The sequence below is a fragment of the Equus caballus genome, chromosome 24 (genome assembly GCF_041296265.1).
Source record: "Equus caballus isolate H_3958 breed thoroughbred chromosome 24, TB-T2T, whole genome shotgun sequence".
Classification (NCBI taxonomy): Eukaryota; Metazoa; Chordata; class Mammalia; order Perissodactyla; family Equidae; genus Equus; species Equus caballus.
In genome coordinates, this window is record NC_091707.1 from 58,620,777 (window position 1) to 58,692,714 (window position 71,938).

The window sequence follows — 71,938 nt, forward strand, 5'->3', positions numbered from 1 at the left end:
GTTGCCCAGGCCTTGGCTTTGGGTCCCTGTTCTCCTGTGGTCTCTTCATCCGTCTCCCAGGCAACAGAAGAGTCGCCCTCGGGGCACAGCCTTGGCGGGACCGTGGTGTAGTCACACTTGTCGGGCACTGCGCTCCACCCTCAGCTGTCAGAGAACAAGGCTCCTCATCTAAAGAACTCGTCCCAAGATAATTAGCCCTAACACGGCGGCGTGGCTAAGGCGGAAGGGCCTTTCGGGGGGAGGTTGCTGCCAAGAATCCGACAATCAGCCTTGATGTCACTCACGGCCACCGAAAAGCAAGCCACTGCCGACATACAAGGTCTCAGGAAACACGCCCCCCGGGGGGGTTCCCGAGAGAGGATCGAAGTGAAATAGATACACCAGAAGCAGTCGGTCCAGTCTCTGCCGAGTGTCTAGTATTTTCCAGCCACTAGCATATCAACAACAACAATTGTAATGACATAAAAAATGATGACAGGTGGCCCTTGTTGGACTCTATCCCCTGGGCATTCACAGTAACTGGATGAGGAGGAAGCGAATGACATGCCTATTTTAGGTGACGGAAAAGAGATGGAGGTGAGGGGCTTGCCCATGTCCTGGAGTCCTGAGGTGGTAAAGCCAAGATTCGAACCTGTGACGTCTGGCTCCAAAGCCCACGTGCGTGGCCACCGTGCCACGTGATGCCCTGGTGCCCACAGTCAGAGGCAAACGCCACCTGCCTGCGCTCAGAAGACGCAGGTCCGGCTGGGGTCAGCAGGGTGGCCGAGCTGCGGGAACACACGGAGAAGGAGGCAGCTCTAGGGGGTCGAGGATGGAGACGGGGTGGGCTTCCTGGGAGCGTCACGCCTGGCTGTGTCTGTGATTCTGCACGGGAGATGGGGACCCAGGGAAGGCGGTCACAAAGCAGTTCTGGGTCCCTGTGTGAAATGAAAAAGGAAGACTGGGGACTCAACCCGGGGCCACCGACGAAACGAGAAGAAGGAGAGCAGCCCGTGGAGGACGCTGGAGGCGATGCGCTAGAAGAAGCTGCCAGAAGACGAGTCAGGAAAGCGAGAGACACACAGACATTTAACTTCGATGAAGTTGAGGAAGGTGACCGGCTGCGCCAGATGTCACAGAGAGGCCCCGTCTGGGGAGGACCAGAGGGGGGCCCCCAGTTCTGGTGATGAGGGGGTCAGGGATGACCTCCAGGGAGCACTCCTGGTGTGGGGATGAGAGGCAGGGCCGGAGCGGGAGGAAGGGGGATGAGAGGGCAAGAAGTTGGGACAGCCTTCGACAGCGACAGCAGGAGGAAGATTCGCTCACAAAAGGTTTTTCCCTTTCAGATGCAAACGGCTCATTGCTCAGCGTGCTCACGCATTGAGGGTAAAATGAGGGAGGGGAGAGTCAAAGGCAGAGGCAGTGAGAGGGGGCTGGGGGAGCAGGCACTCAGCACAGGCCAGTGGCGTGACCAAGGTCGTCCCTCCGACTGCGGCAGGGCAAGGACCCGCATCACGTTTAAAAACAGATTTGATTGAATGTTGTCTACGAGAGACACCTAAATACAGCATGATGTATGGTCTACACACAAAGCACTGGTGGAAGCATCTATACAGGCAAATGCCAACAAGAAGAGCCGAGGAGTGAAGATATTAACATTAAAAATATCTCAAGGCAGGGCCAGCCCCGTGGTGCAGTGGTCAAGCTCACACACTCCACTTTGGTGGCCCAGGTTCACAGGTTTGGATCCCGGCTGTGGACCTACGCCACTCGTCAGCCACGCTGTGGCAGCAACCCACATACAAAATAGAGGAAGATTGGCATAGATGTTAGCTCAGGGCCAATCTTCCTCAGCAAAAAATAATACTAAAATAAAATAACTCAAAGCACAAATCACTAAAAGAGACAGAGAGACCAATAGATGTTAATAAGAGACATTATACCCAATAAAGCTGTAACGAGCTTGAGCCTTTATGCGTTCAACATCTAATATCAAAATACACACAGAACTATTAGATCTGTAAGGAGAACTCGCGAGACCTGGTTGTGAAGCAAGATTCAGCATAGTGTTGTTAATACACGCCAGAGCAAGGACATGACTCTGATAAGTAATAATGAAGAATTTATAAATATTTTCCATGTTCCATTTTACTCCACAGTCCTAAAATACAGCTTGCTTTACCCTGTCAACGGACCACAAGAAACACATGAACAGTCACCCAGTCTCATTCACAGAGAAATGCAAATTTTAAAGAAATGAGCCATTGCTCAACTGCCTGATTAGCAAGATTAAATGTGTTTTATATTTCAAATGCAGTGAGAAACTGAAGAAAAGCACCCCTCTCTTTGGAGGGTGATGTAGATCGTAGTATTGATCGCAGACCCTGGCCTCCCCATGTGGCCGGGTGACTCGTTCTAATCAAAGAGAGTGAGCAGAAGTGACGTGTGTCACCTCCCCGCAGAGGGTCTGAGAGCCAGCACGCGGTCCACTGTGCTTGCCATTCCCTCTGCCACGATGACCAACGCTGACCCAGAGGGAGGCCACCGCCCCCCCAGCTCCCACAGTGAGGGGCACACGGGGCAGGAAGGAGTCCAGCGTGGTGGGCACAAAGCACAGTTGAGGAACCAGCCGTCACTGCCAGGGCCACTGAGGTCTGGAGGTTGTTTGTCATGACGGCGTCACCCAGCCCTCCATGACTGACACAGGACGAATTGGTAGTTCCTACTAAAATGTTTTAGAAACCAATCAAAGAAAATGACTAGTCATGCCGAGAGACACATGGCCCCAAACCAAGGAGGACAAAATGCAATCAGAACAGAATCAGAGGTGACCTCGAAATTGGAGTTAGCAGATAAGGACTCTAAAATCACTATGTTCGAGAAAATAGAGGAGACGATGTGGAAACTAGATGAGAAAAAAAGAGAGAATTTTACCAAAGTAATAGAATCCATAAAAAGACCTAAATGGAAATTCTAAAACTGAAAAATACAATATCTGACCAGTGGACGGATTTACCAGCATTTTAGACACAGCAGAACTGTGGGTTAAAGAACTGAACGAAAGGTGAAAAACAAATATCCAAACTACAGCAGACAGAGGAAAGAAGGAAAAGAAAAAAAGACCTGTGGCCTCAGGGAACGTCCATCCCTGTGCAGCTGTGGCCCCAGATGGAGAGAGAGGGCGGGGGGCATGAGGGAACATGACTGAGTACTTTCCAAAACGAATGAAAGGCACCAACCCACAGATTAAAAGACTAGCCAGCCCCAAGCAGGGTATGCACAAAGAAAACCCCACCTGGACTCGTCATGGTAAAACTACTGAAAGCAGAAGAAAAAGAGAAACCGCTAAAAGTGAGCAGAGAAAAATGATGCAGTATCTTTTTTTTTTTAAGCTTCGGTCCGTGTTTGCGTATCCTAGTTGGTAGCTTTTCAGTTCTTTACGTGAGCTGCCACCACAGTGTGACAACTGACAGACGGGTGGTGTAGCTCCACGACCGGGAGACGAGCCCGGGCCGCCGAATCTTCACTGCTAGACCACCAGAGCTGGGTCGACACATTATCTTTAAAAAAGTGAAAATAACACCGAGAGCTGAGTTCTCACCAGAAACCAGGGAAGCTGAAGACAGCGGAATGACAGTCTGAAAGTGCTGAATAAAAAAAGAACTGCCAGCCTGCAATTCTCCTTCAGTAAAAATACGCTTCTAAATGAAGACGTTTCAGGCAAGAAACACTGAGAGAATTCATCACCACAGGCAGAACGAAAGAAATTCTAAAATGAGTCCTCTGGGTGGAGAGAAAATAACCCTGCAGAAACGTGGGGACGTCGGAAGGAACGGAGAGCGTGAGTCCCGGGTAAATAGAACCCCGGCGTGTGTCGGGGGACAACAGCAGTGACGGGTTCTGGCTTGCGAAACATACGTTGAATTTAAATGCAATAAAGCAATAAAACCAAAGGCTGGAGGAGTCAACGGAGTTAAATGTCCCAGAGATCCAGCAGAACAGGAAGCTGGCCCAGCCTCCGCTCGCTTCGAGCGCTTCCGCGTCAGTCAAGGACAAGTGTTGAAATCTCCAGGATAACCACCCAAAACCAGTGAAAGAATGCACGACTCGTACATTCAGAGAGGGAAAATGGAATAGCACAAATATTTCATTAATCTAAAAGAAGGCAAGAATGAGAGGGAAATAGAGCAGAAATCAAGTGGACAAATAGGAATCGAGGTGACAGACAACGAACAGAAACTACAGAAATTACGCGACATGGCCTGGGCTAAAGACCTCGAGTAAAAGGTTAATAACGTCAGACGGATACAGAAAATAAAGCCCAATTACAAACCACTTGAAAGAGACACTTAAGTCTAAGACAAGGGGAAAAGATCAAATGTGCACACGTGACCGGAAGGAAGAGCTCCCAACGCGCGACAAGCGGATGTCCAGCCGGAGGCTCTGCTAGAGACGAGCCGGGGCGTGTGCGGAAAGGGTCAATGCTCAAGGAGGTGCCACAGCCCCAGAGAAGCACCAATACCGTAGCCTGTACGAAACCAAAAGTGGCCAACCTGAAAGCGGAGAGAAATCCAGAACCTCAGAGGGAGGTTTAACCACCTCTCCCCGCGGCTGACCTGCCAAGCAGACAACACATCAGAAAGGATGTGGAAGTTTGAGCAGCATGATTGACAGGCCTGACCTAGGTGACAGGTGACACAGACCACTGCCCTCGACAGGGCAGAGTCCACGTTCCACGTTCTTTCTACCAGCATGCAGGGCGTCCGCCATACTGCGGGTCTCCACATGTTCCAAAGCATTGAAAACACTCAGGGAGGGTTCTCTGGCCCCCGTGGAATTAAGCTGGAAATAAAAACATAAGTACAACCGGAAAATCCCCAACTGCTTGGAGATTAAGCCGGGTGCCTCTAAATCATAGGTCACGGGGGAAACCACAGAGGAAATGAGAAAACATTGTGAACTGACTGCTGATGGAGACGCCACCTATCCCAACAGAAGAATACAGTTAAAGCTGGGTTCAGAGGGAGATTGATAGCCTGATTAGTGTATATTTAAAAAAGAAGAAAATCAAGGATCCAAGCTTCTATCTCAAGAAGATGGAAAAAAGCCAAGCCCAGTGAAAGCAGAAGGAGAGAAAAAGTAAAGACACAACCAGAAATCAATGAAATAGAAAACAAACATACATCAGAGAAAATCCACAAAGCCAACCTTTGGTTCTTTGGAAAGTTTAATAAAATGAACGTATCTTGGGGCCAGCACTGTGGCATGGTGGTTAAGTCCAGTGCACTCTGCTTCAGTGGCCCAGGTACGTGGGTTTGGATCCTGGGTGCAGACCTACACCACTCGTCAGCTGTGCTGTGGCAGCGAATCACGTATAAAGTAGAGGAAAATTGGCACAGATGTTAGCTCAGGGCTAATCTTCCTCAGCAAAAAAAAACAAAAACAAAAACATATCTCCAGCAAAAGCGATCAAGGAGAAAAGAAGGAGAGAAAAAGTAAATAAATATTATCAGGAATAAAAAAGCATTAACAAGATAGTGAGTGGGCATTATAAATAACTTTAAGTTAAAGAATTTGATGATTTTGATTCAAATGTGCGAATTCTCCCTCCAAAGCACAACTATGAAAATCGACAAATGTTATTTAATCTGAATAGTCTGATATTTATTAAATAAGTTGCACCCATTATTAAAATATTTCTCACCAAAAAAACCCAAATCTCAGATTGTTACATCAGTGTATTATCTCTCACAATTAGGGGAGAAATAACACTGATCTTACACAAACCGTTCCAGGGAGCAGAAAAGGAAAGAACAATTCTTAACTTGTTATATGAGGCCAGTATAGCTTTGCTATCAAAACCTCACACAGACACTGGAAGAGAGAAAATAACAGACCAATTTCCTCATGAACATTCACGGGAAAATGCTGGCAAATTGAATCCAGTGATACACGAGAATAATAATATACTGGAGCCATATGGGGTTTATTCTAGGAACGCAAAATCAATTAACATAATTCAAATGCTAATGTATAAAAGAGAGACATCGTGAGATCATCTCAATAAATGCAGGATTTAATAAAACCCAACAAGGCACATTCGTGAAAATACTCTCGGTAATTTGGAGTAGATGTGAAGGATCCTCCTTAAACCGTAGGAGACGGTCCTCAAACCACAGAGCGGACAGCAGGAGAGCAGGAGCGGGACGGGCCGCTCGCATCAGGGCCTCCAGTCAACACAACACTGTACTGTGTGGCGAATGCGTTCAGGCAAGAAAAACGAATGAAAGTGCAGGAAAAGGAGAAATCAACAGTCATAATCCGCAGATGCCATGACCAGGACACAGAAAAGCCACATTAATCTAACCATGAACTTAGAATTAAGAAGTGAATTTAGCAAAATCACCAACTGTGTTTTTATGTATTAGCAACAAAATTTTGGAAAATAAAACTTTAAGAGCATTCAAACGATCTAATACCTAGATGACACCTTTGTCTTTTGTAACAAAGGATGTATAAGACTTCTACGTTGAGAATTACAAAATGCCTTTGAAAGAAATTAACAAAGGCCTAAGTAAATAGGAAATAATCCCATGTTCATAGACTGGAAGACTAAATATTGACATTTTAATGTCAATTCTCAGAATAACCTTAGTCAGTATAAATTATGATCAAAATCCAAGGGATTTTTCATAAATTGATGAGGTCAACACAATCTTGAAGAAGAACAAAGCTGGAGGGTTTGCTCTACCAGATGTCCTGACCATCTATAAGGCTACAGGAGATGACAGAGCTTGCCCTTGGCACGAGGCTGAGTTAATTTACGATGGTGACAAACGAGAGAGTCCAGAAGGAGACCCACGGCTACACAGCCGCCTGCAAAGCCCACTGAGCAGGGAAGTGACGTCCTTTACAATAAACGGTGCTGGCCAAGTGCGTATGCAGATTTTTAAAATGCGTTTTGGTCCCCACTTCACACCATATTAAAAAATCAATACCAGATGGATGGCAGGCCCACATGCGGACGGCCAAACAAAGCCATTTTAGAGGAAAACGCAGGAGCTCATCATTGTGACCTTAGAGTCAACAAATATTTCTTGAATAGAAAACACATAAGCATTAACCACTAAAAAATTGATAAATTGGACCATATTAAAATTAAAAATTCCTGCTCTTCAAAAAACACCATTAAGAGAATTAAGGGAGAGACCACAGAATGGGAGGTGCCATTTGCAGCACATATATGACAAAGGACTGTATCCAGAATATGTCAAAATTCCTACAAATCATTAAGAGAAAGACAAATGGCCCAAGAAGAAAATGGACAAAAGACTCAGACATTTCCGAAAAGAGGAAATGGCCAATAAATATATGCAGAAATGCTCAATGCCATTGTTTGGTACGGACATGCAAAATAAACATTGGATAGCATTATACCCACCAGCATGGCTAAAACGGAAAGAAGGAAAATATCAAGTTTTGACACGGCTATGAAACCGCTCTCATACACCGCTTGTCGGCATGGAAATTGGTACAAAATGCTGGGAAAATGTTTGACAAAATCTACTAGTGCTTGACACAGCGTTTTCATTCTTAGACATAGACCCAACAGAAATGGGTAAATATTTTTACCAAAAGACATGAACAAGAATGACCACAGTAGCACCGTTGATGACAACTGCAAACTGGAAATGAGCAGACTGCTGGCCAAGTGTGGAATTCTCACGCAACAGCGGCTGTGCACCAGTGAGATTAACAAACTTCAACCACACATAATGATGTGGGTGAATCTTTCAAACAAAAGGGTGAGTGAAAGGAGCCAGACATGGAGGAGGACACGTTGAATAAGCCCAGGATCTGCAGTGTGAAACAGGCAAATGTGGTCGAATACACGCTGTGAGAAGTCAGGCTTGCCGTTGATCTTAGGAGGGGGTATGCTGCCTGGAGGAGGGCACAAGAGAGGGTTCTGGAGGTGCTAGTCGTGTGCTGTCTTGATCTGGATGCTACCTACACAGGATGCTCCCTTCGTGAAGATTCTTTGTATTGTATGTTTCTGATTTGGGCACTTTTCCATCTGCACTGTATGCTTCAAAACAGGTGTACCGGGGGAACAGCCTACATGTTCGTCAACAGGGACATGACCAAATGAATCATTGTCTATTAACACTGTGGGACACTAGGTAGAAGTTAGAAAGAATAAAGCAGACTTCAACAAGCTGGCATGGGACATAGGTGCAAGCTGTACTGTGAGTGAAAAAAACAGTCTGCAGAACAGTATACAACCGCTTAAACATATACAAGTCAAAGTATATATTTCCATAGGTTATATATGTTACAAAACCAGGTTCGTTTTGCCCTCTGCACAATTATGCCAATCACCGAGATGACGAGTTTGCAAAGAGAAAGAGCATAATCACAAGGCAGACAAGCAAGGAGGCAGGAGAACCAATCTCAAATCTGCCTCCCCCAAAACGGGCATCAGGGAGATTTATGAGATAAGGGGGCAGGGTCTGGAGTGTGGGAACAGGTGACTGGAGGTGAGGAGAAGTGGGGTCTGCACAAGCGTAGTCAAGCTTCGTGGGTCTTCATAGGACACACGTTCACAAAATGGCATTAGCATGATCTGAGGGTGGAGTTTTCATCTCCTTGAAGTCAAAGGGTCACCTATCGGTCATCTACGCAGGCCCAGGTGATGAGCTGGTGGTCTCAACCGGCCTGAACTGGACGAGGAGTCAACTCTCGGTTCCTGAAAAACTTAAGCGCCCACCCGTTACCATGGTGACCCAAGGTCAGAGGTGGTATCCTTTACTAAAGGCTGGGCTTTAGTAAAGGGATATCTAACTACTTTTGCTGACAGACAACTAACTGAGTCTAGTTAAAGCAAGCTGGCCCCCTGTTTTGCATATTTAAATGCAAACACTTGGAAATGTGTCCTAAAGAAAACACACCAACTGTAGGAGTGAGAGTTCTGAGGAGGAGACTAGGACTGGAGGCGGAGGTCAGGGGCATTTTAGGTTTATATGTTTTATATATAATTTATTGTATATCATCTATAATGATGTTGTATTTATTACAACAACAATGTAATCATGATCACTTGGGTAATTAAAAATAATACTTCAGATGATCAATGGAAGATTTCCAAAAGGGACATTTCCTAGGCAAATAAATAAATAAATACTTTAATGCATTCAAAAAGTTAAAGTTGTACAAATGGAATTAGTTTATTTTGGAGGATTAAAACTAGAAATTATTAACCAAGTTCTAAATAAAAAACCCTTACCAACTAGTGATTAAAAAGTACTCCTGTGAACATGACATTTGAGCAAAAATGAAAGGAGAAGTCGTATTTAAATTCCAGAATATCAGGAAAAGAATGAAATTGATAAAAACAAATGGGTTTTTATCAAGCTGTTCTCAAAGATAAAGTCACATCTTTAAATGCCTTCATTATCAAACAAGAAAAAAAAGATCAAAACTTTCAAGTCAATGAGTTTTTTAAAAGCAGTTCCAAGGAAGATTAAAACAGTGGAGATAATAGCAGAAATTATTAAATTAGAAAAGAGAAAAGTGAGAATTGATAAGTAGATAAGACCTAAGAGATAAGTAAACTAAAGAGCTAAGCCTTTGAAATACCCAACACAACAGACCAAACTCCAGTAATCTAGTTACTACAAAGGGGGAGGGGGTGAGAAATGGCAATTAAACAAAATTTTAAATCATATAGGAAAGAAAACAAGTAAGCAGGCAACTTAAAAAATTAACCAGGAATTACTTGCACTGTTGTATGCTAATAAATCTGAAAGAAAACTGATAAATTATCAAAGTGGACATTAAAAGAACTAAACAATATGAATAAATCCTTACCCCTGGAAGAAAATGTTAAAAATAGAAAAGAATTACCTCCTAAGTGAGTTCCAGACTCACCCACTCCTGCTGGTGAGATGCTGTGAAATTTAAAGGCATGATTAATTTCAAAATTACGTACTTGGTTTTAGAAATTTATACATTTGGAAAACTTGCCAAGTGATTTTGACAAATATAACCCACCACGTGTTCTTCAAACTATATTAAATAGGCATTACATAAAAAGAAAATTCCACTATCTCATAAGGATAAAAAAAGTCGACAGAATCTTTAATGCAGAACATCTCAGCATCTTTAACATGCAAAAGCACATTGCGATTCTTAAGAAAGGTAGGTACACAATGCATCGTGCTTCCCAGTCTTATTTGTCAACCAAAGAACCATTTCTACCTGGAAGCTTCTCTTAGGAGTGGTATTCTGGGGAACATTCTTTGGGAAAGTCTGCTTTTGAATATAAAAATTCAGGCAAAATAAAAAGTGAAATACTAACAGATAAAATTCAGTTGTATGTTCAATCAACAATCTCTGAAGGTTTAATGGGGGAAAGGAAGAGAGATTTAATATATTATAACTACTTAGCAGCATACAACACATTAATGGGCCCCCAAATATCTTCTGTATAAATGTTGAAATGTTATTCAGGAAATTTTAAAATGTATTCCTAATAAAAAAACTTAGTAAATGGTAAAGGCTCTTAAATGCATGAAAGCACTGTCCATGTAACTACTTACCAATTCTGTGTATTAAAAACATAATAAACAAAACTAAAATGCAAATAACATTGTAAAACTATTTGCAACAAATATCACAAAGAAAGAGCTCTTAAAAATTCTCAACAAAGACACTATCATCAAGGACAACTCACAAATGAAGTACTAAAAATGACCAAAAATTATGAAAGAAGGGTCCAACTATATTATAATCAAAGAAATGCAGAATTAAGATATTACCATTTTTGTCTACCAGGCTGAATAACATATGCATTGAAAAACACCAGAAGGAACTTGTCTCAGACTAATAGTCCTACAAATAACAAATATAAACTTAGATAAAATATGAAAAACAGCTCTTTGAAGATACTGGAGGATAGCCAAAAGTCAACAGAAGGTGGAGAGGACGACTCTTGAAAGAAGAGAACTGCGCTGGTTGAGATTCATGTTTATACAACCTTTTGTCATAGAGAAATCCCCATTCCTCATGGGTCACAGCAGCTAAAACTTAGGCAGAAAGCTGTAAATGTATCAGCTTGAGGGGTCAGAGAACAGAGTTGGGGATGCCAGAGCAGCTAGAAATAGAGATGGAATCCCGGAAAAGAGAGCCACAGAGAGAGAAGCTGCAAATCCACCCGCTCAAATCAGCAGACGGGGCTCAAATCCTGCACATGGGGAGCTCTGGGAAACCCAGTGCAAAGCTGCCCTGCAAGGCTGAAGGAACTGAGCAGAGATTCCAGCTGAGGTCCACCGTGGGACAGAGGGAACTTGGAGCTTTTGTCCAGCAAAGCCCACTGCTCTTTTTTTTTTTTTTTTTCCTTTTTCTCCCCAAAGACCCCCAGTACATAGTTGTGTATTTTTAGTTGTGGGTCCTTCTAGTTGTGGCATGTGGGATGCCACCTCAGCATGGCCTGATGAGCAGTGCTGTGTCCACACCCAGGATTCAAAGTGGTAAAACCCCGGGCTGCCAAAACAGAGTGCACGAACTTAACCGCTCAGCCATGGGGCTGGTCCCAGCCTACTGCTCTTGAGAACCAGTATCCACATGCTTTGGAAAATAGCAGAATCCAGATACTCAACAACACATCACACACAATGTCCAACATGAAACAAAAATCACTAGAATTATGAGGAGACTAGGCAGTCAATAGACACCAACCTGAGGAGGGCCCGAATGTTGCAAATAGCAGAAAGAAATCTTATAATCGTAGCTATTACAAATATGGTCAAGGACTTAAAAGGAAATATACACATAAAAATAAAACAAATGGAGAATCTCAGCAAGAAAGTGGAAAATATGTAAAAGAACCAAATGGAAATTCTAAAACTGAAAAATACAGTGCTGAAGTGAAAAATTCACCAGAGGGCATAGCAGCGTGAGGGAGAAGGCAACGACGAAGTCAGCGGACTTGAAGATAGGTCAATAAAAACTATCGAATCTGAAGAACAGAGAAGAAAACAATTTTTAAAAAATGAATAAAGCCTCAGTGCCGTGTGGGATAATATAAAACAATTTAACACAAGCGTAATTGGAATCCCAAGAGTATAGAAAAGAGGGAATGGGGCAAAAAAAATTTTAATAATGACAAAATTTCCCCAAATCAAAGAAAAATATCAACTTACAGAATCAAAAATGTAGAAAATTTCAAGCAAGAAGAATACAAAAAAACCACAGGTGGGGACATTATATTCAAACTGCTACAAACCAAAAGCCAAGAGTAAATCTTGAAACCAGCCAGAGAAAGATGACTGATTACACACAGAACAATGGTGTTAATTACTGCTGAATTCTCCTCGGAAACAACCAAGACCAGAAAACAACGGATCGACATCTTTAAGTCAACAAAAAAATCTTAAAGAAAAGAAAAAGTCAATCCAGAATTCTCTACCCAGAGACGCTGTCCACCAAAACTGAAGAAAAAGTAAAGATATTTTCAGCTGACTGAATTGAGAGGGTTGGTCCCTAGCAGATGTGCAAGACATGAAATTCTAAAAGAAGTTCCTATGGCTGATGGGAAATAACACAAGCGGGACCTCAGACGTGCAGTAAGGAATTAGGAGGAAGAAAAATGGGAAAATTATGGGTCAATATAAAAGACTGTCCTCTTTCCTTCTCTCAATTTCTTTAAATTACAGCTATTTAAAGCAAAAATTGTATTGTCAGGTTAACAACATGCAGATATAGACATGTGACAATAACAGCACAAATGGCAGGGGAGGGGGGAATGAACCACAGCATTGCAAGATGCCTCCACGGCAACTAAACGACACAGGGTCAACTCCAAGTAGACTGCGGCCAATTAAGGAAGGAGACTGACCTCCCTGGAGGAAACATGACAAATAATACAAAGAGGTTTAGCTAAAAAATAGAAAGAGAAACCACACAGGGATGGAGTAAATTAAACGGACATACAAGAAAATTCGATTAACCCCAAAGAAGGACCAAGGAGGAACTTAAAAGATGAGACAAACAGAAAACAAGTAGTGAAAGGGGAGGCTAAGCCCCACCACGTTAATGACGACACCCAGGGAAAAGGGCCAAGCATCCTAATTCCAAGGCAGAGCCAGTCAGGATAAAGAATGACCCGACCGTGTGCTGTCTGCAAGAAACCCACGTGAGACGGAAAGGCACATATAGGTTGAAAGGAAAAAGATGGAAAACAACGAACGTGAACTCAGCAATCATAAGAAAGTTGAGACGCCTAGCGAGTATTAGATAAAGTGGCATTCAGGAGAAGGACTATCTGGTAGAAACAAAGAGGGACTTCTCGTTTCGGCAAAAGGGACGGTTCATCAGGGATGCAACGGTCAGGAATGTCGTGCGCCCACACGGGCTTCGAAATACAAGAGGCAAACACGAGCAAAGCTAAAGGGAGAAAGAGACAATTCCACGGTGGATGTAACCCCTCCCTCTAAGCAACTGGCAGAAGCAGATGAGAAAATAGGTAAGCATGTAGCAGGCCTGCACACTGCCAACCACGTGGCCCATCTGAAAATTCGAGAATACTCCCCAACAGCCAAGAATACGCATCACCTGCAAGTGCGCCTGGAACGTTCATTAGGACAAACCACGCGAAGGAGCATGAATCAACAGATTCCAGAAGATTGCAAGCACATCATCTGATCTCTGGTTGTAAGGATACAGTTTAACGAGATTAAGCTAGAAATAACTAATAATAATAATAACACGTTGAGAGAGGCCCCCAAATATATGGAAATTAAACAACATACTTCAAAAATAACCCATTGGTCAAAAAGAAATTGCAAGAGAAATTGGAAAATATCTCAAACCGAATAATAATAAAAATATGAATGAATTTTGTGGGAGCCAGGTAAAGCAATGCATAGAGAGAAATTCACAGTTTTCAATTCATATATCAGAAAGAGGTGGAGGTTGAAATCAACGATCTAAGTCAGGGGTTGGTGGACCACATTCTGTAGGCCAGCCGTGCATTCTGTGAATAAAGCTCTACTGGAACACAGCATGCTCGCTCGTTTCTGTACTATTTAGGATGCTTTCATGCTATAGACAGGCAGATCCCAGTTGCTGTGATGGAGACAATCTGGCCCACAAAGCCTAAAGTATTTCCTCTCTGGCCACATGGTATGTAATAAAAAACAAGTATTTTGTCTTTGTCCCAGTTCCTGGCACACAGCTCCTCAAACCCTTGGAATCTCTGGAGTGGTAAGAGTACCTTTTGCGGGATGACTGGGGGCTGGGCCCCTAGGGAGCTCCAGGGTGGGGGCTGGTTGACAGGAAGACCCAGGCAAGAGTAGAGGGTTGCGACTTTACACCCACCCCCCGCCCTCAGGGAGGGGAGAGGGGCTGGCTATTGTTAAGAGGTCAATTCTCCCCAACTTGAACTACAGATTTCATGCCATCCCAGTCAATCCCAGAGGCATTTTTGTACAAATTATCAAGTTAGTCTTAAAATGTATTTTGAAGTACAAAGGACCAAGAATAAGAAAAGCAATTCTGAAAGAGAAGTTGGAAGAACAGCACTATGTGATTTCCCAACTCACCATGAAGCTACAGCAAGGAAGACTGTGACGTGTTCTGGTGCGAGTGTAGACTAGTGTTCAATGGAACAGAACAGGGAGTCCTGAAATAGACCCATATTTACACGATCAATTACTTTTTGAACAACGAGATTAAGCAGGAAATAATTAATAATAATAATAACACGTCGAGAGAGGCCCCCAAATATATGGAAATTAAACAACATACTTCAAAAATAACCCATTGGTTATACCCCAGCAATTCAATGTGGAAAAGAAAGTATTATCAACAAATGTTGTTGAACCAACTGGATCAACACGTGGAACCAAATGAGCCTCCGTCCCCAGGCGACAGCACACAGAGGTTATTTTGAGATGGATTACACATGTCAACCTAAGGGCTAAAGGTACGGAGCTTCTGGGGAAAAAGTAAGAGGATGGTTTCACGACCTCGGAGAGGCAAAGCTTTCTTAGAAAACAAAAAACAACAACCCTAAAAGAAGAAAAGAAGTTAAATTTGGCTTTGGGAAAAATAAAAATTTCTGGTCTTCAAAAGACGTAATTGAGAAACTGAAAAAGACTAGGGTCCTGCTGGGAGGAAACATTTGGAATTCATCTATCTGCCGAAGGACTGGTATCCAGAACATGAGAAAAAAACACACAAATCACTACCAAAAAACAAAGAACAACAGAATAGGCAAAATACTTTAACAGACACGTCAGCAAAGACCAAACACAAATGGCCAGTTAGAACAGGAGAAGGCGCTCACCCCCACCAGTCACCAGGAGGCTGGAGGGAAACCACAACAATGTGAGACACCGAGTCACATCCACAAGAATGACTAATAAAAAGACTGGTGACACGAGGTGTTGCTGAGGGTGAGGACTCTACCCTGCGGGGGGGAGGGCGGAATGGAGACCACTTTCTAAGAAACTGCCAAACGGCCTTCCAGAGTTAAACCCGGACCTGCCCTCTGACTCAGCCAGTCCACTCCTAGACTTGCTTCACACCCAAGAGAAGTGGAAACACGTGTCCACAAACAAGCTTGTGTGAGAATGTCGACAGCAGCCTCATTCGTCACAGCCAGACCCTGGAAAGGGCCCAGGTGTCCGTCAACGGGAGGATGGACAGACAAACAGTGATGTATGCACACAGAGGAACGCCACTCGGCAACAGCGCTGAGTCAGCCAGTGACACACACAATGACATGGATGTGTCTCGTAATCATCATGTTGATCAAAAGGAGCCAGGAACAGAAGTGCGTGCTGTATCCTTCCATTGAAATCAAGCTCAAGAACAGACAAAATGAATCCACGATGATAGAAATCAGTACAGCGTTGCCTAAGGGGTGCGGACTTACTGGAGGGGGCACGAGGACATTGTCGGGTGACAGAAGTGTTTTGTATCTTGATTAGGGTGATGACTACATGGGTGCATATGTTCATCAAAGCTCATGGAATCTCACCCTTGAGATCTCTGCATCGCCCGGGGTGCAAATCCTCTCCTCTGCTCTCCCCCGCTTCTCACGCACACGCACACGCACACATCCTGAAAACAAGTATTGAACTCCAGTTAGTAGGTTGGTTTTTTCTCATGGGGATATGATACTGTGTGTGAAACTATTTCCTGTATATTTGAGGCTCGAGAAAAAGAAGAAACATACTGGAGATCACGTGTGCCCAGTTGCTTCCCTTTGGAGCGGGAGTGACCGTTCTGGAAAGTTACAGTGTGGGGACGGACCCCTGCGGCGTTTCACCGGCAGGTCTCTGCTACGACTCACACGAGGCATGCAGAGACGGGGTGGGCCCTCTACACCCCGCACGGAAGCACACCCTCCCCAGCCCTGTCTGCAGAGAGGGTTGGGGCAACGACTCCCCAGCAGCACTGAGTGCACTCGGGGCCTGGACCTTAGCCTCTAGATACCGTCCCCACTGGAGGAACCGGGGCTCCTTGTACGGCTATTTCCAGGGAAAGTGAAGATTAGCCCGGAACACTTTGTTGTGCTGGAAAGTAAGAAAGTGCCCTAAGAATGAGGGGAACATGTCAAAAGGACGTTGGAGGTAGCTCAAAGGGGCTCCCGCCGGCCAAATCAGGGACAATCCAAGCACCCAAATAAAGAGTGACAGCGATGAGAGGAGCAGAACAGACTAAGAACGGAGGATTCCACCCTGATGCAAGTAACAAATGAGCAGATGAAGGCCTTAACAGGAGAAAGCCAACCAAAACATGCAGAAATAGAGTTAGAAAGTCATGAAAACAAGCAAATTAAAAAGCAGGAGGAAATGCACCTAACTTGGTCTTTCTGAGCGACGACTCACGGGAGATTTGAGTTTTCTTCTTGATTCTCACCCAGAATTTCCAAATTGCTTCAATAATATGCACTGCTTTTCTTATCAGATGCAAAAAAAGGTTAGTAAAGTGAAATTACAAAGTAAATATGAACCACTCAGATCAGGAGGAAAAGGTGCACCCCAGTCCCATCTACTCCAACAGGGGCAGCTGTGTGGCTTTTCATAAAGGCTTAGCCACCAGCTCGTGGGAGGGACGTGGCCTGAGGGAGGGCGCAGGAGGGGGCATCTCGAGGCCCCGTGCCCGTCTCTAGGAGGGGCTGTGCTGGAAAGAGAGGCTCACAGGCCCCTTTTGGAAGACCTGGGCCCACATCTTACTTCTGCTCACCAGTGGGCCCATCGCCTCCCTGACCCTCTGACTCATCGTCTGTGAAATGGAGATGAGCTTCATACCTACCTCCCAGGTTTTTGCCGAGAGGAGATGCAGTGGTGAATGTGGAAGCCCACCTCTGCCGTGTACCCCGGGGGCTCCCCTATCTTTCATGGCAACGGAGCCCCGGGAGGCCTTTAAAACACCGCACGCGCAGAGATGATCACTTGGGAAATTGGTGAGAGCCCGGGAGGCCCAGTTTAAGATGCACGTGGTGGGAAAGCTTGAAAGCACCTCTTCTGACCTGTCCCAGGAAGGCCAGAGCCCACCACACCCTGGCCAAGAGCCCCGCAGCTTCCCGGACCCTGATGGGGTCTCCCTGCCCGCTGCTCCCTCCTCCCCAGCTCCTGGCCCCCTCGGCCCCCTCCCAGCCTGCGGATTTATCAGCTGTGTTCAGTTCTGAGCTGCTCTCTTCCTGGCCGGGCTCGACTTGCCCTCCTCCTTCCACTGGCCCGAGAGCTTGGAATTTAGACCCAGCACCTGCCGAACCCAGGACTTCTGTATCTGCATCCAGAACACGGTGGAGGACGGTGAGCATGGGTGGCCCCCCAGCCCAGGCAGCCCTAGTCCCCACCTGCCGCAGGAGGGGAGTGTGAAGAGGTGGCTGGAGCAGGCCTGTGTGTTCCCATCCACTGCCCATGATGCCCGCTGGCCGGCGGGGACCCCAAGGCCTTGCAGAAGACGGACCACTGCATCCAGAAAGAAGCCTTTGGACGTGGTCTGAGTGCTGGGGGGTACTGCTCCCTCATGCCCCTGGGCCTTGGCTAAAACTGGGGAGGCCACTGAGGGAGACTCGAACGGGGAGAATCAGAGACGCCCCCCACGCCGGGCCCTGCATGCCTGGTGTCAGCCTGGCCAGAAGCGGTCGGGCAGCTGGGGCAGAGGTGGGGTCTGGGGTGAAGGGTTCCCTGAAAGCTTGGACACGAATGCCCACTTTGGGGCTCCCGACAGGCATCTGGATGGAGCATGCTGGATAAACAGCTCCTCTGGGAGTGAACTCAGGGAAGGAGTGGCAGGTAGACTATCAATAGGGACACATGATGTAGGTCTGCAGGATTGGAGATGGGGGGAGGGGAGCCCTGACACCAGACACAGCGCGGGTGGGGACGGGGTGGCGGTGAAGGTTTGCACCTCTGCCAGCACCGCTGCTCTCCACGTCCCCAGGCCCAGGCCCCTGTCTGAGCCCCCAGGCTACGGGTGCCGGATGCCAGTGGGCAGATGTCTGGCAGCAAAGGCCCCCAGCTGCACTTGGCGCCCTGGGAAGGGGCACTCGGCAGCAACGAGCTGTTTATGAGGGGCTGTGCACAGGGCTGCCCCAGCTTCCCAGGTTAGAAAGGGAAGTGGGTGGGGCTGGCACCGGCTGGAAGAGGAGGCCAGGTCCTCCCACAGGTGAGTCCCTGGTATGTCTGAGCCGGGGCACGTCTGCCCTCCCCCGTGACTTGATGTCATCATCTGTAAAATGGGGACTGACCCCACGTCCCTGCCCAAGATGCCTGGGGGGCCCACGGGCCCGGGGTGGAAGCCCTTGGCTGCCGTGGCTTTGTGGCTGTGACCTGGTCCCAGAAACCGTCCCGTTTCCCCGTGGGTTCACCCCGCATGACTCGCTCCTGCTGATGTGGAGGCTGACCCTCACCTCCCAGCCAGCTGTCTCCTCCCAGGTCACCTCGACCGGCCACCATCCCGTCAGCCAAGCCGAGGCGCCCTGAATAGCCAAGCCAGGCCCGAGCAGAGCGTCTCCCTCCCCACGCTCCCGCCAGACTGGGGCACTGGGGCGTCCCGCCCGACCGACCCAGAGCAGCCCGGGACCTCCGACCCCTGTCCCGGTTCTGAAACAGTTTATTCCCCGCAGTAAAGCTCATCCATTTCAGTGTAAGAGGTGGATCTCCTGTCCTGCTTCAGGAGTAGTTCTCTTTGAGTCACCGCCCCGATCCTCTGCCCTCCACGTGGCCTTACACCGCCTCGTGGTTCCTGTCGCGCTGGGGCCCCGTGCCCATCACCCACTCTTCACCTCTGCACCTACCCCGCCCAGGCAGCCAGGGCCTCTGCTCTCTGACTGGCCACCATGTCTCCAGCCCCCAAATTAGAAGATCGATTAGCACGGGGAGCCCAATCATGGCTGGGGGGACGCTCTGCTGTTCCACAGACGGGGAAACCATCTGAGTCCCATTTTGTGGGGCTCTTTGAAGTGGAACAGTCCTACGGGAGGAAATTATGCTCAGGAAAGAGTGGAGAATTCTCCAGCTCTTTTGGGCAGTAACGTGATAGTGCCGTCGAGACCCAACGTGATCACTTAATTGCTAATAGCCGGCCAGGGTGGCCCGGCGCCCCTGACTGACGGAGCAGAAGGCGACGTCTGATGACTGCTGACATCGGTGGTGGCGGTGGTGGTGCAGCGGCTGATGCAGAGGAAGGAGGGGCATCACCTCCAGGAGGGCAGGAAAGCTCGACCTCTGAGATCCCACTCAAGGACCACACCAGGAACTCCATAAAATTTTATGGAGTGAATGAACTGGCTGCATCTGGCTGCAGCGATTGGCAGCCTGGGGGACACCGTGGCAGTCTTCCTAGCTCCGAAGCTCTGTTAAAAAGGCACATGAGCAGACCTGCTCGTCTAGGACAAACTTCAACTTGTGCAGTGCGAGGCGAGGCTGCAGGGCCGGGGCGGGCCGGCGGCGGCTCACTGGGAGTGGAGGCGACCTCAGGCCCAGCACCCCCACAGGACGCGCAGCTCGCTCAGGACCTCGAGAATCAGGCCGCCAAGCCGCCTCACTGGCAAAGCTGGGGGCACTCCACCCCCTAGAATGTGAGACTCGGGGTGTCTGTGGGTCAGCAGGCTCTGCCCTCAGCACCAACGGCTGCCGTTCCTGCATCTCCCCCACCCAAACGGGGCCCTGAGCGGACCTGACAGCCTGCTTTCAGCACCTGGCCTGCTCAGACAAGCAGCCCTAGCACCCCGAGCCCAGGGCCTGTGCAGCCCCCAGGGGAGCACAGCGCAACCGTCATCACCGCATCTGCTCTGTCCCAGCACCACTGTTAGGGGACGGGAGGGTGTCTCTGAACCAGCCAGATCCTGCAGCCTCCCCCAGCACCGGTCCCTGCACACAGCAGCGTCCTCGTCCCACACCCTCCCGGCTGACTGCTCTGGGGTTGGGGGGCCCCCATCCTCTGGGGAAAATCTGCCACATCACGACGCCGGGCCCCTCAGCCGGGGAGTGAGTGACAGCGGTGTGGCCGTCTCACTCTGCACACCACTGGCGGGTGGTGGAACGAACCACCTCCCTTCTCAGAGCCAGGTTCTGGCCCGCCCTGCCTGGGAAGAGGTTGTCCTCCCAGGACAGGCCTGTCGGATGGTCCAGGCTGTAATCGTCTTCTAAATGATAGTAATTGGACCCATTTACGACTCTCCTAAAAGGAAGGCCTCTCTCCAAGGAGGGCGGGGCTCCCACATTCCACAGGGCCGTCTAGGCGGGATCAAAGGCAGCAGGGCCTCCTTCATCCCCCTCCTCCCCTCCACCCCTCCCCCTCCACCCCTCTCCATCCTCTCCTCCCCCTCCTCCCCCCACCCCTCCCCCTCCACCCCTCCCCTTCCTCTCCCAACTCCCCCTCCTCCCCTCCTCCCCATCAGCCCCTCCCCCTCCACCCCTCCCCCTCCTCTCCCAACTCCCCCTCCTCCCCTTCTCCCTCCACCCCTCCCCCCACCCCTGCACCCCTCCCCCTCCACCCCTCCCCTTCCTCTCCAACTCCCCCTCCTCCCCTTCTCCCTCCTCCCCTTCTCCCTCAGCCCCTCCACCTCCACCCCTCCCCTTCCTCTCCCAACTCCCCCTCCTCCCCTTCTCCCTCCACCCCTCCCCCCCACCCCTGCACCCCTCCCCCTCCACCCCTCCCCTTCCTCTCGCAACTCCCCCTCCTCCCCTTCTCCCTCCTCCCCTTCTCCCTCAGCCCCTCCACCTCCACCCCTCCCCTTCCTCTCCCAACTCCCCCTCCTCCCCTTCTCCCGCCACCCCTCCCCCTCCACCCCTCCCCCTCCACCCCTCCCCTTCCTCTCCCAACTCCCCCTTCCCTGCTTCTCCCTTCCCCCCATCCTTCCTCCTCCCCCCTCCCTTCTCCCCCTCCTTCCACCCCTCCCCCTCCTCTCCTTCCTCTCCTTCTCTCTTTCCCCTCCTCCCCTCCCTCCATTCCTCCCCCTCCTCCCCCTCCCCCTCCTCTCCTTCCCCCATCCCTCCTCCCCCTCCTCCCCCTCCTCCCCTCCTCTGACTTTCTAGGCTTCAGGTGAGGACGAGGTCTTCAGAGACTGACACTTCAGGAAGGCTGCTCCTCCTGTCCTCGTCCCTCCCCTGGACTGTCCACCCCAGGCCTCCACCCAAATCCCCCTGCCCCTCACCCGCCGGGTCACTGCCCACCTCCCCAACCCAGGCCCTCTCTAGCTGAGACCCAGCAGCCCGGGTCACCTCTCTGACCCCTGCCCTGTCCAGCCGATTGCTCCTTCTCCCTGGACACAGGCTGTTTTGTCACCCTGACAGCCAAGGACAGGCTCTGACTGCTCATCTCAGGCTCCTCATAGAAAAAGTGTTGGGGCCACAGCCTGGACCCCCGTTCCTTGACCGACTGCCCTGGTGGCCGGAACTTTCCCAGTTCTAGCCTCGAATGCCCTGTGTGCTGGTTGTACCCTCGGACCCTGGAAAACCAAGTGTGGGGGGGGCCTGGTGCTGGGGGCTGGTTAGGCTGGGGAGATGGGCCAGCCCCCCAGGCCAAGCCCAGCTGAGCCCAGTGGGGACCAGAGGAGGAGGCTGGGGGCTCAGGGAAGACCCTCATAGGGGTGGGCAGAGGAGGGAGCAGCTTTGGGAGAGGCCTCAGGGAGCTGTAAGTCCCAGGCTGAGTGGAACATCTGGAGCTGAGGGGCATCTGAGGCCACAGGCTGCTGGGGAAGGCCGGGGTGGGACCCTGAAGACTCTTGGTGGGGGGGACAGACAGCTGGGGACTGGGAAGCCCGTGGAACTCAGCCTGGAGGGGCGGCAGGGTCAGGAGAGGCTGGGCACGCACACGTGGGGAGCAGGCAGCCGCCAGCCCTCCCATGTGGCTTCCGTCTGCGGCAGCCCCCAGCCCTCCCCAAGCCTTTGAGGAGGAGCTCAGCTCAGGACTCAGCCGGCAGAAAGTGCTGTTTAAAGATTTAAGAGCTCCTGGGCAGGAGATTAAAGAGCCTGCGGGTTTGGGGGCGGACTAACTCCCTGACAGCGGCTGGTGGTGGGAGGGAAGAGGCTTGGGGGCACCCACAGCCAGGAGGCCACCCACCTCCACCCACCAGAAGCAGGGGCACCGGGCGCCGGGAGCCGAGGGAGGCACCAGCCCTCCTTCTCCTCCTCACTGGAGCATGGGTCCCGGGCGGGCTGGGGCTGCGCCTGGCCTGTTCTCAGCAGCTCTGCTCTGGGGGGACCTCAGCTCAGCCCCACAGGCCTGGCCCCAGCCCGGCATGCTGCATGCCTTGCTGGAGCACTCCCTCCGTGCTCCAGCATCATTCCTCAGCCTCCCCTGCATCCACCCTCCCATCCTTCTCAGACCAGTGTTCCTGGCTGCAGGCTGGAGACCCTCACAGCCCCAGCGCCTCCCCCAGGAGCCCACCCCAGTGGCTCGCCTCCTTCAGTCATGGCCAGCCTGTGGCTTCACCATTTCTCAGACAAGACTCTGCTGCACGGAACGTCCCATGAGCCTCCACGGGCCACACGCCTGATGCATGGACACATTCAGAACCAGGGTCTCTTGCTGCAGGGGGACCCCAGAGGCTGCAGCTCCACCCTGCCCAGGGCGGGACCCCTGCATTCCTGACTCAGGGTCCTGATCTGTGTCTTAGGAGATCGTGCAGGTGGCCTCTGTGACCCAGTGGAGCAGCGGGCACCCAATGTGCACATATGAGGCCCGAAGGCCCCTTCTGTGCCCAAGGGTTGTGATCAGGGGCTGGTCCTGTAGGGGGCAAGTGGGTGACCAGGACCTGCAGGGAGGATGGGACATAAAGCCACCGTAGACACTCCACCCTTCCCAACACCCCACACCTCTGACACTCCCACCTCTCACACCCTCTTCCCGTGCAGATACGGAATGCTCTTGTTCCTGGGGTCCATCCAAGGGAGGTTTACCCCTCAGCCCATCCCAGATGTTGGGGGAGCAGCCCTGGGCGCAGCCCCAGATCCCAGGAGGCTGTCAAGAGGGGACAGGGAGCCTGAGATTGGAGGCAGAAACCCTGGCTGGGGACAAGCTCCCTGCCGGCCCTTCAGCAAGTCCTGCCGCCCTCAGCGTCTTGGATCTCAGCTACAACACGGGAGGCAAACCCCGCCTTGAGGGACACATGAGGACCACCCGCCCGAGACGTGTCAGGGGCAAGGGGCCCTACGCAGGCTCCAGTCAGATGCCACTTTCCCTGCCCAACTCGGCCTCCTGTGCCTCGGTTCCCCCAGCTGCAGATGCAGTGCCTGGCTTGTGGGGAGATGGACAGCTGCTGTAGGCCCACCCATGAGTGAAGGGCCTGGCCCCAGGGAGTGGCCAGACAGGCTCCCAGACCACCCTCCCGGTCTCGGGCAGAGGTCAGCAGCAGGCGTCAGGCCCAAACAGCCTGGGTGCTGGTGCGGGCCACACCCACCTCTGAGCCTGAGCCTGCATCTGCACCACTGTGCCATTCCCAGGTAACTGATCAACACGACTTCAGCCCAGGGCCTGGGTGGCGGGGTCACTGTTACTCCAGAGGTCACGTGGAGGTGTTCTCAGGTTGTGCTCCCAAAATGACCATGCACCCAGGACAACTTCCTCACGATCCCTGAGCCCCAGGGCCTGCCTTTCCTTCACACCTGCCCCAATTCCATCCTCCTCCAGGAAGCCTTCCTGTTCCTCCCAGGTCTCCCTTCCCAGACACAGCACTGGAACCAGGCCAGACCAGGGGAGGGGCCCGACCCTGGGGGCCCAGGACAGGTATGGAGATGGGGACTCGGGTGCAAGCAGAGGAGGTCTCAGACTGCCATGGGGGGACCCCAGTTCTGACGTTCTCCAGCTGGGTGACCCTCCCTGGCCTCGTTTTCCTCATTCATAAAGCAGGGGCTTGTAGATGGCACCTGCTGCCCAGCTGTGTGCAGGGACTGGAGAAGCCAGGTGCTAGAGGACAGAGGCGGGTGCAAGGGGCCAGCAGTGCCCATCCCCCCACCTGCCCGCTGGGCTCCCGGAGTCTGAGCAGCTTCTTTCAGCAGCGGCAGAGGAGCGGGCAGGGCAGGTCTTCAGACACAGTGAGAAGAAAACACAGCCTCCTTTCACAAGCATCTCTGGGGAAAATGCCAGAGAAACACCCAGAGTTCCTCCAAGGTCTCGGCTTCTGACAATGACCCAGGAGACGTGGGAATGAAGGTGCCGCCCGGCTCTGCTGTCCCAACGTGGGCAGAATCCGCTCGTCCTGCCCACTTGACCTGGGCCCCCTTCCCAAGGGGCTCATCTCCAGATTGGAGATGGGGCGGCCGACTCAGCCGGGCCAGCCTCGGGCACCAGCATTCCAGTGAGGTGCTTCTCCCTCCGAGCCGGTCTCAGGCCGGCGCCTGGTCCCCGTGGATGGGGAGCACGTTGCACTGGGAGCTGCCGAGGTCCTTTCCTGCGGCTGTCTGTGGGAGCAGCCAGCTGGCAGAGCTGGCCTCACAGCCAGCACAGTCTTGACCTGGGCTCAGAGACGGGCAGGGGTCCCTTCCAAGCCACCCCAGCATCACCAGAGGCCCCCTTGTGCCCATCCTAGGGGTGGAACTCAGCTTAGGCGTGGTTCTCACGCTCCCAGACAGCAGAGGGAGGTCCCCGGAGCAGGCCCCAGCCTGAGGGGCACCCGAGCTGGGCAGGAGTTGAGAAGGACTTCGGGCCGCCCTGTGCCAGAGCTACAGCCAGGAAAAACTAGTCCCTGTCCAGCTGAGGGCATACACCTAGGCGGCCCCTCTGTGTCTGGCTAGCTGGCCCAGCCCCAGTACCACACCAGGCCCCTGCTCGTGGGAAGGACAACAGGGCCTGCCTGGGGCCCCACAGAGGCCAGGAAGCCGGAGACAGAACAGAATCTAAGTTCCTTGGAGTCACGGGGTCACAGAGGGTCAGCCCTGCAGATGTCCCCCGAGGTGCTCTGGCCAGCCCCTTGCCCAAAAGTGGGGAGGCCAGGCCTGGAGAGGGACGAGGGTTTGCCAAGAACAAGGTGACGACGCAGCTGCTCATACCGCCTGCCCCTGCCCGTCCTGCCCCTGAGGGTGGGACGGCGGGGGAAGGTCTGAGGCTGGTGCACCCTCCCTGCTGCCTCTCTCTCTGCCAGCGTCATCCTCAGCCTCTCCCGACCCACAGGCTGCAGCCCTGGACAGCACACCCTGGCCCCCAGCAGCCATGGCAGCTCTCCCGGTTGTGCCCACAGCAGCTGCGGTCTGCAGGGTGTCTCTGCGCAGCAGGCCACAAAGGCCGGTCCCTAGAGAGGGTGCCTGCTGCCCAGGAGGGGCGGGGCCAGCATGGAGGATGAGCACGTACATTCCAGTCGTCATGTCCCGCCTGGCCCTTGTTCCAGGGCCGGCCCAGCCCCGCCCGGGGCCCGCATGACGCCATCTTCCAGGAAAGTGGAGCCCAGTGTCTGGTTTCCAGCAAATCCTGTTCTGACCGCCCAGATTCAGGACCGTGCGGGAGATTTCAGCCCAAACAAAAGGGAATCTCGAATTGGGGCACCAGTATCTCCCCGTCTCCTTGTGGAGAGAGGAACGAGGAGACGGACCAGAAGAAATAAATTTGCTGTGGTTGCTGAGTGTCCCCGTCCCCAGCCCGGGGGTCAGCCCCGGCCCCATCGGCACAGTCCAGGCCCCTCCGCTAATGTCCCTGTTCCCTCTGGGCCTCAGTCGTTGCCACAGTGATTTGTGGCTTTGGTTTCTGCTCACATGGCCTGTGAGCCCTGTAGGGACGTGACTGCTGTCGGCCCGCCTCTGTGGGGGCCCTCCCCCAGGGGCTGGCGCCACCCTGGCCGGTGGCGGATCTTGGCTGATGAGCGATGTGGCTTTCTCAGGGGGACAGCGTGCTCCCTGGAGGCTTGTTGTGAGCCTGCGCTGTCGTTGGGACCCCCTAGTTGGGGTCCTGGCTTTGGGACCACTTGAGTCAGGTGGAGAGACCAGGCCAAGTAACAACGGCCTCAATACTGCAAGTTCCTATTGAGCTCCTACTGTGCGCCCAGCACCACGTCCCGGGACTTCCCAGCAGCCCCCAGACTCCCGCAGCATGCCACTGAGGCAGCGCCACTGCGGGGCCTTGTGGAGCCTCAGGGAGGGGGTGCGGGTGGAGGGCAGGGCAAGCGCTGGAACTGGGAGCGTGGCTGCAAAGCGCTGCTCCCGAGGCCTTTGGAGCCGACCCGGGGGACGGTCAAGCCCCTCCGTGCACCTCAGGGGACCCGGGACGCTCTGTGGAGGCGTCAGGGGACGCCAAGGGGCCCCAATGCCATCCCTGGTCTCTGCAGCTTTCCCTCCTCCAGGAAGTCTTGATGGAGCTCACGCTCCACGCTGTGCCTGCTCCAGGGGGCAGCTCAGCCAGGGCCAGAGGAGGAACAGCCACCAGCCGCTGTGCCGGGGCACGGGGTCTGCGACGGTGCGGGGACTGACTGGGGGCACGCGGCAGGTTTAGACTGTTGGTTTTGAGGGTCCCTGGTGTCGGAGCTGGAGTCCTGGGCCCGAGCTGGGGAAAGGTGTGAGTGCATGAGTGTGAGTAGTGAATATGCATAAGCATGAAAGAATGAGAGTGTGCGAGTGGCTGTGTTAGTGTATTAGTGTGAGCATGTGTGTGCATTCACGGGTGTGTGTGAGTGCACAGCTGTGTGTGTGTGTGAGCGTGTGTGGGTGTGTGAGTGTGAGTGCACAGCTGTGTGAGTGTGTTAGTATGCGTGTGTGAGTGTGTGTGCGAGAGCCCTGGCCCTCCCCTCCCTGGCAAGTTTCTGGGTCAGAGCTAGGGCAGGGCAGTCCTGCCCCCTGTCCCCCCACACACAGACTATCCCTCTTAGTGTGCACCTCCTGACCCTCCATGGACCCCCATGCCTGTGTGTGGTGAGGACAGCACTGCAGGCCCCTCTGGATGGGTGCTGGGGGGTCCTGGCTTTGGAGGGGCTGCTGGCAAGTGGCGGAGGTTGGATTTGAGCCAGGTGGGTCCGACCATCTTGCTTCTCCCCGATGGTCACTGAGCAGAGGGTCTATCCTGGGTTGCTCAACAGAAGGGGCAGGTGGGTCAGTGGTCGGGCTCCTGACCGCCCCTAGCCTGCAGGACACTGTGGGCCAGCCCTGCTGCACAACCAAGGGCCTCTTCCCATGAACTCCAGGGCCCTCTTGTTCCGAGGGCTGTGATCCAGCCACACGGGCTGGAGAGAGGAGCCCAAGTCCAGGGGATGCACCCCGGGAGGGCCCGAGCCATGAACGTATCTGTCCTCTCACGGTCAGATGCGGCTCATCAAAGAGGCACATGGCCCTGGAGGACTTGCTCAACCTCACTGAGTCTGCTCTCCTCCTGAAGGGGCATGGGGGCACAAACAGGCCTCCCTGCGGGCAGGCCCATCCCCAGCAGGTGCCCCTGAAAGAGACCTCCAGAGCATGACCCGGCCTGACACCTGGTTTCCATTGGGCTGTTGTGTTCACTGCACCACTCGGCTGCTGTGTGGCCTAGACGAGGAGCTCCTCACCCTCTCTGTGCCTCTGCTCCTTGCTGTAAGGGAGTGTAACAGTGCTGACCTCGCAGGGACATGGTGGGGCCCCAGTGACAGCTGTGAGATGTTTCCAGTGTCTGCATCCATTAGTGCCAAGCAAGTATGAGCTTATTGTTACAATGGGGAGTGGGGTGGACGGGGAAAGGGGGCCTGGGGGAGCCCTGGCAGCGCCCTGGGAGCTGCGCCAGGAGGCTGCTGGGGTGATGGAGATGGTGGTGGGCAGGGAGAGGAAGGGGGCTCAGGCAGGGCCAGGGACACTCTGTAGGTCTGGGATCGACCTGGAAATGGGGAGGGAGCAGGGGTTGCCTCCCCTGGGGTTCCAGGCAGGAAGCTCTCTGTGTGGGCTCCAGCCTCGGCCTCACAGACCCAGCCCTTCCTGACGGGCTGGGCGCAGACCCTCCGACATGCTGACGCAGCATGGGCCGAGTGGGTACTCACAACGGAGCCCTTGGCATCCTGAGAGGGAACTGCGGTCCAGCGATGAGGCCGCATGGGGAAGGGCAGCTGGTGCAAGCCCGCAAGCGGTGCTTTAAAATGTCAAATTTACTAGTGGTGCCCCAGCCTTCCACAGACCCGGGCTCCTCCTGCGGCCTCCTCCTGCGGCCTCCACCTCCTGCTCCTGTCCTGCTGTCAGGACTCGCAGGCAGCTGGATTCGGCAGATGGTGGACGCCCAGCCTTGGGATGGTCCCTGGGAGGCCTGTTCGGTGTGACGGGTGCACGAGGTGCCCCGAAGTGAGCCCCACGCACCCCAAGCAGCTCCCTGGGGCCAGTCCAGCCCCCACTGCACGCCAAGAAAGCCTGGCTGACATCAGCTTGGGCTGTCGGGGTGCAGGCCTGCCAGGGCAAAGGGGTCAGGACAAGCCAGCTCCCCCAACACGTGCTTTGGGGGCCATTGGCAGAGTAAGCCTGAAGGTGGGTGACAGGCACCCCTGACCACCCAGCAGACCCGCTCATCCTGAGGCCCGGCCACCAGCCAGGGGAGGGAGCTGTGTTTGGGGGTGGAGGGCTGTGTTCCCTGAAGTCCTGTCTCTGTGGAAGCCGTGCCCCAGCTGCCCCCAGCGCCTCCCTGGGGATGGAGAGAGGTTAGCTGCCCCTGCACACCGCCCCCAGGACCTGGGCCCACAGCAGCTCTTCCCGGACAGGAAAGCCTGTCGCAGCTGCAGCGTGACTCCCCCGGGGCTGATGGAGTCTCAGCACGAGGGGAGCAGGAACCTGGCCGTCCTCCCAGACCCTACGGCTGTGCCGGCATCGTTCCCATTCGACGCTCAGTTCACAGAGGCTGGGAGAGGAGGAAGCTGGGGTCCCAGCACCAAGTCTGAGCCCCCAGCCCTGTGACTCCGGGAGGAGAGCCGTCTGGGGCTGTCCCGGGGCTCAGGGTAACCAGGAACAGCAGCCATTGTCTGTGTGTCCCACTACACGTCAGCCTGCCATTTCCTCCTGTGGGACGCTGTCCCCATCCCCTCCTTGGGCCAGGGCCGTCCTTAGCCCTTGGCCTCCCGGCGCTCACCTTTGCGGCCACCGCAGGTCCTGGTGGCATTGCTTCTCCGTTGCGGCCCCCAGAGGGTGAGCTCCAGGCGGGGAGGCTGGGTGGGGTCTGTGCTGCTCCATGCGGATGCCCAGTGGGCTGGCTGAGGGCAGCTGGCGCCCAAGGGAGGGAGTGCCAGCCTGTCTCCACCCACCTGACACAGCTGGACCTGGGGCGGGAGGGTGGCCGTGAGAAGGAGGGTGATGGAGCGCATCACCCACGGCACCTGCTGGAGCAGATGACAGCCAAGGAGACCTGGGGTCCCATTCGAGACTGACAAAGCGCCAAGCAGAGGCCCTGTCCCAGGGCTGCCTCAGAGAGATGGGCCCTGGGTGTGGCTGCAGCACCCTGGTCCTCGCACCCCACACTCCTGGGGAGGTCACGGGGGGCACCCCAGCTGTGAGCCACGGAGGCCAGCTGCTCACTTGGTGGTGCCTGCTCCAGCCACCACACTCTGTGGCCGCACAGCCTTGCCACCGTCACACCAGCGAGTCCTCCGTCCTGCTGCCCAGCCCCCAGACTCACCTCACGGCCTGGGGGTGACGTCTGGCCCCGCGGACCGCCTGGCCTGGCCCCCTGCCCAGCCCCCCTTTTCCCCGGCCTCTGCTCAGAGGCGCCTCAGACCAGCAGCTGAAGGGCTGGCCCTGGAGATGTGGCCCCTGCGACGTGGCCAGAAGGAAAGACGCCAGGGGCCCAGAGACCACAGGCCTGCTGGAGCAGGAGCCCGGTCCCGCCTTCCCTGACAAAAGCAGGTCTCACTCTGTACAAACATCACTGTCACCGTTGCATCCACCCAGCCTGGCTCCGTGCAGGAAGGGCTGCGGCCCCCACAGACATGCTCAGGGGCCCTGGGGAGGGGGAATGGGGGCCGAGCTGGTCTGGGGACTCCCAGCCAGCAGCCAGACTCCGGGCCCTGGAGAAGCTGTGGGTAGGCAGACGGTGGGCTGAGCCTCGGGGCCGAGGGCAGATGAGGCTCCAGCACAGGGTGGCGCTCAGGCAGGGTCGGGTGGGGGCCTCCTAGGTTCTGGCTGCAGCCCCGCAACGGGAGCTGAGCCATGCAAGCCTCTCTCACAGGGACAACGGAAGACACCTGTCTCTTGCTTTCCTTGTGAAGACGAAGCCCGTGGCGGGAGGAACAAGCAAGAGGCGCAATGAATTAATTATGGCGGAGGCTGCAGAGCTTCTCTGAGCCGCATTGGGGGCGAGGCGGCGGCCAGGGCTGCTGCAGGGGCTGCGAGGACACGGCGTCGGCGGGGGAGGGTGACAGCGCCGGCTGGGCGGGGCTGCACACAGTCCCTGCTGCCTGCTTCTCCACGACGTCCTTGCTCATCTGGCCTCCGTCTCACCCCCGGGACCCCCATCCCAGGAGGAGGGAGGGAGGGAGACCCTGTAGATGGCAGACCCGGGAGGAGACGGGAGCTCGCTGGGCCTCATACCTGGCATGGGCCTCTGGACAACGCGCGTCACATGTGGTTTCCTGCCTTGTACCTTGGCCCCAGCTATCCCCTGCCCACCTCCTTCGGCCCTCCAGGCTGCAGGAGGCACAGCCGCGCCTTCCCCTGGAAGCCCCCCAGGATTGCCAGCCCCAGGGGCCCCTGGGCTCCTGGTCGTCGTTTATAGCCCAGCCAGGTAACCGCCCTCACTCCTGGGCCTCCTCCATCAAACTGGGCACTCCTGGGGGCAGCCACCACAGAGAAGGGACCCCCGGGCCCCGGCCAGCTGCTCACTGGGCACCTGTGGGTGTCTCCGCCTGCTCCAGGCCCCTCTGCCTGCGGGGGACCCTCGGCTGGGACAAAGTGAGTCCTCCCCGCACGCCAGCCCCGGGACACAATCGATACCCAATGAGCCTTTCATTACGAGGCTCTTAATGATTCAGGGTTGGCTCCAGGAGTCCACCCGGCCGTGCTGTGCAGGACACCACACAAAGCTGTTCTGGAGCCTGCGGGCCGGGGCCGCTGAGCAAACTGAAGGAGGAGGCTGAGGGCCCCTGGCAGCTCCGGGTTCCCTGTGGAGACAGAGCAGTGACGCCCTGGAATGGGAGAGCTGAGGCTGCTCCCGGCGTGCCCAGGCCCAGGACACCCCCCAGGTGGGGGATGAAGACCTCAGCTATGGCCCCTGAGATCAGACCAGGAGGGTCTTTGAGGACAGTGGCCACTCTGGGGGCTGCAGGGCAGCATGGGGGTCCCTGAGCGTCCTGGGATTCTCACCAGCCCCGAGTTTACCGTGAGAACGGACCTGCTCCTTTGGGCCACACCGAGGGGGAGACCAAGGCGTGTGGGGCCGGGTGGAGCCGAGTCAGAAGCCCACTGCCTGCTCTCTGCGTGCCTGCCCGCCTCCCCCTGGTCACCTCGCTCTCCAAGGCAGACCAGTGTCCTTCCTCCTCCAGCGCCTCCTGCAACCCCACCAGGGCTGGTGCCAGGATGAGGATGCTCATTAAGACAGCGAGTAGAGAACCCACACCAAGGCCGGGGCAAAGCTCGGGCCCTCACCTGCAACCAGGCCTCCCTGCAGAGTCAGGGGCTGCGGCACCCTGAGGGCTCCCTGGGAGGAGGTCCCAGGTCCACCCGGGCCAAGGGAGCCTGTCAGACTCAGAAGCAAAGGCTCCTTTCTTCCTGGCACATAGACCCTCTCCCACATTCTAGAAAACCCCCAGGGACGCTGGGTCTCCCAGCCTGGGTCACCTGCCTCGGCCTGTCTCCTCCAGGTGAGCTGAGCATGGTCTGTCCACCCACTGCAAGGTCCCAGGACAGGGTTCCTCCCACGGGAGGCCGGGTCCCTGCTCAGCCCACCAGGAGGTGTCGAGGGCCCGTGGCCGGCGTGTGAACAGACCTGGCTCAGCGGCTGAGTGGCCCACGCCAACATCTCCAGGTGTTACGGGCTGAATCGTGTCCCCCAAATTCAAATGTTCGAGTCCTAAGCCCCAGCACCTCCAAACGTGACCTCATTTGGAAATAGGGTCGTTGCCGAGGTAAGTAGTTAAATGAAGACGAGCTCACACTGAGTCGGGTGGGCCCCCAGTCCCATACGGCTGGTCCTTATGAAAGTGGGGATGAGGACCCAGACACTCGCATGTGAAGACGGAGGCAGAGATCAGGGTGATGCTTCTACGAGCCAAGGAGCACCAAAGACTTCGAGCCAAACTCCGGAAGCTGGGAAAGAGCGTGGAGCGGAGGCCCCCTCATAGCCTCAGGGACCAGCCCTGCCGACCCCCTGACCTCGAACTGCCAGCTCGGCCACCCAGTTTGCGGCTGTTTCTTGTGGCTGTCCGAGCAAAGGGATCCACCGGATCGGAAAGGGACAGTGGGGTTTTGAGCAGCACTTTCTGGGACTTGCGCCACCCACCCACCCCTTTCTGAATGCGCAAGGCTTCAGTGACAGATGGGGAAACTGAGGCATTGAGATGCGAAGGGATTTGCCCACAACACCCACAGGTCAGTGGTGGCATTGGACCCAATTCCCCGCCCCACACCTGGCTCTTCCTTCGGCCGTGTCATGAGGGCCTCTCCCACATTACAGATGGGGGGACTAAGGCCCAGAGTCACCTGACGGACGGCACAGAGGGAAAGGCCGCAGGAGCCCCACCAGAGGGGAACACCCCCACCGTGGGTGCAGGCAAGGCTCTACAGCAGGGCAACACAGAGAGGACTCAGTGAACCAAGCGGCCAGGAAGGCTTCCTGGAGGAGGGAGCTCTGATCGGGCTGGAGGATGGGCAGGGCTAGGCAGCATTTCTGGGGCGGAGACCGGAATGAGCTAAGGAGCTAGGGGCCAGCTGGGCGGGGACATGGGCAGCAGGCGAGGATGGGCAGCAGGATGGCCGCAGGCCTGATGAGACCCTCGCCCAAGGCCCCGGCTGCCGTAAGGGGCTGGCACGCAGGCTCCCACTCAGAGCCGCAGCTCCGCATCACGACCGATGCCCAAGGCCTTTAATTCCCGTCTTTAATTACAGAACACAGAGCGCATTATCAACAAACTGTTTCACATGAAAAAACGGAGCCATTTGCCGAAGCCAGGCCCAGCCAAGCCCGGGCGATCGATGCCTCCAGCAGCCTCTCCGGCCGGCAAATGGGGCCTTTCTGCTCTTGACAAAGAGGAATGTCCTCAAGGTGAATCTCTTTATTCCTGCTCCTTTCAGGGAACAATTTCGGCAGCTGACGGCTCCTTCCGCGAGAAACAGCGATTTCATGAAATGCAGAGCAGTCACTGTGGACCCTTGCTTTCCAGCGGCCGGCGGGAGCCAAGGCCCCCAGCTCCTTTCTGCCCTTCCCCCACCTCGTCACACCCCTGCCAAGCCCATCCACATGGAAATCCAGGAGTGGGGCCCCCAGGGGCAGCAGCTGGCCCCCATAAAGCCCCACACTCTCCCCCAGCGGGGGGATGACCAGGCCCACGGCCCCTGCACCTCACAGCACCCCTTCCTGGCATCAAGCCCGTGGGAGCCGGCACCTCCCTCCACAGCCACAGCAACTCCTCTGACGACCCCAGCGTCCGCTGAAGAGCCCAGGGCCTTGAGTGTGGCCAGCGCCCCTGGGAGTCCCCCACCCAGTACACAGGGCGCCTGTGATGAGAAGGTCAGGCCAGGGCTGTGGAACATTCTGGAGTCAGGCTTGTCCTGAGAACGGAGATGAACATAGACCACCCAGCTGTATGGCTTCAGGCAAATGACCTCTGGGAACCTCTGTTTCCTCCTCTGTGAAATAGGCGTGGGGCTGGTCAGCCTCTCCCCCTGGGCCTTCAGAGACTCGCGGACAGAGCGGCGTCTTGCTGGCTCTGTATTCCGGAGGCACCGCCTCGAATGGCTACAGAATGAATGAACGAGGTGGGGAACAGCGGGGGTGGAGGATGAAGGCCTCCCCATCCTTCCCCGTCCATCGGCTTCCTCCAGGGAGGACAGGACGGTGGGAGGCAGGTCTGGGAAAGAACCAGGTGGAGGTTCTGACAGCTGGCCGGGGAGCCATTTGCATGGGTAAGTGAATTTGAGTAATTGTTATTCGGGATCACGAAGTCTGCAGGGTGAGGGGGTCACGAGGCAGGCCCCGGGGGAGCCCCTTCGCTGAGGTCTGCACATCCAGCATCAGCAGCGGGATGACGATGGGAATCCAGTCGCTGGCCTAATGCTATTATTTATTTGCCTCCAGCAGGACCCGCCTCCCCCAGCCCAGCACCAACTTTCAGGGGCCTTCAGAGCATGGGGTGGGGGTGCCCCAGAATGTCAAGCCTGCCCATCCCAGAATCAGGAAGGTCTGTGAGATGCCTTCCGGACCCCCTACTACAGCTAGGGAAACTGAGGCCCAGCCCCCAGCCCCGTCACACGGCACACATAAGAGGGGGAGCCCAGATGGGAACCTGGGTGTTCTGACCCCAATCCTGGGACAGCCCCCAAACTCTCTGCCCCCCACGAGAGCCCTCAGGAGTCAGAGCTCAGCCCCAGCCGCCCCTCAGGACCTCCCCTCCTCTGGACCCTAAGAATTGCCCACCCACTCCTCCCTGTGAGTGGACCTTCCCAGGCAGGCCTGGCCCGCTCTGCACAGGGGCCTGGACCCCTCGGGTCTGCAGCTGGCAGAGCATGGGCTCAGGCTGAGAGCCCCGAGCAAGTAACCCACCCGCTCGCAGGTAACCCACCCCATGGGGCCTGGGGAAGCGCTGGGGGCCCGGGGTGGGTCAGGCATTTCTCAGAGGGGCCTGGGAAAGGACTGGCCACATGGTGACGAGCCGGGTCATCTGACTCCCACTCCGTGGTCTGGGTCTGTAGTGGCCCATGAGCCACCCGTGCATTTTCCTGTGCCCCTTAGCATGCAATGTCCACATGGGAAACACTGTCAGGGTGGCTTGGACCATGTGCCTGTTGGAATTGAGGGAGCATCCATTCATTCCCGCAGGGAGGAAGCGACCCCATTCTTACAGCTTGCATCTGGGGGGAGGAGGGAGAATTGCCCCAGAATGAGAGGGGCCCGGACCTCCTTCAGGAGGCACACATGCCACGGGGCCTCGCAGACCCCAGCCCCGTCCTCCCTTCACAGAGAGCCTGGTCTCCAGCTCCTGCCTCCCCAACCTCGCAGGAAATATCTTCATAAAATATTGATCGGGTAGCACAAGCCTTGTTTGTCAGGATGAAAGGATGGGGAGACTTTGGCATGTAAATTAGGTTTATTCAGTGCTGCCTTAACTCTTTCCTGCCTGGGCACCTTGGCCACCTCCTTGGAGGCCCCACAAAGTGGGCAGGAGGTACAGGCGGGCTCAGGGCAGCCTGGGGGACCCAGGACCCAGGCGTGTCTGGCATCTCTTCTCCAGCGTGGCCATGGAGCTCTTCCTGGACTGGACTTTGCCTCTCTCCTCACTGGGTACCTGCCCATTCTTCTGCTGGGTCCAGATGCAAAGCTGTGTCAGCGCCCCCATCGCTGAGATCAAGAGCTCAGTGGCAGACGCAGACTTGCGCGGCTTCCAGCCAGGCCTTGGCACCATGTCGTGTGGAAAGGAGATCGGCTGTGAGGCTGGCAAGAGCTTCCGTCTTGACTTTTAAATGTCATAATCCCACCTTGCTACTCATGCTGGGATCAATGGCGGCATCTTCAGATCCTGTTCCAGCACCCAGGGTTCTGGGCACCAGGGAAGGGGGCACCGAGTGGAGCAGGCACCCGCTGGCCTCGGTTTCCACACTTGTAAAGTGGTGGGGTAACTGTACCTGCCCCTTAACATCATGGTCAGGATGAAATAGAGCCACTTGTCGACGCCACAGTGCCCAGCAGTGACAACTAATCAAGAAACAGCATCTTTCCTCATTGTGCCTAGAGGGAGGGAGGGACAATGAGTGAATAAATGAATGAGTGAGTGAATGAGTGAATAAATGAATGAGTGAGTGAATGAGTGAATAAATGAGTGAGTGAGGGAATGAATGAGTGAGGGAATGAGTGAGTGAGGGAATGAATGAGTGAACGAATGAACGCATGGACACTCCTGCAGGACCTCAGCTATCCTGCAGGGTCTGCAGTCACTCCCTCAGGAGCCCATGACCTCCAGGAAGCCTGTGTCCACAGCGGTTGGGCGCTCTGGGGCTCTCCTCAGCTGCCAGCCCAGGGTCCCGCAGGTCCAGCCTCCTCTGCCCCCAAGCCCCGTCCCGTAATCCTGGCTCCACGCCCTGCGCTGCTCCCTCCGGCAGGTCTGAACCTCCCACTGGGCTGCCTTCACTGCGTGCCCTGCCATTCTCGGACCCCTTCCCCTCTGCACCTCAGTTTCAGGGATCTCTGCCCCTCTGCCCCTTCTGCTGCCAGGCCGGCTGCCAAGGCTGCTTCTACAGAGAGGGTCCCCTCCCCGCTCATGACATGGAACCCCCCTGTCCCCTGGGAAGTAGGCAGTGTCTTGGCTCTCAAAGTCCAGCCCCACCCTGGCCTGCCAGCACTATGCCGTGCGTGGGGGCCCCGGGCAGTCACAGCTGGGAGGTTGGCCAGTGTCCTCCCACCCAGGCAGCCACCTGTCCACCCACCCATGCACTCAGCAAACTCAGGAAGGAGTACTTGATGCCTCAGTTCTCCCAGGAAGCGGGATTTAGCAGACTTGGAGTCCTTGGGAGGATTGTGCTTATTTGCCAGCACAGACGCCGTAACCAGTGGGAGCTGCCTCAGTGCGCCACACCGCTGGATTTACTCCACAGTCGAGGGGGATGGGGGGCTCTCAGGGCACAGTTACATTCCAGGACACAAATGACATCGGGCCACACCCGCCCTGCCTGGTCATTAATCCTGCAGCTCTCACCAGCCGGCGGTGGCCTGGTTCTCTGTCCCCTGACGGATGGACAGATGCCCTTGTCCTCCTGTGTCTGGGTTCTCAGAGCCTTGCTGACGCAGACGTGTCTCCCTCACTCTCCTCTGCCCTGTCTCCACCACCCCTGCCCTTGTCTACAGCACACGTGCTGGCGAGCCAGCCAGGGGCACGGCGCTCCCCACCAAGGGGCTCCCGGGGCGAGGCTGGGACCTGTGCACATATGTGTACACACATGCACACACGCAGGAACGCACACTTGTGTACACATGTGTGCACGTGTACATGCATATGCACACACGTGTGTGGGAATACACACACGCGTGGACACCCCCCCAACTCTGAGTCACCACTAGGTTTCCTTGGGGCCAGGTCAGCATCCTTCCTTCTGGGGTGGGGACAAAGCGTTGGAGGAAATCTTGAACAGGGGCTTTGCGGGGTTCTGCCACTCCTCTGTGTGTGACCTTGGCCAGGCCTTCACTCTGGAGTTCATTTTCCCAGAAGGAAACCCAGGAGGTGGAACATGCCGGATGCGTCAGGGTGGCTTGTCCAGGCCTTCTGCGTGAAGGCCGCAGGTAACAGCTGAGGGGTAAGCGGCACCTCAGGAAGCGGTCGACGACAAAGTAAGGGGCCCGGGACAGTGGGCCAGAGGGCCTCTGAGTGACAAAGGGGGCACGTCCTCTAGACTCCCCAAAACCCTGCTCTGTCCTGCCCCCTGCTCCCCACTCCCTGCTTCAAGCGCTGTGCCAGCAATAAGAGGTGGAGAAGACGCTGACCTGCCTGAGGGGCCCACGGGAGGATGGCAGCTCCTCTCTGCTTATTAATCCTTGTTTTAGTTGTCCTAGGAAATCTAAATAAGCAGCCCAAACATCTATTTCCTGATTTATTAATTTTGGATAGAAAAATGTTACTCCCTACTATGCAAGGTGGAAAAAATGAGGGCCCTTATGCTCCCCGCCGCCAGGAGCCCGCGGCCTCCGCCTCCCGAGAGCTGCCGCTGCCGCTGCCGCCCGCGCTACAGCCAGACGTCCACCATGTTCAGTTCTGCTTTGTAATTACAATTAAATCTTCCATCCTTTGTCTCTTTGCTGATTTTAATATTATAAGCCAATACACAGCATTTCAAAACGGTGTAGACACCACGCAGGGCAGATTTCTGTTCCAGCTGTGATGGAGTGACAGGGAGTGGATTTACCCTCCCATTTTAAGCAACTAAAGAGCCAGGTGAAATACAGAGAGCAGCAGTTTCGAGGCGATGAAGACCAGGCGGTGCCGGCAAGGGACTGCTGAGAGGAAACAGGGAGACGACTCCGGGGATGCTCCAGCTTGCTGCCTGGAGCCGGTTCGGTTCTGGGGCCTCAGCACAGAGCCCAACGGCTCCCCGAGGGGAGGGGACAGAACTGAGGATTCTGAGAGGACGAGGAGCAGAGCAGAGCGGAGGCTCTGAGTGGAGAGAAATGCACGGAACAGAGAGCTGCACAGAGAGAGGCTCCGGATGCTGCACCGACCCCTTGGGGCCGTTGGCTGAGATTGGTCGGCGCGTGCACATAGAGAAGTCTCTAGAAAGTCAGGAAGATACAGAAGACATGAACAACACTGTCAACCACCTTGACCCAAGGGATATTTACAGCCCAGCCCACCCAACGGCAGCAGAATCCACAACCTTCTCAAGAGCACACGGACCATTTACCAAGATTGACCATATTCCAGGCCACAAAATGAGATTCAGTAAGTGTAAAAGGATTCAAATTTTATGAATCATGTTCTCAGCCAAAATAGAATTAAATTAGAAATCAACCATTGAAAGATATTTGGAAAATCTCAAATATTTGGAACCTGAATACACACAGTTCTAAATACCCACGGCTCAGAGAAGAGATCAAAAGGCAGATGGGGAATTTTCTTTAAATGAGTGAAAATGGAAACACGACATATTGAATTTGGGAAGGCAGCTAACGTCGGGCTTAGAGGAAAATGTTCTCTCTAAGAACCTACATCACAACAAAAAAGAAAGGTTTCAGATCAATGACCGAAGTTTCAACTGAAAAAAACGGGAAAAAAGAGCAAAGTAATTCTAGAGTAAGAATAAGAAAGAAAACAATAAGGAGCAGAAACCAATGAAAGAAAAAGCTGATTATTCAAAAAGGTCAACAAAATTGATAAACTCGTATCTCAACTGATCGAGAAGAAAGAGAGAAGGCAAAAATGACCAATATCAGGAATGAGCGAGTGGATATTACCTAATATTCTACAGTTATTATAAGGAAAAAATAGATTATTATAAACAACTTTTTACCAATAAATTAGACAACATGGGTGAAGTGGAAAACTCCTTCAAAGATAGAAACTATCAAAGGGCACTTAAGAAGAAATAATCTCAATCGTCCTATATCTGTTGGGAAATTGAGTTTGTAAGGAAAGCTCTTCTACAACAACACTGCAGGTCCTGGTGGTCTCAGTGGTGAGGGGCGCCTGCGTTTAAGGAAGAAATAATACCACTTCCACACAAACTCTTCCAGATGACAGCAGAGGAGGGGACGCTTCCGACACCATTTGATGAGGTCAATCTCATTCTGGTAGTTAACCAAAGACCTCACAAGAAATCAAACCAGCAAACAACATCCCTCACAAGATGCAAAATTGCTTACCAAAATTTTAGCAAATCAAATCTATCTATCTACCTATCTACCTGTCTGTATCTATACATATCTATCTAATCCATATATATATAAAGGATAATATATCACGACAAAGTGAGGCTTATTTCTGGAAGGCAAAGTTGATTTAACTTTGAAAGTCAGTCAATGAACTTGGCCATATTCAGGTACTAAAAGGAAAAACATATGATCATCTCCATGGAAGAAACACTTAACATCCAACACTGATTCATGGTAAAAAACCCTCAGAAAATGAGGAATAAAATTCTTGCACCTGATAAAGGCCATCTATGAAAAACCTACATCTTCCTAAGATTGAGAACAAGGTAAAGACGTCTGCCCTCATCTTTTACTTGTTCATCACTTTTACTTGACACTTTACTGGAGTTTCTATCTAGTGCAATAAGGCAAGAAAAAGAAATAAAAGACATACAGATTAGAAAGAAGTAAAACTTTCCTTATCGTCTTTTTTCATGTAGAAAAAATCCCATGGAGACCACAAAATAAAAGTTACTACAACTGATAGTGAGTTGGCAGAGTGGCAGGGTTCAAGATCAATATACAGAAACCAACTGTGTATTTACATACTCACAGCAAACCATCAGAACCTGAAATTTTAAACACGATGCATGTAAAGAACCATTAAGAAATATGGAATGCTTGGGCCTAAATCTGACAAAAGATACGTGAGGCCTGTACACTGAAAACTACAACATTGCTGAAACTCCAGAAGACCTAACAAACGGAGACTTGTGCTGCGCTCACGGAGAGGAGGACTCGAAGTGGTGAAGACGTTGATTCTCCACAAGCTGATCTATAGATCAATGGACTCTCAATCAAAATTCCAGTAGGCCTTTCCCGTAGAAATTAACTAATTCTAAAATTTACAATTCTAAAAATTCATATGGAAATGGAAAGGACCTATTAGAGTCTGAACAATTTTGAAAAACAAGAATCAAGTTGGAGGACTTTATGTGATTTTAGGGTTAATTATGAAGTTACGCTAATCAAAACAGTATGGCATTGGCATAAAGACAGAACACAATAGAGTCCCAAAATAGACCCACATATATATATATATATATATATGGTCAATTGACTTTCGACAAAAGTGCAAGGACAGCTCAATGGAGAAATGATGGTCTTTTCAACAAATGGTACTGGATTAAAAAAAAAAGAAGAACTTTGATCCATACCTCATAGCATATACAAAAATTAATTCAAAATAGATCATAGACCTTGAACCATAAAGCTTCTAGAATAAAATAGAGCAGGAAGTCTTTGTGACCTTGGAGCAAGCAGAGATTTTTTTATATATGACATCAAAAGCACATCCATAAAAGAACAAATTGAGAGAACGCACTTCATCACAGCTGAGAACTTCCACTCTTCGAAGTACATGGCTGTGAGGCTGGAAAGAGGAGCAACAGACCGGGACACTATGCTTTCAAAGTACATGTCTGTAAAGGACTTCCGTGCAGAGTATATAAAAGCTCTCAAACCTCAGTAACAAGAAACCAAGCGCCCAATAAAACGGGCACAAAATGTGAACAGAAACTCCAACAAAACCAGGGCTGGCAAATGAGAGCATGAAGATGAGATTGTTAGTCATTGAAGAGATGGGAACAAGATCCACATGGAGATGCCATTACACACCAACTAGAATGTCTCAAATCAGAAAGACCGACCTACCAACGGCTGGCGAGGAGCTGGAGCGACTGGAACCCTCATATCCTGCTGGTGGGAATGAAAAGATGGTGCAGCCACTTTGGAAAACAGTTTGGCAGTTTACTGAATCATTAAACACACACCTACCAGCCATTCCACCCCTAGAGAAATAAAAGCATATGTTTACATAAAGATTTGTACACAAATGTTCATAGCAGCTATGTTTGTAATAGCTCAAAACTGGAAACAATCCAAAAGTTCATCAGCTGGTGAATGCATAAACAAATTGTGTATATTCACACAATTAAATACTATCCAGCCATAAAAAGGAACGATACTGGCAAAGGCGTGAACGAATCTTAAAATAATTTTCTGAGGGAAAGAAGCCAGATCAAAAAAAAAAAAAATGAGGATATACTCTATGCTTCCATTTATATAAAATTATAGAACTGCCAACTATCGTGCCTGACAGCAGCCCAGTGGCAGCCTGCGGGTGAAGCTGCGGGTGGAGTGGAGGGATGGATACAAAGGACGCAGGAAGGTTTGGGGGGATGGGTACGTTCATTATCTTAACTGTAGTTTTGGTTTCACAAATGTCAAATGTATCAGATTTTACACCTTCAATACGTGCAGTTTATAGCATGTCAATTATCCCTCAGGAACACTGTTTTAAAAAGAAATAATATAATTAAATTGTAACATAACAAGGAAAAAGAGAAACATTAAAAGCAATTTTAAAGAAAGAACATATACGCGATAAACAATTATATGGAGAGCGAACTTCACAACTGCGACAATCACGACCACACCCAGTGGAAAGTGGATTCCACTAGTAATATGTGGTCTGACAGTACACCATCCATCCAGAATTCCGCACCCAGATGCACAGTATTCGAGAGACAGTATGAAACGAAGACTTTCAGAACCAAAAATCCATGAGAGATTGTCGCATCGAAGACGTTCACAGAACGCGCTACAAAGGAGTACACTCTGGCTAAAAGAGAAGCGAGCCCGGGAAGATGCAATGAGATGCACGAAACTCAGGCGAGCAAAGAGAATGCAAAACAACGCGGGGAAATCTGAAGGAGAATCGCCTGTATAAAATGACAGCATCACTGAGTAATCCGGAGGGGTCATGAATACTATTAAACCAAAATGTTAGAGAAGACAAACACTAATTCATGATTCATGGCAGACAAAAACCTCTTAGCAACCTAAGAACACAAGAGGATCTCCTTATCCTGGATAAAGAAGATCAAATTCCATAGAAAATATTGTTCATAACGGTAAAATTCAGCTCCACTTTTATGCCTCATCATGCTGGAGAGCCGAGAACCTAGGAGCACATCGTGGCAAGAAAAAGAAATATTATACAGTCTAGAAAGGAGGAAAAAACCCCAGCTAAACTGTCACTATTTCCAGACCATTGTGAAAGAGGAAATTCAAGGGCATCTATAGACAACTATTAAAATTAGAGAGTTCAATGACTTGAGGAATACAAATTCAGGATAAAAAATTACTAGCAAAACTTAGAGAAAGTAATATAAGATGCCATTAACAGTTTTTAGAAAACAAAAAAGTTTCTAGGGACACTTGTAATAAATAATGTTTAAGACATTCTAATAGGAACTTTGTTGGAAGGCGTGAAAGTAGATGTAAATAAATGGAGAGACATAGAATATTCATGAAGGGAAAGACTCAATAATGATGAAAATTCTCTTTAAATTGTTCTAAAGATGAGATACATTTCTAGTTTATACCCAAAATGAGTTTTTCAAGCTGATTTACAAAATGAATACTCAAGAGCAATGGGCCAAAAATAGCCAAGACCTGAAGGTAACGGTGAGAGAGACTTACCCGGGAGACCGCAAGACTTGCTTTGCAAAGTTACAGCTCTTAGAGTATGATGCGGTTTGGGATGGACAAATGAAATAATGAGGCTGAAGAGAGAGCGAGGACAAGACCATCACCCATGTGACCTTGGTACATGACGGAGGAGGCATCACTCCCAGGGGGGAGGGAGGAGCCAGCTCGTGGTGCTGGAACCATGGAAAAGAGATGCTTCATGTGTGAAGAAAAAATAAATTACAGGTGGGTAAAAACCTAGCTGTGAAAATGCAATACTGCCAAAGATAATGTAAGATTTTATTCCAATATCACAAAACATAAGGGAAAGTTTGGTGTATCTGATGCATTAAAATTTAAAATTCTGTTCAGCGAAGGACGCCATCAATAAAGCAAGAAATGTGAGCCTCAGTCTAGGAGGATATATTTGCAACCATCTAACCAATATACTATCACAACCCAGATGCATAAATAATTCCTCAAAATCAATAAGAAAAAGGCGAGCAGCCCAATAGAAACATGAGCAAATGAGAGGAAACTATAAATATGAGGAGAAAACAATGTGCAATAAATATGGGAGAAGATGCTCAACTTCACTGCTCATACCGATAAACACAAATTAAAACAAAGAGATGCCATTTTTCACCCATTAGAGAGTAAAAAATTAATAAGTCTGGTGCCGCCGAGTGTTGCCATGAATTTGTGGAAATGGAAGCTCCAGCCATTGCTGGCAGGAGTGTAAATTGGTATAGACAGCAATTTGTCAATACTTAATAATGATGATAATGGTTAATACGTATTCAGCACTCGCAACGTGCCAGGCACTGTGAAAAGGACTCCGGGGGCCGGCCCGGAGGTGTATCGGTTGGGCTTGCGTGCTCCACTTGGTTGGCCCAGGATTCTCAGGTTCGGATCCCAGGCACGGACTTACATACCGATCATCAAGCCACACTGGGGCAGCATCCCACATACAAAATGGAGGAAAGTTGGCACAGATTTGGCTCAGGGCCAATCTTCCTCACCAAAAAAACAAAAAAGGACTCCACACATGTGAATTCATGGAACACCGAAGATAGATACCACCCCTTGAGCCAGCAATCTCACCTGTAGGAGGACCTCCACACGCTGGCGAAGGCGGGTAAGGACGGAAAACTGGAGACAATCTGAGAGTTCCCTGTGGGGAGGGATCAGTCAGCCGTGCCTTATTCCCACCATGGAATATTCTAGCGCAGTTACATCAATCAACACGGATAAATTTCAAAAACTTGATGTGGAGTGAAAAAAGCAAATTGGAAGACGTTTCACACTATTATACCACTTACATAAACTTCAAAGCATATAAACTACTATTTGTGGATCCATACGTGTGGTAGAAAGTATGAACTTGCACCTGGGATGACGCACACCAGCCCATCCTCCTCCATGACTCGCCGTCTGGACAGCTGCCCTTCTGTCTGCGGGAGCCTAGGCTCCTCCAGGAAGGGAACAGGCGCTCAGGAACGCCGGGGCCAGCCTTGAGGAGTGGGACGTGGAGGAATTGCTTCCAGTCGTTCCAGAACAGCCGGCATTTGAAATCTACTAATGAAATTCATTGTGATTCATGAAAACAGCACAAACACACGATACTACAACTCAATTCATGCCAAAGAAGCATTTGTTATAATCCCACCTTCACTTCGGATGAGAATTCTTCACGTGGTGGGAACAGAGGAAATCTCACGCTTGGTGAAGCGTCGAAGGCTCTCATTAAAATCTGGAACGAGACGAGATGTCAACACTCACACTTCTATCCTCATTGCAGGCCCGAGTCAATGCAATATGATTTTTAAGAGCTAGGAGTACAAGAAAGGAAGAGGCAAAAATTGTGATTTGGTGAATAGCAGATCCAAGGGAAAAAAGCAATAAAACTAATGAGACAGTTTAGGAAGAGAGAAACAAGGCCAAGATCTAAAAATCTATGGCATTTCTATCTATATAGGAAAACCACCTAAAAGAAGCTGCCTCCATTTACAATAGCTAGAAAAACTGTAAAACCTGTTGCAGGGAAAAAACTAACAGAAATGCACACAAAACCTATGTGAGAAAAACTATAAACTTTACTGTCAGACACAAAACAAAATCAGAATAAATGGGTAGAGATCCTGTTCTTATATGAAAAAAACAACGTTGTGAAAACGTCAGTGGTGCCCAAAGCCATCTCCACAGGCCGCAGAATCCCTGTCCGACTGCAACGGCGCCTTTCATGGAATGTGGTACCCTGGCTGAAATTCACCTGGAAAAGACAATGCTTGAGCATCACAAACCCAATTTTGAAAAAAGAAAAACAATGAAAATTGGACTTGCAGACAAGGCACCATTTAGGCCAGAAACAGATGGTGTATCTATGACCAGTGAGGACACAGCGGACGAGGCGTCACACCCCAGGGGAGGGCAGGGCGGAGCAGCCTGGAACAGGCTGCCCAGTGGGACAAAATAAAAGTAGATTTCTTAGTCATGAACATGGATAAATTCTGCAGATGAAAGATGACATAAAGACACACACACAATGATAAATAACGCTGGATTTCACCGGCAATCAGGGAGATGCCAACGAAAGCAACAACGAGATACTGTTTTTCATCCATTAAAATAGATAAAGGGTCAAAGATTGATACATTGTAAAAATGATGAAGGTATAAGAAAAACAGGTTCTTGGGGAATACTTTTTACAGCCTTTTCAGAAAACGACTTGGAAATGTCCCTCAAAAACATCGCCGTGCCCTCCTTCAGCGCAGCCCGTGCTCTCTGAGCTCCGGGCTCTAGAGAGACGCCCACGTGCATCTGAAGAATCACTGGCGGAGGTGCTCGTTGCAGCCGTTTGGTTACAGAAAAAAAGAGTTAGAAAGGGACGGAAAGAGAAGCAGCTCAATTCTTCATCAGCAGAGGAGAGTGTATGACACAGAGTGTCATCCACGGACGGAGAACTCTGCGGCCGTCAAAAAAAATGAGGTCAGACTGTGAGTGCCAGCACAAAAGCTCCCCAGGACGTTGGGATAAATGTAAAACGCGGGTTGCAGATGACCCATGAAAAATGTATGATTCCATTTGTGCAACAGCAGAATCACCAGACACGAGTGCACATTTTATTTGGTACATACGCACACGGGCACGTCCACGTAAAGAACGAGGTCTGGCCACGCCCGTGCTGAAGCTGGTCCCCTCCCGCCGTGGGGGAGGGGTGAAGCGAAGGGGGCTGAGAGCTCAGATGCTCCCCGGGCATGCATCCCCTGGTGACTCGAAGGGTTTAAACAAATGCCAGTGACAGTAAAGGGAATTTAGGATAGGCAGCGGGATGCACGGGTCTGGAGCTCAAAGGGAGGGAAATGGAAGAAAAGAGGGTGGGAGTTGAGTTGTCAGGGGACAGATGGCTTCGGAGCCCTGGACGGGGAGATGTCTCAGGAAAGAGGAAGAGATGAGGGCAGGGGATGACCCCTGGGGCCTGAGGAGAAGAGAGGAGGTGGCCAGGTGAACCAGGAAGCAGGTGAAAACCCGAGGGTGGGTGGAGAAGATTCCCTTCAAGGATGGCGGGTCAAGGGCTGGGAGGTGACACGGGACTGAGAGTCGGTGAGACCCAGCAGGACTGCAAGGAGACCGTGAAGAAACAACCTCAGGGGTGCAGTGGGGACAGGTGGAGTTAGGGGAGGGGATGGGGGCAAGAAGGGGAGCCCGCAGGGGTGAGTTTGGCATGGTGGGAAGGAGAGGGATGGCATAGTGGGTTTGTCCTTTTGAAGATGAGCACCGTGGGAGCACAGAACCCTGGAGGCAGCGATGGATCTGAGGGCAGAGAGAAGGGGCCAGGTGTGGAGAAGATGAGGACCTTCAGGAGAAGGAGCTGGGGGCAGGAAGCCGGGGCCTGGGGCTCTGAGAGGTGTGACGCCAGCCCCTCCATGGAGATGGGAGGTGGAGGCAGAGGGGCAGCTGGGGAGAAGAAAAAGGATTAACATCGTCCGTGGGCTATGGGTGGTGCGCCCTTCAGCAGGGCGGGATCGGTGAGCAGTGCTTGGGGCCCAGGGTCAGGCAAGTGAGAATTTAGAGATGCCAACCATCGTGACTGCGGAATGTTCTCTGGCGGCCATCAGCACCTGGGCACACCCTTAGAGCAGCCAGCCAGGCTCATCCATGTGGGGTCCTCCCAGAGGCTGTAAAGGAGGGTCAGGGCCCTGGGAGGTTGGGGTATTTGCAAGGCACTGAATGGATGGAGGGCATGACGGCAGTGGGCTGCATTGGAGTGAAAGCCCCGAGGGACCTGGAAGGAGACAGAGGGTGGGGCTCAGGGCTTGAGGGTCCTTATGGGATCAAAGAGCACAGCACGGCTGCTTGTGCCCAAGCTGGAAGCACAGAGGTCATGCCCCAAGGAGATGGAGGATCCAGGCTGGGCAGCCACTGCTTAGTGCTCCCCCAGCTGCCCTCCGGGGCTCACGTGAGGGGACGGAACGTCACTTGCCACTGAAATCAAGTGTGTCCGTGGGGCTCCATCTGGCCAGTGAGGGGGTCACCCAGGGGGGAACCAGAACCTGGAGGAACTGAGGTGGAGTTGGTCATACCCTCATCCCTCACCACAGGACCCCTGAACCCCCATGCTGAGAAGGCAGCGTCACAAGATGAGGGGACCCCTGTCGGCCTGGGCACCCCAGAGCCTCAACGAACAGACCCGGCCCACCTGCACACAGAATCAGAACCAAACCTCAGTTGTTTTCAGCCGATGGGATTTGGCACAGACCGTTACACCAGCAGGAGCTGCCCCGCCCTGACCGACATGTGGGTGCAGGAGGCGTGGTCCACGAGGGCGGCCAGCAGGGCAGAGTGGGTGGGTCTCCCCGCGAACACGCGGGTGTGAGTTCCGGGGAGCTGCAGATGGCAGAACTCACCAGAAGCAACGAGGACATAGGAAGTGAATCAGATGCTCCGTCTGCTGAGCCTGGTGACATGTCGTGACCGGAACACACTCTCAGAGCAAGATGGGTGCGTAAAGCTGAATTTTCAAACCCGGCTTTGGAAAGAATGTTGCTTCTGGGTTAAAAACGAACAGAAGAAAAGCACTTGTTTCCACACTTGGTTGTGTCTGCCAAGGGGCACACCAGGGATGCCAACATGGGTTCACTGTGTTCCTCCAGGGGACGGGTGTAAGTGGTGGGTTTTGGGACACAGGACTGCCCTCGGGGGTCGGCAACCCCAAGGCCCCAGCCCACGTTCTGGGAGGAGTAATGACGTCCTTGCCGGTGGTGATAGCTGGGTCGACTCCCCGGAAACTGGGACGGGTTTTTTCTAATTAGAGGCTTACCATTAACTCTGCGTTGGTTTCATCTGAGGGCAAAGACAGATGCATTCTATCCCCATCCCTCACCAAGAAGAGTAATTAGAATGCAGGGTCATCCCCATATAATGCATTACGACTTTAATATCAATAAACTCCCCTTAAATATTAGATGCGGTGAGGAAATATTAGTTAAATTATCACAGACTAACGTGATCAGTTTCCTCTAGGATGAAATGTGATAAATGGATTTTAATAAACTAAAGAGAATTATATGCGTCATATTCGTGGTTCCTGTCAATTTTATTTAGAGTGAAATGCCATTGCCATAATTAGTTGGGTTTTACTGTGTTCATTAAAAGCTTTTCTAATGACCACTTGGAGGAATAAGCAAAATTAATTTCTTTCTTGAACATCGGAAGAATTCATCAAACAAACAAAAAGCGAACTCTGGGGCCTGTGCGAGATGGGGTGGGGGCTGGTGGGTGTGCACGGTGCATGCCCAGCCTCGGGGATGGCGCTGCCACCTGTCATTGGCATTGAGACTGCCCCAGAGGTGTAGTCCCCAGGTGGGGGGCCGGGCTGCCCCTGTCAGGTGCCACTGAGCTTTGACTGGAAGCTCTCTTCTTCCAGGCAGCATTCCTTGACTGTTCCAACCTCAAGGCCCTCTCCGGCCTGGGCTGCCCTCCTAGACAGGGCTCCTTGGTCTCCAGAGGCTGAACCCAGGCGTTCTCCTTGCCTGTGGCCTCTAGGCATCCAGCCCAGGAACAGGCACTCAGGAGGCCTCAGGGACCAGAAACTGGGATCCTGCCCACCTCAGCGCCCCTAGCCACCATCTTCCACCCCAGCTTGCCGCTTGGTCTCCAGGTGGCGGGTGTGGTAGAGGGGCTGCCTGGGGAGCCTCGCGGTGGCACCAGGGGCCGTGCAGTGCAGTTCAGGTGGAGGTGGCGAGGCATTGGGGGGTGGGGGGTGGACGGCTGCCAGCTTTCCAGACCTTCTCTGGGGATCCCTCATGGAGGATCTTCCCCACTGTCTGAGCCATGAGGCACGGCCAGCTCCGCCCCTGGAGCCCCGAGACGCAACCCCCAAGCAGGGAGGCCCACCCAGGCAGCTGGTGGGAAGCCCCACACCACGAGGTACCTGCCAGCCCTCCTTCAGGGCCCATCACCGGGCCCCTCGAGAGGCTACTCAGAGGCCTGGGTGACAAGGCCGAGGCAAGCAGACAGGAGCAAAGCCCCCAGCCGTCCTCCAGGCTCCCAGTCTGGCCTTCATCCCCCGGGGGGGCCTCTGTAGGACCTTCTGAGCCTCTCCCCCTCCAGCCTCAGGTTTTGCCCATGGTCGGGGGAGGGTAGGGGTGGGCAGGGCCAGCTCTGAGGCCTCTGGGGAAGCCCGGAGGGGGCTCACCCCAACTGATGCTGCCCCCAACAGACATGGGGTGCTCAGCTCCTTGGCGGTGCCCCCTCACCTGCCCACAGCCCCTTCTCTGCAGGACCAACGCTCCTGCCTCCTTCATGCCGCCTCCTCGAAGGCACCTCCTCACCAGCCTTTCCCCCCCACCAACACCCCGAAGGTGCAGCCCCCTCCCCTGAGTCCTCCTCAGGCCCCCCTCCTTTGCCACTCCACCACCCAGACACCCTCTGCAGTGGCTCAGACACGACGCCAGCTCCGTCCCCTGACCCCCGCCCTCCACGTCAGCCCAGGAGCTTTGCCCAGAGTTTGCTCAGTGATGCCCCTGGAGGAATGTTCGGCACACCCCCTTGATGGCATTGTAAACCCCGCGTCCTAGGGCAGGGCTGTGCTTGCGTTTGCATCAAAAAGTCATCTGCTAAAGAGAAGCATTTCAGTGCTTGCGGGGTCTACAGATTTTTTTCAACTTCAAAAGTAGTTCGTTACTCAAGTTTGAGAAATACAGCCTCTTATGGACTGAGTGTGTCTCCCCAAATTTATATGTTGAAACCTAACCCCCAAGGTGATGGTATCTGGAGGTGGGTGCCCTGGGAGGTGACGAGGTCATGAGGGTGGAGACCCCATGAATGGGATCAGTGCCCTCATAAAAGAGACCCCGGGCAGATCTCTCACTCCTTCCAGCATGAGAGGCCACGTCTAGGAACCTGTGAAGGCAGCCGTCCGTGAAGCAGGAAGCAAGCTCACACAAGAACCGGATCTGCTGGTGCCCTGAGCTCGGACTTCCAGCCTCCAGAACCTCAAGAAACACATTCCTGTTGTTTATAAGCCGCTCATCTACACTACTCTGTTACAGCAGCCCGGATAGACGAGGATGGGAACCCGCACAGCCATTCTCAGAGGAACACAGAGTCTTAAAAGAAAAGCTCTTAGCTGAACCGGGGGAGACTGTGATGGTGCCATGCGTGGCAATGGATGGCCCAGCCGGCCAGCACATGGGGGCACAGGGGGACAGTTAACTCGGAGCAAGTGCAGCTGCTCGTCGTAACCGCGAATGCTGCCTAGACCGTGGCAGAACCCACGGGGCCCCCAGCCCCCGCTGGGGGAATGCATCTTGATTAGGGGAGCCCCGTGCGGGAGGCAGGGAAATATTTCTGCATTAGGAGCGTCTGTGAGAGTGACTCCAGCAGACGGGTAATTTAGCCGGTAATCACGCCCGCGCGCGCTTGTTTATTTGTCATTAGAAGCCGCACCTCGCTGGCTGGTTAGAGCCAGGGGGAGACACACTCAATTAAGCTGGGGGGCAGCAGTGGGAGCCGGGCCAGCCCCGGGGCCACGAGACCAGGTAGAGCTGGGGGAAGTCTCCACACGCGAGTCAATCAGGGTGCCCTAATTGGAAAGCGGTAATAAAAAGTAATTGAGTTTAATACATAATTTAGATCATTACCCGTTAAGTTAATGCCTCCCGCTTAGGTGTGGGGAGAAAATTATCTCGTCGTCGGGGAGGATTTCATTTGTTTTTATAATGGAATGCTCGCCAATTGACTTTAATAAGAGCAGTTTGTTAAATCAGATTTTGAATGGGTGCAGAGATGGGAAGTTCACATGTTAATTTCCGACGCGATATACTCGGCGCTCCCCCTTCTCCCGAGAGGGTCCTCCTCTCTGTTGTCCGTGAGGACGGATATTGAATCAGGTCCCTCCCGTGTCTTGATGGGAGGCAATTTGACTTCTGATTTCTTCCTTATTTTTTTTTTCTAAAATAACAGACGTTAAAGAGACTCTGCTGCTCCTCCGAGAGGCCTTTCTCCTCTTGAAAATGGTCCCGCGGCTGCAACAAATGTTTCTGTTAAAGACAAGGAACTTAGCAACCATCCCTTCCTCGGCTCTAGCCTCTGAGATCCCTTAACTGATCTGACTTTCTCAGCCATCCTGCAAAGTCGAGGGTGTCACCAGCCTGGTTTCCAGAGGAGCACAAGGAGGCCCGGGGCCCGGCTCTGGCTGTGGGAAGGGAGTGGACCCAGGCCCCACACCCCTCAGAGGGGGGCGGGCCGGGCAGGGGGCTTGGATCCCAGCTCCCAACTGTGTGGCCCCAGCCGGTCGGGTAATCGCAACTCTGGGCCTCAGTTTCCAAATCTAGGATACAGAGTAAGAACCCTAGGTGCTGTGAGGATGGAGGAGGCGATGCTACCGGGTGCGTGGAATAGAGCTGGCATGTGAGCGTGCTGGGTTTTTGCCAGTATCACGATTGCTCCTGACCTCTCTGAAGCGGGAGAGCCCCACCTTCACCCCTGCCGCTCACAGAGCCGGGGCCTGGGGACAGGATCCCTGCCTCGCTCAGCCCCAGGGTCCCATCTACAAAGCGAGGTGATGGTAATGCCTTCCTAGCGACTGTGGCTGCTGTTGGCAACCCCACGTCGTCGCCACAGGTCTTGCTGCCAGGCTGCGGGAGCCAACCCTAGCAGCCAGGGGTTCCTGGGCTCGCAGAGGGGCGGCTGTCCTGGGGACCTCAGGCCCCAGCCGGTGGAATCACGGCTAAAACTAGCCCCCATCCGAGGTGGCTGGGCCAGTCGCCCAGCCCTGGTAGTTGTTTCCGCAGCCTCAAGGACGGGAGGCCCTGGGGCACACAGCCTGTGCTTGGTCCCATTGGACCCCCAGACCCGCCCCTCCAGCTCAGCCCTCAGCATTCCCATAGGAAGCGCTTAGCAAACGTGAGCGCCTGTCACCATCCGTGGCCTGGCTGCCCCCCACGCCCGCTTCGCTAGGAAGCACCTCTAGGCGGGTGATGTCACAACACCTGGTGTGGGTTTCCACGCTGAGGGGCAGATGGTGCCCTTGGAGCCCCTGAAGGAGCAGTGGCTTGTGGGAAGTTTCACAGCTTGCGGGAGCCACCTCGAGACCCATGGGAGGGGGGAGCCACGGGGACCTGGGGCCGTGCCACCCAGTGGACTATGGGAATCAATAAGCTTAGCTGTGAAACCCATGCTTTATGCAAAATCATAAAAGATAATCCGGGGGTAACACAGATTTTTTAAAATCTGGGGCCTTTAAAGCACGTGCATCTTTCTGCTTCTGGAACCTTCTCTCTCTTCTTCCTGTCTCCCCTCTGACCTGGTGCAGCCCAGGGACCCAGAGGCCCTGGAGACCTGTGATAGGGAGATGCACCCCCATCCTCAAGGAGGCAGCACGGTTGGGGGAGGGGCCCTTCCACTCTCCCAGAGAATCTGCTGCTGCAGAAGCTTCCAGAATAGTCGTCTTAGATGGCGCCTTGTGGCTCTAGAGGCCCAGGTGTGCATGCCGTCTGCAGATCTCCCTGAAGTCCAGTCCCCGACACAACCAGCTGTGGGCACGCAAGTGAGCGGGGGCCTGCCCTGGAGGGGCTCCCGGGAAGACAGAGAAGGACAGGCGCCCCTAGGCTGGGGCGGCAGGGAAGGCTGGCAGGAGCAGATCCTGCTTCACAGGTCCAGGTGAGGGCGACTCCAGCATGCCCCCTGCCCAGGAGACCCTGCCCGAGGCTTCCCCTGGGGAGTGGGCAGCCCCGAGGAGCCTCACCTGGCCCTGAGCCGGAGCAGATAGAGTGGCTCGCAGGGGGAGGGGGCTCCCCAGCCTGGGGAGGGGGAGCAGAGTGGGCAGGGAGGGGCTCTCACCTCCAGCGCCACTGTGCGGCCTCCGCAGGCCTCCGGAGCCCCCTGGGCCTTCCCTGATGTCCATGTGCAGGGTCCATGAATTTGAGCCACACTTGCTGTGTCCCAGATGCTTTGGATTCTGAAGTGTCCATGGCCTCAAAGTGTGGCCACCCCATGGCGCGCCTCGGCCCCCACTCATCGCCCGCACTCCCCAAGTGGCCTGAAGGTCTTGGAAGGAAACCTGTTCTTGCTGATCCTCGTCCATCTCTGGGTCCCTCTCCATGCCAAGCACAGGCCCAGGCCCACTGGGCACCCAAACTGGGTCACGCAGCTGCTCAGAAACAGGGTGAGCAGGCCCCCCAATTGCGGGCAGTGGAGCCTCTGGGCCCTTCCTGGAAGGGCCTGGAGTCACTGAAGCGCCAAGAGGGAGGAGAAAGAATGGGGCAGCCCGTTTGATTGCTGGAGGATGAGTCCTGCGCCCTACGCCAGCACCGTCCTGCAGGACTTTCCATGACGGTGGAAATGTTCTCCGTCTGTGCTGCCCAACAGAGCAGCCACCAGCCACGCGGGCCGCCAAGCGCTCAACGCGGGGCTCACTATGAGTGAGCTACTTTCATTCACTTCCACGTAGGCAGCCACGTGGGCTGGTGGCCCCTGTACCAGTGTCACCCAAGGTCACAGCAGGGCCCAGTGGGCTGACAGGGGAGGCTCGGCCACCCACCACTCAGAGGCCACCGGGCCATGGCCACCGCCCCGGAACCAAGGGAAGAGCTTGTTTACAAATCGTCCGTTGAAATTTAAGTTGCCAACATTGGCACCAGGCCTCACCTGCCTGGCCACCCGGATTGGAGGGTAATTTATGAAGATTGCTTTACCTGGGGCCGCACTGGTCTGTGCCTGAGAGTAATTCACATGCGCTCGTTTCGGATGCAGTCGCAGACCCCGTATTTCACTGTGACAATGTAATCACAGAGCCACATTAAAAAGTCATTATTGTTTAGAATCCAGCTTGGTTTGAAAAACACTTACTATAAAATTCAACAGCCTTTGTAAATTACCAAAAGGTTTACTCAAGAATCCTGGGCGCCATGATTTAGACGGGGAACTTACCACTTTATTGATTCTGTGGGATTTTGTCGGTCCCTGCGTTTACAGGCAATGATTAGTGAGTAATCAGAGGAATAAACTCCTCCGTGTTGGTTCATAAATAGTGATGAATTAAATTTGCGTCCTCAAATTTCCCCTGCAAACTGCTCCTGCTCCAAAGGGTCCGAGATTCAACTTTGGGGTCGTTTTGCTGAGCAATATGGAAATCAGTCGTCTGGAAGGCAGAGAAAGGCGAGAACTTGTTTCTCCCCTTGTCTTGCTTCTTGGCACCACCCCGAGAGGCACTGGATGCACCGGGAGAGGGGCACGGTAGTCAGAACTCTGCCCCAGCGCCCGCCGGGCGCCCTCCGACAAAGCACCACGTTCTGGCCTCCGCGGCCATCGGAGACAGATTTGCGTCTGTACTGGCACCCGGTTGCTGGCACGCTGCTGGACAGGCGGGACTCAGGAATTCCGCCTTGGTTTGTCCTGAGAGCTGAGAGCGTGCAATGGGAGGCTTGAAACGAGGCGCTCCCAGAAGCTGGGGATCCGGCTCAGGACGGGCGTTGGAGCTGGGCCATCTCTTCCACCCTGGGGGACGGAGGCTGCGTGAGGACCCAGCGGCCCTGACCCCAGCCCAGGATCTGTCTCCAGCAAGAGTCTGCCTGGAAGTAGTGGAATATTTCTGGAAACCTTTTCCACATCTGTTCCTTCTTAGGAGCTCACAACGCACTGGAGACTCTGCAGAAGATCACAGGGAGGAAAGTGGCTTGATGTGTTCAATCGTGGTCCTGTTGGCCCAGACAACCCTTTAACCCGCAGGGCACCTGCCCACGCTCACGGTGCCCCGTGGATGCACTTGGGGAACCCCCACGTATCACACTCCGTAGGTGCCTCGCTGACGGGCACGGGGCCTCCACACTCTCCCTGCTGCTCCCAGGGGCCACCCTGGGCGAGACCTGCTCCCCACATCTCTGTGTCGGGTCCCACAGCTCATCTCCCCGCTGCGCCCAGCACAGGACCTGATCACTAAGCAAAATAGAAACTGAACTTGGACTTGAACTGGGTTAAACCAAAGCTGAGTTATGCTGGACTGAAAATGGATCGGAAAGGAATGGACTCGCATCTGAACTAAACTGAATCGAGTCAGAAGTGGATTAACATTGAACTGAATGGTAATTGGGGCACCAGGTGGGTGGTAGAGACAGGCTGACAGGCCCCAGGCTGCCCCACCCACCAAATGGGAAGACAAAGATTAACTTGTGCCTGCCAGCCCCTTGCCCTCGGGAATCCTCCGGTCAACGTTGCTAATTGGAACTGAAAATTAAAGAAAACGCAGGCTGATGGATTTTCTTTAACATGCACTGTCGCGGTTCACAGGGGAGGTTTCTGGAAAAGCAGTGGCCCACACTTCGAGGTCACACGGCGTCTGCGCCGAGCCCCTGAGATACTCCTGTCCTCAGCCCTGCAGGACTCCAGGTGGACGCACACTTGTACTGTAAGAGCCATCCACTTTGGGCAGGTTCTCTGTGTCTGGGCACTCACAGACCCTCGGCCACCAGAGGCCATCGACATGCGTCCTTCCAGCACGCAGGATGGAGCGCCTGCCCTGAGAGGACAGGGCTCCAGGGGTTACCGTCCAGAAGGGACACACACGCCGCTGGGAGATGACGGTGTCCTGAGTCAGGCTCATGACGCTGTGCCTGGGGCCAGAGGCCACCAAGAATGCCACAGGCTTTGCAAGGTCTGATGGCCAAGCCTGTCTCGGGGGCTGTGTGGGTGCCTGCCGCCGGCAGCACAGGGGAGAAGGGTGTGCAGGCGGAGGAGGAGCCGAGGTAGGCACGGGGCGGGAGGAGCAGCCTCCTCCAGAGCCGGGCGGGGCGTCTGGGGCCGTGGCCGGGGCACTGGGCCCAACACTGCTCGGGGCTGCAGGGACTCTGGGGCACGGGACCGGGAACCCGGGCCGGCTGCAACCTGAACTCATAAGCCACGTGGAGTGACAGCAGCAGAGCGCCACCATCAGGAGAGAACATAAAGGAGAGTAAAAACCAGGCGCTCACGCCCACTCCCCAGGACGGGAAAGAGACACACGCGCTGGGTCACCTCCATTTCTTCATTTATAAAGTCCCGCTGTACCTTGAGCTCCTCCTGTGGAAACTGGAGGCATAAGCACACCTGTTGCTCCTGCCTCTGCCCGCCTCTGTCCATTTCCCTTAGTTCTAATGTCGTAGGTGTCCTGACAATCCTTTGTGCCCCGTACCTGCTGCTCTAGGACCAAACCCCATGGCCGTTCGGCCCTTTCCACGTGGAAATAGCATCAGTGCTTCCCGGAAGGCCCCCCTCCCCCGGCCCCTGAATTCTGGAGTTTGTCCTCAAGAAGTTGCTTCAAGACCGTCTCGGACGAGTGTTTGAGAATTTGAGGACGTCGCCGCTGCCTCTGTGCGTGAGCAGCACCTCGGCTGGGCAAACCCCACCCCGCCATGCCCGAAATCCGGAGAGGGAGAGGTCGGCTCTGAGGATGTTCTGACCCCCGAGTGGTGGGCGTGATCGTTCCGTCTAGAACTATTCTGTGCATTTGCCTTTTGACCACGATCGTGTTCACACCCACAGGGAGACGCGGGGAGCGTGCCGTGAACTCCCACACGCCCTCCGCCCAGATTCCCTGGTGGTCACGATTCTGCCATGTGGGCCTCACTCCTTTCTCTGTGGAGGCCAGAGGAGGGTGCCCAGTGACGTCCCCGGAACCTGAGAACAGGCCACCTCACGCAGGGACGGGGACTTTGCCGATGTGATGGAGATGGGATCTTGAGATGGAAACCGTCCGGCATTGTCTGGTTGGCACAATCGAACCACATGAACCCTTAAAAGTGGAGAACTTGCCCAGCTGAGGTCGGAGGCGACAGAAGGAGGGGCAGAGAGAGGAAATGTGTGGACTCCACCCGCTGTTGCTGACTCTGAGGACGGAGCAAGGCGACCACTGGCCAAGGAATGTGGGAAGCTTCTAGAGGCTGAGAACAGACCTTCCTGACCACCAGCAAGGAGACAGGACTTCGGTCCGATGTAGCCGGGAATGGAATTCTGCCAACACCCACACAGCCTGGAAGTGGATTCTCCTGAGACCTTCCAGAAAGGGCGGGGCCAGGCCGACACCATCTTTGTACCCCAGCGAGACTCAGGTCTGACTTCCAACCAACAGACTTGTGAGATCAGAAAAGGTAAGATAGGGCCAGCCCGGTGTTGCAGCAGTTAAGTGCGCACATTCCACTTCTCGGTGGCCCAGGGTTCGCTGGTTCGGATCCCGGGTGTGGACATGGCACCGCTTGGCAAGCCATGCTGTGGTAGGCATCCCATGTATAAAGTAGAGGAAGATGGGTGTGGATGTTAGCTCAGGGCCAGTCTTCCTCAGCAAAAAGAGGAGGATTGGCAGTAGTTAGCTCAGGGCTAATCTTCCTCAAAAAAAAAAGAAATGGTAAGACAAACCACCAACTTTGCAGTAATTTGTTACACTTGTTACTAATGTGACTTGATCTTGTTTTTACAAGAAATAAACGCAGCCTAGGGAAATTTTACCCCGTTTCAACGCCTCTCACCTCTGACCCTCCAGCTTGCATCTCCTGAGACGGCAGACACACATTCGCTCACATACTCAGGTACCATCATCAAGTCCCAGAGACAGACATGGACCGGGTTCTGTTACCTCCGGCCCAGGCATTAGCTTCCTGGGCTGATGGTTTCCTGAGTGATCCCATAACAAAGCCGCACTGACCACAGGCCCTTGGCCTTCCCCATTTCAGGTACCCTCTTTATTTCTCTTGCATCTTTTGGGCTGAGTGGGTGGTTGTCTGCTCTGCATTTCCCGACTTGCAGATTCTTTCTGCAATAAGTACAAGCCAGGAACCTATCTCCCAGATCAGCCAGGCCGGCAGCTTCTCTGCCAGCTCCCGCCCCGCGGCAGACCGAGGCTGCAGTGGGCTCCTGCCCGGAGATTCCAGATTCGCAGCAGTTTCCTGTAAAGCATCAAGTGTCCCCGCTTCATCAGTCCAGGCTCCGGGCCACCTCAACCCTCCATCCCCAGCTTTCCCACCTCACGTCAGTGCCAGCTCTGTTTCCCGCACTGGCCCCCCGCGTTCCTGCCCCACCTGAGCGTCTCTGCTTTCCTGGCCCATCTTGGACGCATCTGAGCCTGAGCATTCTCCTGCTCCATTTATCGTGTTTCCTTCCTTTCTCCTCTCTCCCTCTTTCCTTCCGGGGGGTTAACATGTGGTTGAAGGATTCCCGCCTTCTGCTTCCATAGAGCCGTCTTCTCTCTAAGCAGGTTCATCTCTTTGCCCTCCTCCATCTGTGCCACCCTCACACCTGTGTACCCCATCGCTGATGTAATGCTGCCGCCTGGCTGTTCCCGGGCGTGTCGAGGCTCACCTGTCCCAGGTGGACTTTCAGCCCCCCTGGAACTTCACCCTCCACCTGCTGCTCAGCCGCAAGTCCAGGGCTGGCCCCGATTTCTCCGTCACCCTATGCAACCCCCTGTGAGCAGAGACTGTCTCCTCTACTCCTGTAACTCCGACGAGATCTTGGCTGGGGAGGCAGCACAGCCTCCTGACTCACGTGCTGGTGGCCTTGCGGCCCCCTGCCCCCAGCCTGTGCTCCCTTCTCTTCCCCAGCATGCTGCACGGCCCTGCTCCTGGGCCTTGCTTTTGCTGCCCCCTCTGCCAGCCCTTGAACATGGGCTCTGCTGGTCCCTGGGTCCAAGACAAGCCATGGCCTCCTCGGGGGTTCCCTGGACACCTCACCAAATCAGCCCACCCGTCTGGCCCTGCCCCTCCCCCACAGCCCTCAGCAGCAGCTCTGAGCCGTCTCTTCTTGACTTCTTATTGTTTGCTTGTTTATGGCCCGTCCACGAACCCCTCTGAGTCCCGGGGGCCTGACTCTCAGCAGGTGTTCAATTATTATTTGTTGAATGAATAAATGTCCTTGAGGCTGTATGCACAGTCTCCTCCGCTCACATTTCTGAAATGGTTTCTTTTTCTCTTTCATTTCCACCCTAAGCCCTGCCAGCTCTCTTTGCATCCTATTATCCCTCTCTGCTATCTTAGCAGCTTTTGTTTTCTCCTGTTTCTTCTTAGGGTTTTTTTTTTTCCAGGATGTATGTTCTTTGTCCCAGGGTGGTATTATGTGATAGTTCGAGCATTCAGAACAAATTACACAGGATGATTTGGACCCACCACTCAGCCCTCACAAGCACAGCACTCTGCTGTAGCTGCTTCAGGTAACGTTGGTACAAGTGGAGCATTACAATAGACTGGAGCCCCCATCGATCATTCCCCAATCTGATTTCCCTCTCTGCTCCTTGACAGCCTTGTCGATCATGTTTTGATATCTTTGCTACCATATATCGTGTTGTTTTAGTAAAGATCCATGTATTTTAAAACTTTACACAAATAGTATCAAACTGTGTATAATTGTACCACTGGTCTCCTTTCACTCTACTGCATGTTTCCAGGGTGGCCCAGGTCTGTGCAGAGCTGCTGGTGCCCCTGTTTTTATCACTGGACGGCACTCAGTGTGTGGACGGGCCACATACAGTCTGTCCCCACCTGATACATTTCACTGTGTGATGAGTCATATCATAAACGGAGTTGCTGTGCACGGTTCTTGTGCAAAATGCAACAATGTCTCCGGAGTCCAGAAGGAGAGATGGAATTGTGGGGAGGAGGGATCTGCCAGGCTTCGGCTTCATCAGGAGGGGACCAACTGCTCTTCAGAGGGTGGAGCCGTGTGCCCTCCCTCAGTGTTGTCTGAAAGCTCACTCACTCGCCCGCTGGCTGCATGGTTACTGTTAGATCCTTGATCCTTGTTAATGTGATGATTATAAAATCGTTGCTTTAATTTGCATTTCCCTGGTTACTGGGAGAGGAGACCTCTTTTCATGGTCATTGGCCATTCAGTTTCTTCTTCTGTTAATTGCGTGTTCATGTCCTTGGCCTATTCTTCAACCGGTTCTGTTTTTTTGCACTGTCTTACTGATTAGTGTGAACTCTTACATATGATGGATAATAATTTGTTTGCTATGTTCATAGAATATATTTCCTCTTGGTCTGTGGCTTGTTTTTTATCTTTTAACTTTGTTTATGGTGCCCTTCTGTTGCACAGAAGCTATTAATTATAAGATCATCCAATTTATCAAACTTCAGTGTTATGGATTGTGTTTGCATATCTTGCTTAAGAAATTTTTCTGTAGGCTGACATCATAAAGCCGTTTCTCTCAAATGTTTTAAAGTTCTGCATTTCATATGTAGGGCTTTAACCCATCTGAAATTTACTCTCTGTACAGTTTTAGATCATGATCTGAATTGTATTCCTTTTCTGTTGGTGGCACCTGACCGACTAGCCTGCCTACTCCTTCTGACCCGTCGATGCCTCTGTGCACGGCGATTTCACCTGGTCACAGATCTGCTTTGTTCCACTGGCCCATTTGTTAACACACAGTCAATCATAGCTCCAGACAGAGTCTTGATATCTGGTGGAAGAGGTCCCTCTATTTTCTGCTCCTTCTTCAGCCTGGGCTCGCCTGTTTCGGTCTTTAGTATTCCAGGTGGAGCAGCAAGCCACCTGATCAGGCGCCACGAGGAACGTTGTTAGGCTTTTAAATGAAATTACATTTAATTTATAGATTATTTTACAGGAGAACTGAACATTTAAAACTGAGTCTTCCTACTTATGGAATAGCTCTCATAGTTAAATCTTCATCCATAGCCTCCATTAAAATTTTAATGTTTTCTTATTTGAGATGTTACACATCTTTATTCACTGTGAAGTACCTTAGTGTTTGATTGCGGTTGTGAATGGTATGCTTTTTCTATTGCATTTTCCAATTAGTGTTGGCCATTGGCTAGTAAAGCCGTAGATTTTTATGTCTCCTTATATCAGACCTTGTTAGTCCTAATTGTAAAGCTTCTTGGAAATATTTTTTGTGTATTAAGTTGTGCTGTCTGCAAATGCGACCATCTGTGTCTCCTTTCCAGGCCTCTCTTTTCTTCTTGTCTCGTAACCCTGGCTGGACATTGGTGCCATGTTGAGTAGTAGCCGGGATAGCAGCCAGCCCCCCGGCCCCCGACGGCGGTGGGATTACACCTGAACTTCGCTGGGAAGCCCGAGGTCTGGTGCATTGTGGGTCTTGCCGTTTCATCTAATCCTCTAAGATCGTCCACCCGGAGGAGGATGGAGTTACATTCAGTCTGTGTCCTCCGAGATGACCAGAGGCTTCTCTCCTGAGATCTGCGACGAGGTGATTATATGCGCAGCTCTCCTGGCAGCATTTCATGCTCACATTCCCGGAACACGCCCCACCTGGTCACAGAGATTCTCCCATTCCTCACTGGTGTGTGACCAGCCAGTATGGCCGTGCGCCCACCCACTGGTGTCCAGTAACCAGACCCCCAGAAACCCTGTGGCTCTGGTATCCCCACCCTGCCCCCCGCCCGGATGGCTCACTGGACAAACTCAAGGAGGGGAGTGGAGCCATTATCCAAGTATTTATTGCCAAGACCCTCCCAAATTGAGACAGAAAAATAGCACCTGATCCCGGGAGGAGGAGGAGGGCTTCCTTCTGTCCAGAGCAAAGGGTTGTTGGACACACGTCTGTTCCACCAAATAAGCAGCCTTGTTACTGCTGGGCCCAGAGTCCACGGAGCTGGGAGCCCTTTGGGGTTCTCCAGCTGCAGTCCTGACCCCAACCCCAGGGCTCAGGGCTCGCCTGCTCGGAGCCGCTGTCGTCCACTCCCTCTCCAGGACGACGCGCCCACAGCACTGTCAGCGGGGCACACTGTCTCCCCCTCCCTCGCTGCCCCCTAAATGGGCTCAGGTTTCCCGGACAACAGTACACAATGGGCGTAGCTTAGCAATGGCATGGGTGGGGTTGTGACCAGGCTTCTGGAACCACCTTCATTCTCTCTGTTTCTTCTGCCCAATGCCACCTCCTAGAAGGAAGAGGCACGGTCCAGGGTAGAGGCTGAGAGTTGAATTCACACATTAATTTGGGGTGCCTGGGTGTGCAAGTGGAGGGGCGGTCAGACACATCCAAGAGTCAGCAGCTCATAAGAAAGATTTGGGAGTCGTGAGCACGAGGATGACAGCTGAGCTAATGGAAGGATGTCTGACTCACTCACTTACCCATCACGGGCCAAGGGGGAGCTGATAAAGGAAGAAATGAAGGAGGGAGGCAGCAATAAATCACTTATAAAAAAACTTTACAATATTATGATCCATTGGCTACTCCCCGAGCCTCTGCTCATCTCTTCCTGACGCTGCAGACTTGCCGTGGAGGTGTTCGGACGGTGTTCTGGGTGGCGGCTCCAAGCGCCCCTGGATTTCTCCTTCAGCCGTTCTCATTATTCTGCTCCAATGGTCCCTGACAGGTCACTGCTGTGGGAGAGAAAAGCTATCCCTTTATGTCACTTTGTTGCAGAATTTGTGACTCGCAAAACATTAACTGAATGATGTTTAGAACATGTTGTCCTTGGCTGAATTAGAGACGTCCCTTCCTTTGGAAAGTTCCAGAAACAGGTGGCTTTGGCCCTCGTGGGAGCAACCTCGTCTCTTCATCTCAAGTCAAGGGCATAGGCTTGGGGAGTCAAGAGAGGTCTGCTGAGACTTTCCAGGTTAAATGGTGGGAGGGAGTTTCTGGCAGCTTGGCTTTGTCCCCTCTACTCTCAAATCTATCTACCCGCCTCCTCTGAAATGGATGCTGGCTCCCAGGTGGCCCTGGGACAATAGGCAGAGATTGGAAGAGGCAGCAACTTAGGAGACCCACAAGGCCGGCATCATGTCTATTTCCACACCACCAGCCACAGCACCGAAGAGTCCACCTGGCCTTCCCCCAACCACAGAGCTGCTGGTTGTAACTCTTACAGTGATCACATCTGAGCCCCAAGGGGCCAGGAGGAAAACAGCCCAGATAAGGGGGCGGGGGGCAATCACAAGAGATAAAAGATGAGTCAGAACCAAAGAACATATGGAGATGCTGGAGAAGACAGATGACAAGTCAGATAAAATGATGACAATCTCGAAAACTTAAGGAGATTCAAGTACAGAGAACTTTCTGTTACTGGAGTTAAAATGGATAATTCCAGGAGATAGACTGAAGGATAGTAAGATCACTGCTTACACCCAAATCAGTGGCCTGGAGGATGGAATATAAAAATATGAGCAAAGAGGAAAAATACGAGGAGGTGGAAATCATATTAAAACAGATAAAGGACTTGCAAGATTTATTTAGAGGCCAAAACATGAGAAAATTAGAGATATTTTATAGAACGACCCTCCATTGGAGTTCACCTGATGTTTTCCTCATGATTAGACTGGGGTTGTGGGTTTGGGGAGGAAGACCACAGAGGTGAGGAGGCCCCCTCATCGCGTCCTATGAAGGGTGTGCACACCGTCCACATGACCTGTCGCTGTTGATGTTGACCATGATCACCTGGCTGGGGTGGTGCTTGTCACGTTTCTCTACTACTCCACTTTAAAATTTACTCTTTTTTCCCACTTTTCACACTTCATTCTTTGGAAGGAAGTCACTATGAGCACTCCATGCTTAAGGAATGGGGAGAGTGGAGTATTTCCATAAATTATTTGGAATTCTTCTACGTTGGACATTTGTTTCTTCTCCCTCATTTATGTGCTTATTCAATCATTTACTTTTATCAGCATGGACTCATAGATGCTTATTTTATGCTTTGAGTTATAATCTTGTACTACTTTATTTGATGCCCCAATTATTCCAGGTTTGGCCATCGGAATGTCCTTCAGCTGGCTCCTGTGTCCCTTTGACATAAGCCCATCATTGTGGGATTTTTAAACATTTCTTCACCTTCTGGCCCTACAAGAAGCTCCAGGTTCCTCTTGCATAATCCCCACCCCAGCCCTAGGACCAGCCATTTCCCCAGGGATCGCTGGGTCCTTCTGATGGAGAATCCTGTTAGAAACCAAGATCTGGGCACTGGGTGTGCTTCTTGTGACTGGGATGTCATTGGAAATTCTGGAGTTGAAAAGTACAATAAATAAAATGGAATATTCACTAGATGGGCTTAACAGTGTATTTGAACTGGCAGAAAAAATAACCAGCAATCTTAATAATAGATCAATAGAGATTATGCAATTTGAAGAATAGAAGAAGTGAAGAGAAATGAACAGAGCCTCAACAAAATGTGGGATACAGTTAACCACTCCAGCCTATGTGTGATGGGAGCACCTGAGGGAAAGGAGAGAGAGAAAGGGACAAAAAAGGCACTTGAAGAAATAATGGCTAAAATCTTCCCAAATCTGATGAAAAAGACTAACTTCACATCCAAGAAACTCAATATTCCAAGTAGGATAAACACAAGAAGATGCACACCCAAACACATCACAACCCAAACATCAGAGACAAAGACAAACAAAACCTTGAAAGCAGAGAGAGAAAAATGACTCATCGTATAGAAGGAACCTCAGTGAAATTAACAGCTGACTTGGTTAGAAATAATGGAAGCCAGATGGCAGTGGGATGAAATATTCAAAATGTTGAAAGAAAAATCTGCTAATCAAGTTTTATATCCAGCAAAACTATGTTTAAAATATGAAGGTAAAATAGAAGTATTCCCAAATAAAAACTGAGATAATCAGTTGCTAGCAATTCTGCCTTACCAGAAATGCTAAAAGCAAATGACATGAGACAGTAATTCAAAGCCACACAAATAAACAAGAGCGTCAGCAGAGGTACTTAGGTAGGTAATTACAGAAGACTGCATAGGTGCATATTTCCTCTTCTTTCTTCACTTGACGGACTTAAAAAACTATTTCATAAAACAATATGTATATAGCTGTGTTTTGAGGCCCATATCATAGACATGTAATATACTTGATAATAACAGCACAAAAGTGGTGGGAAAAAGCTGTACTGGAGTAGGGGAATGACATGAGATGGTCACTCAAACCCAGCAGAAGAAACGAAGAGAATAAAAAAAGAGTAAATAAGAAGGTTAACAACCAACTCTACAAACAAATATATAATATATATATTATATATAAATATAAATATATATTTGCTTTCCATTCTTCTCTCAGTTTCTTTAAAAGACGTGATTATCTAAAGTAATAATTTTAGCAACGTGTTGTTGGATTTGTAACACACGTAGATGCAAGATGCATAATAATAAGAGCACAAAAATGGGGAGAGGATGAGGCAATGTAAGAGCAAATTTTCTATATTTCACTGAAACTAAGTCAGTATAAATCAAAACTAGATTCTGATAAATTGAGAAATATATACTGTAAACCCTAGGGACACCACTAAAAATAAATCAAATATATAATTTAAAAATTATTAAACGAATTAATGATCCCTCACTTTGCATAGGAAAACATCTACACTGTGCAAAATAAGGCAGCAAAGCAAGACGAGAGGACCCGAAAGGACATGAGATGTCAAGAAAACAAGGGGCAAAACGGCAGATGTGAGTCTAACCAGATCGATAATAACTGTAAATGTGAATGCATTAAACAGCTCAGTCAAAAGGCAGGCGTTCTCACATTGCCTATAAAATAAACCCAGATCCAACTCGTCCTTCTACAGGAGACACAGTATAGATTTAAAGACACAAAGAGGTCGAAAGAAAGGATGGGAAAGATATAACATGTAAGCAGTCATGAAAGTGCTGGAGTGGCTGCATTATGATCAGCAAAATAGACTTTAAAATGAAAACGTTGCCAGAGATAAAGAGGACCATTTCACAATGACAAAAGAGTGAATACATCAGAAAAATATATAATTTTAAACATATATGCAACTAGCAACAGACTCCAAAAATACATAAAGTAAAACTGACAGAACTGAAGGGAGAAACAATTCAACAGCAGTAGTTGGAGACTTCAATACCCCACTTTCAATAATGAATAGAACAACTAGGCAGGATATCGATAAGGAAAGAGAAGACTTGAACAACACTGTAAACTAACCAGACCTGACAGACATTTTTAGAACATTCCACCCAATAGTTCTAGAATACATCTTCTCAAGTATGCGTGAAATATTCTTCAGGATAGACCATATGTTAGATAAAACAAACCTAAATAAATTTAAAATCACTTAAATAATACAAAGTATTTCCTCCAACCACAATGAAATTAAAATCAATAATAAAAGGAAATTTTAAAACCCACAAATATGTGGAAATTAAACAATATACTCTTAAATAACCAAAGTGTCAAACGAGAAATCTCAAGAAAAATTAGAAAATACATTGAGATGAATAAAAACAAAAACATAATATACCAAAACTTACGAGATGCAACTAAAGTAAAGATGCTCAGAGGGAAATTTATAGCTGCAAACACTTGTATCAAAACATAAGAAAGATCTCAAATCAATAAAATACCCTTCCACCTTAAGAAACTAGAAAAAGGAGAGTAAACTCAACCCAAAGCAAGCAGAAGGAAGGAAATAATAAAGATTAGAGCAGAAATAAATGAAACAGCGAATAAAAAACAATAGAGGAATTTAAGAAAACCAAATGCTTTAATCTTCTGAACACAAATTTGGTTCTTTGAAAGGATAAACAAAAGTGATAAAACTTTAGACATACTTACCAAGGAAAAAAGAGAAAAGACTCAAACCATTAAAATTAGGAATGAAAAAGGACATCATTACTGATCTTATGGAAATAAAAGGGATTATAAGGGAATACAGTAAATAAAGGTATGTCAATAAATTAGATAATTTAAATGAAAGGGCCAAAATCCTAGAAAGAAAAATTACCAAAAGTAACTCCAGTTTTGTAGAAAACTATTAAGTGGAAACCTTAGTAGACTTAAGAGATCGAGTTAGAAATAAAAAACTGCCCGCAAAGAAAAGCCCAGGTCCAGTAGGTTCACAGGTGAATTCTGCCAAACGTTCAAAGCAGACTATGACTCCTTCATAAACTCTTCCAAAATATAGAAGAGGAGCGAATACCTCCCAACTTATTCTATGAGGCCAGTATTAACCTGAAACAAAAACCTGACAAACACACCACAAGAACAAAGATTACAGACCAAAATCCCTAGTGAATTCTCTTGTGAATATAAATGGGAAAATCCGCAACAAACAATAGCAAACTGAATCCAGCGACACACGAAACAGATGACACTCCAGGACCAAGTGGGATTTCTCCCAGGACGGCGAGGCTGATTTACTACACAAAAATCAGTTAATGTAATACACCATACTAAAAGGACAAAGGGCAAAAACCGCATGAGCATCTCAATAGATAGAGAAAAGGGTATCAACAAAATCTAACACTCTTGCAATATAAAACGTTCAACAAACTAGGAATAAAAGAGAATTTCCTCAACCTGATAAAAAGCATCCACAAAAACTCACAGCTACCTTCATACTTAATTGTTAAAGTCTGAAAGCCTTTGCCCCCAAGATCAGGAACAAGACAAGGATGCTACTCTTGCCATGTCCCTTCAGCATTGTACTGGAGGTTCTAGCCAGGACAACTAGGCAAGAAAATGAAATTCTGATTAGAAAAGAAGAAGGAAAAGTATCTTTACTTGCAGATGGCAGTATTGTATGTACAAAAAATCCACAGAAAACTGCTACAGCCAGCAAACAAGCAAGGTCACAGGATACAAGATTAATACACAAAATCAAGTGTATCCCTATATACACTAGCAATGAGCAACGCAAAAATAAAATTAAGAAAACAATTCCATTTACAATGGCATCAACAAATAAAATACTTAGTTATAAATTTAACAAAAGAAGTGCAAGAATTGCACACTGAAAACCATATTTTTGAAAGAAATTGAAGATAATAAAAATAAATAGAAAAGATATTCCATGTTCATGGATCAGAAGACTGTTAAAATGGCAACGCTCCCCAAATTGAGCTACAGATTCAACACAATTCTTACCAAAATCCCAGCTGGCTTTTTTTTTTTTAACAGATATTGACAGAATCAAAATCCAAAAGTTCATATGGAAATGCAGAGGAAAGAATAATCTTTTCAACAAATGGTGTTGGAACACCTGTATGTCCACTTGCAAAAGAATGAGTTCGGGCACCTAACCCATTCCAAACACCAAAATTAAAATTCAAAATGGATCATTGACCAAAATGGAAGAGAGAAAACTATAAAACTCTTATAAGAAAAGATAAGAGTAAATCTTCATGACCTCGCATTAGACAATAGTTTCTTAGATGTGACATCAAAAGCACAAGTGACAAAAGAAAAATAGATAAACTGGATTACACCAAAATTTAAAACTTTTATGCTACAAACAATGCCATCAGGAAAGTAAAAGTACAACCCACAGAATGGCCAAAAACATTTGCAAATCATATATCTGATAAGGGACTTGTATCCATAATACACGAAAAACTCTTGCAACTCAATAATAAAAGGTGAATAGCCCAATTTAAAAATGGGCAAAGGGTTTGAAAAGACATTTACCCAAGGAAGATATACAAAAGGTCAGTGAGCACAAGAAAAGCTGCTCAATACCATTCTTCATCAGGGAAGCACAAATGAAAACCACAGTGAGATTCCATTTCACACTCACTAGACGGCTAGAATCAAAAAGATACTAACTCGTGCAGGTGAGGATGTGGAGCAGCTGGAAGTCTCATAATTTGCTGGTGGGCATGTAAAATGATGCAGCTCGCATTGCAAAACAGTTTGTAAATTTCTTTCTTTCTCTTTTTTTTTTTTTTTGAGGAAGATTAGCCCTGAGCTAACATCTGCTGTCAATCCTCCTCTTTTTGCTGAGGAAGACTGGCCCTGAGCTAACACCCATCCCCATCTTCCTCCACTTTTTTTTATGTGGGACGCCTGCCACAGTATGCCTTGCCAAGCGGTGCCATGTCCGCACCCGGGATCCGAACTGGTGAACCCCGCACCACCAAAGCAGAACGTGCAAACTTAACCGCTGCACCACCGGGCTGGCCCCTGTAAGTTTCTTAAAATGTTAAACACAGAGTTATCATACGACCCAGTAATTCTACTCTTCAGTGTGTATACCCAAGGGAAACGCAAACATGTGTCTACAATTTTTACATGCAAATATTCATAGCAGCATTATTCACAATAGCCCCAAATGGAAACAACCCAAATATCCACCAACTGATGACTGGATAAATGAAATGTGTTACACCTGTACAGTGGAACTTTATTTGGCAATAAAAAGGGGATGAAGTACTGATACATGCTACAAGGATGTTACAAGGATGAGCCCTGCAAATATTATTCTAAGTGACACACACCAATAAAAAGGACCCCATATTGTATGACTGCATCTATATAAAGTGTCAAAAGTAGGCAGATCTATGAAGGTGGCAGTAGATTAGTGGTTACTTTGGGTTGTGACTGGGGTGGGGCGGAGCGGAATGGGAGTGACTGCTAATGGGCAAGGAGTTTCTTTTATAAAAATGTTCTAAAGTTAAAATGTGATGATGGTTGCACAACTTTGTGAATATACCAAAACAGATTGATTTGTACATGTTAAATGGGTGAATTATATGGTATGTAAATTATATCTTAATAAAGTTGTTTTTTTAAACAGTCACCAGAGCCAAGGAAGTCAAAGCGGCTTTATCTCTCATAACAGTACAGGAGATTCCAATGTTGTTTTGAACATTCTGGGACATAGGAAAAGATGGACAACTTCCCAGTTTAATTCATGAGGCCAGTCTGTGAAATTTTAATTGTCTATTAAAAGAGCACATAAAAAGATAACTATAAACCAAATCACTTAGAAATATACATGCAAAAAAATCTAAATAAAATATTGGCAAATAGAACCCAGAAATACATTTTTAAATTCAACTGTGACCATCTACATTTTATTCCAAGAATGCAAGGGTGGTTTGATACCAGGAAATGTAGCTACGTAATTTAGTGTATCTATCAACCATATAATCCCACCAAGAGATGCATAAAAGGCATTTGATAAATTTCATCTGCAGTCTGAAAAAAAATCCTGAGTAAAATAATGTGAAAAGAAGACTAAGTCAGATAAAGAGATCTCAAAAACCAGCAGCTGGCTGTGGGAGAATGGCTGCATCATGGCGCCCCATGGTCTTGGGATCCTCCTGAAGCAAAGGGATATCGCTGTGAGGGCACAGTCACAGGCTTCTGTGTGAGTTGACACAAATGTTTGGCCATAGTTTAGGGGGCCTCAGTGGCAGAGCGACCCACCACTCATGCCCGCCGTCACCTGGTTCAGCGTCATCCTGTGGATCAGGGATGCCGGGAGCTGGCACTGTGCTGATCTTGCCTCTGCCGGCCGTGTACTAAACTGTCTCAATCCACGTGGGCACACTGTCTCCTTACAGGCAGATCTACGGGAACGTGGCCAGCTGTCCTTGCAGCCGCTAACACGCTCCTGTTTAGGGACAGCGCGACTGCTTCACACTGATGAGATCCAAATTGCGAAACATCCAACTTTCAATTAAAATCAGAATTCCACCAGGGAGGCCTGCTGTCATTATTTGACATTGTGTTGGAGGTCCCAGGAGATGCAAACAGACAAGAAAATGAAATACACAGTATACTCATGCACACTGCAGGCGGGAAATGGCCATTTTGCAGCGTTTGTGGGAAGTAATCTGGGAAGATCAGCTCAAAGGAAAACTACCTGTGCCTTCCAACCCCCAGGGCCCAGCCTGCACTGGTTTGCTCAGGCGGCCAGAACAAAGGCCCCAGGCTGGGGGGTCTCCAGAAACAGACATTTATTGTCTCCCAGTTCTGGAGGCTGGAAGTCAGGGTGTCGGCAGGGCTGGTTTCTCCCGAGGCCTTGCTCCTGGGCGTGTGGACGCCGTCTTCTCTCCGTGTCCTCACGTGATCATCCCTCTGTGCGTGCCTGTGACAGACCTGCACATACAGGGGCACCAGCCCCCTGGACGGAGAGATGGGCTCTGCCACGGCACCTGGGTGGGGGGGGTCCTTTCTTTCTTTCCTTCTTTTCCCAGGTCTATTGAGCTATGATTGACAGATGACATTGCGTAAGTTCAAGGTGTACAGTGTGATGACTCGATAACACGCGTATATTGTGAAATCATTACCACAGCAAGGTGAGTTT

The 71,938-nt window shown here is 51.5% G+C and overlaps 1 long non-coding RNA gene across 1 annotated transcript; it reads right to left on the reverse strand.

Moving 5' to 3' along the window:
* Positions 1-35,637: 35,637 nt before the first annotated feature.
* On the reverse strand, positions 35,638-44,890 carry LOC138920591 (uncharacterized). Its single transcript, XR_011432019.1, has 2 exons — positions 44,539-44,890; positions 35,638-36,294 (listed from the first exon to the last, which is right to left on the reverse strand). It is a non-coding gene; the product is annotated as an uncharacterized lncRNA (long non-coding RNA).
* Positions 44,891-71,938: the final 27,048 nt, after the last annotated feature.